Source organism: Trichoplax adhaerens, genomic scaffold (assembly GCF_000150275.1).
Source record: "Trichoplax adhaerens TRIADscaffold_33 genomic scaffold, whole genome shotgun sequence".
Classification (NCBI taxonomy): domain Eukaryota; kingdom Metazoa; phylum Placozoa; class Uniplacotomia; order Trichoplacea; family Trichoplacidae; genus Trichoplax; species Trichoplax adhaerens.
The window spans coordinates 129298-180427 of record NW_002060973.1 but is presented as its reverse complement, the minus strand read 5'-3'; the positions used below and the strand labels follow the sequence as shown (position 1 = coordinate 180427).

Here is a 51130-nt window from a genome sequence, read left to right as displayed (position 1 = left end):
CACCGCTCAAGGTGTTTATGAACTCCAACTCCATGGTATCCGCATAGAAGCCATCTGTTAACGGTTGACTACACTAAATTAGTCTTTTTTATTTCTATTTGATCTTTCAGGGAAAAAAATGCTGGCAAACATTAAAGGAAATTATAGTAAAATATATAAAAAGATGATAGATGATAAAATTGGAACATCCATGTCCATCAGAGTCTATTTATCTTCCGTTAGATCAAGAATACGGAAGGAGGGAGGGGTTAGATATACGAATTATATGTACAGTCCATGGTAGGTAAAAGGATGATGAGATGATAGTAGGATTGTGAAATGGGATCGAGATTATAGTAATAGTGTGGATGAGTATTTATCCGTATATACGCGTACATAAGTCCTAAATCATCGCCTTAACTTTCCATTCTTAATCGACTATTTAATGTTAAGAAGTATTTTAGACACCAAGCTAATTTTCATAGTATCTTGATTAAAATAAAACAATTTACTAGTTAAACGGAAAGGAATATACTACCGGCGGAAGAGGAAATGACGTTATAGCCAGCCAACGTTGATTCATATGGTTACTCTTCTATTGGGAGCTAATATTTAGATGATAATCTTGAAATGATAATTTTTTAATCGACTAATCACTAGCTATAATTATGAGAATATATTGAAATTAAGAACGTCATAACAAGGCCGATAATCAAACTGATCAATTGAAAGGGTAGAGTAGATATATGATGATGATGATTAATTACTAAAATCTATACTAACAAAAAATGTAATTTACGGTAGTTGAGTTTACCATAAGTAAATTATAAAATATCAATCTTAGACTTGTACCTCTAAATTATTCGAACTATAAAGGCTAGAAAAATATCCTATGGATGGCGTTGATGTTCCTATCATTGCCTACTATTGAATCGACGCAACCATGATTAATTTTACTGTTCTATTCTATGCTGTGAATATTAATACACTATATTTATTTATGATATCGTATATGCTGCGTTAAGCCATCCATCCCTTACGGATTAGTCGAGTAATTGTTACAGCAGGAGGCTAACAGTGGGATAGAATCTATTCAGATTGATGGGAATTGTTCCTCTGTAGCGTTGATTGTTTCATTTATTGTCGTTCTAAAGACAGGGTCAAGATCATCATCTAAACTGCAATGATTATAATTGTAATTTTTCTGATACTAGTAACTAGTATTTTCTACTTTATTAACCAGTTGGTAATTAGAGAAGAGATTAAACTAACACTCATTGATAATAGTCATGCTGGAGTAGAATGTCTTTCACACTATTTAGGATACTGCTGCTGAAATAGTAATACGCATGTTGTAAACAGTTTACCGCTAAAACTATAGGTAACTAACACTAATAGTAAACTACAATATTTATTATTTTGATAGCATTATCTTAAGAAAAACAGGTCTAATCGAATCTTGACAGATTTCACGAAATGGCAATGCACCTGATATCATTATTCATACTCTAAACGTCATATCTAGAGCATATCGTATCGCAAATACAACGGACTGTAAATCTAGATTACTGACAAAGATAAAAATTTTAATTTGCAAATCTAGACTACCGTTATGATTATACCGGTTGTATTTTTAAACTATAATGCGTCAAAATAAACTTTAGCCTATAAATATAAGTATAGATTGCTGATGTATAGTAGTTCGGCCAGCATTATTTTGTAGACCGTAGAACGTGATATAAACTTCGGCCATTATATAGAAATCACATCCATTATTCTTTGCGTAAATTATTCCGTTTACTAAAAAAAGCAGAATGGAATATTGCAGATTTTATTATGCTAACCAATAGAAACCAGCGCATTTCAATTCGGATCCACACGATTGCGTTGAATAGCACTGATGTTGTTTAGAATAAAATACAACTCTAAGTTAGGGTCCTTCCTATCTATAATGTCGTCAAATTTATATGAGTTGGCCCAATTATGACCTAGCAACTGGTAATCATACTTTACTCTCGCCAACTAGGTGTAATAAGTAGCGCAATTTTGTCAACTTTCTGCATTATAGACTATTGCATACGTAAACTATATGGGATCATCGCCAAGTCTGGATCTTCTATGCCATATGTATACTATCTTGATGCGAATTTCAAGATGCGTTATCATAATTTTCACTCTACATTAGCGATGAAAAGGCACGAAAGTAATTCAGAGTGTATAAGATTGCAATTACTGTGGATAGAACAAGTTCAATTCTATAAGAATGGATGAATCCCTAAGATTAAGGCTTAGTTGATTGTAAAATACACTCAATCCAATCGTAACCTTAGGCGTATTTTTTGGGCAACAAGAAGAAAGCGGCAATCATCAACAAGAAATACTCCTTTTTCGTGGATAATAATTAGATCCGATGGCCTTTAATTAATGTATCCGAAATGCGTTATTTACTGCGCTGGTATGTGTTTGCAATAATTATAGAAGTTGCAATAATAAAATTTCCCTTACGCCATAAGAAAATGGTCATCTAATGATGTATCTAACTAAGGAATTTTCTCTACTTTTACCTATAGTAGTCTATAGGAGGAAACGATCTCTCCTCCGCAACTGGTATCAATTTCTCCTTTTAATCTTTGCGATAGTAAATCATGGTTGTATGGTTTTGGTTGAACAATCTTTATAAAAATGATTCTTTATAAATGATAGAATTATCACTAACTCTCAAATCAAGAACAGGTTAACTTTTTGCATGTTCTAAGAATGATGATTAATAGCGTCGTCAACGGTTGCTTGTATTGTAGCAGCAAAGTAAATGAGGTAAAATCAACTCATTGTCTGTAAAGACTAAGTGAAGATAAAACAAGACGATAATTCGTGTTGATGAGGAAAATACGCATTTCTTAGGGCAATCAAAAAGATGTGATAGGATAAAATATCATTAATTCACTATTACTAACTATAATCTCATGTGTAGCAATATGATAACTCATTTCTATCACAGAATGGACCATCAAGATGGAAATAAAATGCCTCTTACCTGAAGGATAACGTTAAGAAAATTTGGCTGGATTTGGTCCTTGGCTAGGTCTAGATCAATTAGAGATGGAGAGTTTTGCTCGATGTACAGCTAGATGATCAAATGGCTGGCTTTGAATTAACCGTAAGGTAATATAATTAGTCGGGCGGTGAAAGAATTGAATGTTGCATGCAATGTCCTAGCTATTGTGACATGTTCATCTCTTGTGTTGTATTGAATTGTTCTCGTTAGACATTATTAATAAAGAGGAAGCTCTGGGAAACAACGCCAGAATTGATGAATTAACAGTCAGGTGCTGTCTCAACACCCACCTTATGCCCCAACTGTCACTTAGCTTCCATCAGAATAGCATTAACTTGTCATTACATTTTCTGTTGTATCTTTTCTTCTGTCTATGTATCTATTCTCTATCATCTAGTGTTGTTTTATGTTGGCGATTTCTCCCCCCTTAATATAACTGTCAATCTTTGACATGTCTCTTTACTCCTGCTCTATGCTTGAGTTGATTGAATGTTTTGACGTAAATCATCAGCCGATATGACCTACTGCTAGGCTAACTTTAAATTGGAATAATCATTTTTAAAACCTCATTAATTCCTACTTGATCTATATTATCCCTCATCGTAGGGTAATTTAAACTTTAATTGAATGAATATTCCATACTACAAGGGCTAAGGCAGAGATAAATATATTGAGAAAGAGAGAAAGAGAGGATAAAAAAGAGCCATAGACAGTGAAAGAAGAATATATTAAATTTGCTATTCAATTGCATGGATTGATTGATGATAATATCACCAAGATGATTACAATGATTGTTAAGCTATTGATTAACAACATGTCTGAATAAGCAAATAATTCAGTTTGTTGATTTAAAATACTCAATATAGCATAAGTGGTGATGATTATTACAGGCAGACAAGGAGGATAACAACGGAATCAAAATGTAATATTTCCTTTCATTTGCCTTCACCATCATTGTTGTATAAAGACAATAATAACCGGATTATAAAGTCATTTTTCTTAATTGATTGTAACCTGTATTGTATACGAGACTCATCAATCTTCAAGTTTTTGATTAATTTTGTTGTTGAATTCCTATCTTATTGATTCATGCATATTAATAAAGACATACGTATACACTTGGTTGTAGAAACAGTGTATCAATAACTTTCTACTCCATTCAATGATTTGACGACATTAATGTTTATTGATTTTTACCATCAGTACGGCCGAAGGAAAATCGTCGAACAATTCAGCTTGCCTTCTATCGATTTCGAAATTGATGATCAAATTACATGGTTGCATTTTCTTAACCATGATTAATAAGCATGATGAAATATAATTAATCAACTCTATAATAAAAATACCACTTTGCTATTGCAGATCGTCTTATGCCTAAAATTACTTCATTTTATAGCCATAAATTTGACGAATTGCTATCTATCGATTCGACTAACTACAACTGTAATACTCAATTAAGATATTGATGAATGAGTAATATCGAGATTGTCAGTATGAAAACAATCCTTTTGACTTTATTTTGAGAATTACCTATTGACTTATTCATGTTTGTTTTGTTAATTCATTGACTAATTGATAATAATCATAACAAAGTTGCAAAGAGTCACAAGCAAGAAGTGAGTTAATAGAATAAAGAAGATAAGATGAAAACAAGTATAGTGAAATAATTCGAAAACAAGAAATGATTAGAGTCTATTTCTATTCTGAATAGGTGTTGTGATGATCCAGCATAATTTGCTATCATGAAAGCTACGTATAATCAATGCTACTTGCTGTATAAGTTCTATCTAAACGAGTTAGAATAATAAACCAGTTATCTTTTCTTACCGGTCTAATTTAAACTGTTAATCATCAAATAGGAAAGTTTGATTTAATCTACATAGCTCAATTTTCTTTAATAGGCAAATCGTACAGAAAATAGCGCAGTGATTACTTTATTATGCTACAATTTTGTTCTTTCTTTGCCAATTGAGATAGGGTTAGGGTTTACGCGCTATAGAGGTTAGATACTCCATTTTGCATAGACTTTTGCTACAATCTTATTGACTCGTATAGTCTATTTAAACTATGGCTATTTGCTTTAGTGTAATATACTATTGCTTTTATTTTAAACCATACGAAATTGACTTCCAGGAAGTGATCATGATTGAATTAGATGTGGTAACTTAAAAAATTTTAATCTAGGTGAGGAATCTGTAAACACTAACAAGAGGCAATGAGTTAAGGCGATTATCTTAATTCAGCCAGATATCAATTTACGTGATGAAAATTTAAGTCAGTCGAATCCTTCAAATCATTTTTAATTAGCCAACAGTATGTAGTACAGGATTCTTAATTCAAAAAGATTTTTATTATAGCCTCATTTATTTCTAAATGTAAAAATTCGTCTCATTACTTGTCATATCTTTATTGAAATGTAAACTTGATATTAAATCAAGATCTAATTTTAAAATTAGAGACTCTCTTATTTTTTAAGAAGAAAAGTAAAACAATTAAAACTTAATAATAATAATAATATAATCGATAGCTAATAAATAACTTGATGAGACGATGACAATGACACCAACTGGCAATACTTTAGTAAAGAAGCCAAAATAAATTTATATTAAAATCTATCTTGGAAAGAGTAGAACAATTGCTGTAGATACAAAGTACCGATATCTCTAGGTACTACATAATTATCCGTAAGAATAAGAGCTTATTAAATGAATTGGAAAGCCATATATTCTTACTGGATGTAAATTTTTCTTGAACAATAGATTGAAGTCTATTAGTCTATTAATATCTTGAATATATGCGTACATAATATGATGGAATCGAATCATTTCAAAACGCTAATCTCTAATTTTTACAATCTTCCCTTTCGTATGCGACAACAACTAACATTGCTAATAATGCTTTAATCATAAGCACAATACGTATGCTATTCATCCAGATAAGAATAAAGGATTAGTAAATAGAAAAACATATTTACTTACGCCTGTTCGATATCATGCAATATTGACAGATTTCCATCAATGCTACCATTATGATAGTTACGAGAAATATTTTTTCAATTATTGCCTGAGAGAATAATCCAGCATAATTGCTTTATAAATGATGACAAATTTGACAGATGATATCCTGTAATGTAATTAAGAACGTAATGTTATTATAGCACGTCAGGAAAAAAGGAATGACCTAATACGATATAACCATAGCGTCAGATATTGTGTAAATACTGTGTAAATACTGATTACTGTAGTAGTTACTTTAGCGATTAGTAGTTTATTTCTACTACGATTAACTTGGTCATTAATCATAAATTCGTCATAAAATGACTATAGTAGCCGCATAGCAGTATCATTTTTTTTATCATCAGTTATCTATAATATCATTATTGATTATCATAGATTAATCTTATTGACTTTATTATTTCATATTTTATCTTAAATTGTCTACTGGAAATGTAACACTATTTATTCTATATCTAGGGTGCATGATTATACGCGATCGTTACTAAAATTTCATCCATAACTGTTACTATTGACGAAAGAAGAAGCTTAAAATTTAGTATGAGTCGAACGATATTCAATTGAGCTTGCTAAACTAGATTTTTACCTCCATTATAAAATCATACACTTTCGTTAAACCTTAAATTAATCCTTATAACCATCTATATCATAACTGTAATAAAGAATAAAGAATAATTATGTAATATTACACTATTCATCATTTCATTTTCTCACTTTGACGATGATAAAGACAATACTGCTATTGTTGAAACTGTCTAATCGTTGTCGCCAGTTCATTCTTCGGCTAATGTTTCTCGTCTATCACTTCTTTTATAATATTAACCTTAAGTTAACAATTCAGAAAGAATAGCAGCTTGGGAAGACAAAGCAAAGCCATTTATTCAGCAATGGCGCGTTGACAATTTTGAAACATTAAGTCATAACTGTCAAGATGTTAGGTATTTCCTTTATTAATCGTAAAATTAGTAAAGAAAATTTATGAAAACCAATCAGATATTCATTCATGTTGCTTTGGCATTATTTGGAGAAATATTTTAGAAAATTCCTTAATTATCATTATCACATATGCAACCAATCGGGCTATCTCTCAAATACATTTTAAATCTATTCAATATAGAATTATAATTTATCATTTTGGGGGTTTGTTATTATCATGATGATGTTGTTGTTACTAATTCACTGATGTGAATAAATAAAGTAGAAATAAAATATGGCAGTTATAGGAATGGATCATTAATTAATATATCCTTTTATTTAAGGTTGAAATTAAATGACCTGCAATAATGTTCTTTCTACCCCTGAATCATTTTGATCTATTTATTAAAAATTAATAATCTTTTTAAATATAGAATTAAGGCCTGCAAACGATAAAGAATCTTGCTAGTAACAACATTATTAAAGCTAAAGCTAAAACTAATATTGAAAATAGTGGAAGCCTTTCTTAAAAGGGCGTTGATCTTGATTTTTTATGCCCCAGGCAAACATTAGCAAAGTAATACGTATCGGAAATACAAAGATCGGAAGACTAGGATATCTTATTAAATGAATTATTAAAATAGATGAATCTATAGTATTTCCATCTGTGATTATATTATTCCATTTAATTTATAACAAGGATCTAAACTTACCAATATTAGTATTAAAAAAAGATGGAAGGGTAAATCATGTAATTAAATATTACTTAAATTCCAAGCAATAGGCCTATAACAAAAGAATATTCAATCATTTTGGACTAAAAACTATCACTTAAATCAATTACTCTATCAATCAAATTATGTTGCACCTGCTCTCATTCCATGCCATTTTATTTATCGATGTCTTTATCGTCATCATGGCGATAGATATCAGCTTATGACAACATGATGGCTATCAACTGATGATAGATCTTCTTCTATCTTCCTCTAACAGCCTGGATTGATCCTGTACCATAAACAAGAATACTGAATTTACCCATGCTTTTAATTCCTTATTCTAATACTGAATTTACCCAGGCTTTTACTTCCTTAAAATAATACTGAATTCATTCATCCTTTTATTTTCTTATTTTTTCTCTTTATTAATCAACAGAATAAATTAATTTAAGTTAAGATTAAGCTAATACATAGGTGGTAGTTGTTCGACTACACAACCGCTTATTTTATCATTTATTTCATTTCTTTATGCAAGACTAGAAATCGATTGCAAAATTGGCTAAGTAGCCATTACATAGTCAATCCATATTAAATCTATGATACAATTATTCAACTGTTAGATGAAATGATTCATTATCAAAAGATCTCATCTTTTCCATATTAGCTTCATCTGTTCAAAGTTACAATCCCTTTTGATAATATATTGATAATAACAGAAAAAAGGATTAATTAATGGATAAAAACAGAGCTTTTAATCCTATTCAGTTATTATTTACCTTTGTTGATGTTGCTGATAGAACTTGAATGAAATGGATAGCAGTTTGAATAATCGACACCAAACTGTCTGCGATAATTTACTTAAGCAAGACATAGTAAACTTGAAATTGTATTAAGTCAACACTACTCAAACATCGACAATAAGGGCAGAAAATGATCATGGTATAGCTTCGAACTTTTTTCGATTCGTTTCTTATTTTGGATTTACCATTAATATCTTATAGTAACTTCTAAAATAATAAATATTATATCTCCATAATAGAAATTATTGCATACCAGCTTTATCTAGAAGATTTGATAAATCGACTTAAAGTAGATTATTGATGCAAGCGTAAAACTTCTATATCGTAGGTGTTAAATGAAATAAAATCATAAAATAACAATAAACTAGCCTAAAATATATGCGCGCATTTTTAATCTAGGATTAAGACAGAAATGTTACACGATTATTTCAATCTATCAAAAATGTGATGATTGTATGTATCATCAGCCAGGTGCAATCGATGACATGGTATTGAGGGGTTAAAAATCAATCAAGATGAAAAATAATAAGGGAATATCGATCTGCTGGTAAAATGGCATTTACCATCAATGATGAGAAAAACATTAATAGCTGGCGTCTTTATTATTGTTAGCAGGTTAATTATCGCTCTTTAACAATTAGTCCAACGCCATACGTAGGATCTTGATTAATAAAAATGATAGATTGTCCATCTTGATAATTGAATATCAATGATGGATAAAACAAATGTTGTCTCTTTTCTAATTGAAGTCATGGTAATCTATGCCATAAATAGAGATTATATCAATCAGTCTACCGGTTAATTAACGTATTGTTACAGATATTCAAACAGTATGGATATTAATCTATGCCCATTTAGAGCCTTTTTTGATCATGGATATGGTCTATTTGCGACTTTGAGCCATAGTAAAAATAAGTTGCATACGGTTGAAAGACTATTTAACTTCTTAATGTAGACACCCTTATTATTCCATCCATCAAATCCTCTATTTCTTTCCAATCTTTCTGTAGCCTTGTTGATGTTAAACTGATGGCCAACTGAATATTATTCAAGCATCAGTATTAAACTAATCTAACGCTATCCAGAGGAATTAAATTGATTATTTTTGATTGATTATAATTCCTTGGCGTTGTTATGATTGTATAAGTATTTCTTGCATGATAGAATAAATACTAATGATGACTACTTTACATGTAAATTCGGTTGGATGATTACAATATTATCTAATCAAGGTAATTTATCGTATCGTTATAAGGTATTTTTTTAAGGTTAATAATGATTACTGAGTCAATAGCCCTTGTGCTCCATAAGTGTGTTACTTATCGCTGACAATTACTATGCTTCTATCGTACATCCAAATAATTGTTTACTTAAAAGTACCGAGATTACTGCCGCTAATAAAAGTTATTATTTCGGTTGATAAGGAGAAATCAATAATGGCTTTGTAGACCGGAAAGATTACAGCAGTTTCATTCGATAAAAACGTTTCACTTGTAGAAAATGGAGTCAATTTGAACCGCTGGATATCACCTATATGGAAAAGCATAATTGATGTAATGTTAGTATTTAAATTTAAGAGAATGATTAGTAATAGCGGCAAGAAAGGCAGATTTTATTCCCTTTTACTTTCATCAAGCTATTTTATGTATAATACATCATGTCCATCATTAGAATAATGCAAGTCATAGTGTCCATGCTTCTAACTATAGGCAGAGTGACGGCAGTAAGTTTAAGGAACTGAATGCATTACTATAGCTCAATACTAGATATTAACTTACTTTTGTGCTGTACTGATATCCATTAGAGACCTTATTACCATCTTGAATCTACTATAAACCATTGACGGTTTTAATGCAATCTAGATTCGACTTATATAAGCCGATTTCTACATTTAAATATGTACAATAAGCGTCTAAGTAAGATTTTCTTCCTGACTACGCTAAACTGTTCATCATTAATAGCAAGTTCCTAGCATATTGTTAAATCGATAGGTAAGAAATTTAACCTTATTCGCCCTTCGATTTTATCCAGCGCTTGATTTTGGTATTAATTGCAATAATACTCATACTGTGAGTAGCGCTATCACGACACAATCATTTCAATTGCATCCTGTAATGGATTAAGCGCTCCAAAGTAGTGCATTTTGTGAGTTGATGGACGCACATTAATACAGAACTATTAATAATTATAAAACACTTATTTCATATTATCCTATTAAATTAAATTACCTGATAGAATAATTATATGCAGACGCTATATAGAAATATGTAGAAAAAGTTAGAAGATTGCGTTTAGTTACAAGCTGTTATTCTCAGAGTGCTCTACTTCGTGTAACCCTCTCAAATGAGCTCACCAGTCAACCAGGCATAATAGTAGCGTCTGAAAGATTTAATTCAGCATGGCTAATCCTGATTACAGAATCGATAATCTATCAATGTGCATCTATAATTGTAACAATGTAAGAATTCCAACCCGGTACATTATAAAACACTTATTGCATATTATCCTATTAAATTGCATTACCTGATCGGTAAGCGTTAATTAAGATAGAACTTGGTATGGGTTATGCTGATGACAGAGTCGAGAAAGTGTCTATAGTTAGCCAGCACGCGAAAATTTCAACGGGTTGATTATAAAATGTTTATTGGATATTTTTCCCATCACATTGAATTACTTGGTGGAGAGTAACGTTAATAAAAAACATTAAGTTCAGTATGGGTAGTTTCGAATACAAAATAGATAAAGTGCACTAATTCAGCAATGAATTTTAACAAGTTAAAATACTGGCTACTGCACTAGAACATACAATCTGTATACGCATACCGCACGGATTAGAATATTAAAAATATTGTACACTCGAGTATTTCAGGTACGAATAAACGTTTATATGCCAGTATACGATACATGAAATGAAGGAAATACATAAATGTTGTTGTGTGAGCAAAAACTCCTAGCACATTACCTGTATCTTACTACTATTCTATTATAATTTGAGATGCACTCGTATATGGAGTTCAATAAATGCTGCCGGTGAAGGAAATTGTACAGCACCTAAGATATACTGTATACATAATAGCTCTACATCAGTGTATATCTTCTCATTTACTGTAAATATTATGGCAAACATGGGCAAATAGTTAATAAGTTTCATATAAATCGCACCAATATGAAATTTTTTAAAGAGATCATTAGGTTACGCAAGAAGGCGATTTAAACACCACAAGTTTCATAATTTAATTATGCAAGATATTTGCTATATGACTGTTACGGTGTTGCCTTGTCATTCGGATAGTTTAATAAGTACAGTAGTAGCTAGTATGGAGAATATCCATATTTATAGTGCTAGGTAAGATAAGTAATGCCTTAACGTGGATGTTGTTTGTAATAGTTCATTACATATTTGGTATTAATTGTTATTGTGTGATAGATAGCAGTAGGATGATTCAAGTTCTAGTTGATGATAGTTGAATTAGACAACCTACGAGCTTAGATTAAGATTAAGTATGAGTAAGAGATTCAAAATATTTACTGATAGAAAAGCTATCTAAGGAGCATCTTAGTTCGAGATGATTCTCCTAGTAAGGTATAATAATAATACTGTTGTTGTTTACAAATTAGACGGTTCCTATATAAACGGGAACATTTGAGTTGAGAGGGTGGTAAAAAGTTGTAGATGTATCTTTGCTAATAAAAGCTTCATCTTTACAGTCTTTTGCTGTGTGTGTTTAACGTTAAGTAAAAGGGCGTTTAAGTTAGTAGCTACTTATAGACTTTTACTGTACGTTACCTTGTCGCAGAAGTGAAATTGTGACAGTGACATAAAGGAACTTGTGTAGTATGCTTGATGGATAACATAGAAATTAATAATTAATTACTTACTAGAGCAAAAATGGTCTAGCGCACAAGATACGCACGTTATGAATCAGCATACCCTTGATAGTTCTATAGACTGTAATACAATATATACGGTTTTATACAGATCATTAAATACTGTTGTCGGAATGAAAAATGTATTTTAAGCAATTTGACCATCCATATTGTATGCGAACGTGTGCATAAGTGATTATAATAATTTAACCGACTAGAAGTTTATTAGTAATGTAACCAGTTGTTATCTCTGCCTCATATGGAAAAGTAGACCTTAACATGCCCGCACATTAGTGCCAATAGAAGCCGCTACTGCGCTAATTAGGATGTTAGAGTTACTTGTAAAGGTGATAGAAGATGTTTATTTTTGTTGTATATAAATCAAGATCTTTTTGGAATTGCTAGCTCTTATTTTCCGTTCATATTGGACTCGCAATAAATTATAACATGTATATGCTATTTTTATCTGCTGACGCTTACTGGATTTAAATTTTAATTACGTTTGGCAAGATATCTGTGTCAGTTGCTTTTCATTTACTATTTTAAATTTATCCTAATTTATAGTAGATACTACTGGTGTTAGTGCATGCAGTTTCTAATGTATTGTACTCTGTAAACCAGATACATCGCAAATGGAATCAAATCGAATCAACAGTAGCCTTTCCTTCATGACATTGGAAGCAGAAGCGACCAATTTGGTAAATCTTAGCTTGATGGTGGTGTGCAAAGATATTGTCACACTCCTAGTGATAGCATGCAATCTACTGTGGTAGAAATGAAGCTCAAGCAGTGACATCTGGCTTTGCACAGTTTCTTGTTAGAGCATGTGCAGTGGCTTACTAGATTACCGCTATAGTATCCATAACACATCTATGCCATGTATAGCATAGTATACAGCTGATGCCATTCGAATCTACTGTATCTCCACAATATCACTTCGACAACGCCTTCATCAAATCAATAATCAGTTGTGCTTTCCGTAGTACAAAAATAGACACCATTCCAGCACTTTCCAGGGTTATATGAAGGAAATCCTTGTACAGTAAGTTAAATCAATACAGTCTTGCTCCTAAAGCATTATTCTAATAGTTGGTATAAACGCTCAAGATAGCACAAAAGATGGAAATCAAAATTGGTGGGGTACCGGAACACTTTAACACTCCATTGCATATCGCGAAGGAACAAGGTCAATTTTTGCAGAGTGGCTTTAATGTCGAGCTCATTTCTTGCCCAGGTGGAACTGGAGAGATGATCGAAGGCTTAAAAACGGGTCGACTTGACATGGTTATGGCTTTGACTGAAGGTCTAGTTGCTAGCATCGCTAAAGGGGCCGATGAATTTCAAATTTGTGGTACCTACGTTGCTTCACCGTTAACCTGGGTTGTCTCAAGTGGTAGCAACTCACCTTATACGAATACACAAAATCTGAAAGGGGCTAAGATCGGAATCAGTCGGTATGGTAGTGGTAGCCATATCATGGCCTATGTATTATGTGAAGAATTAGGTTGGCTCTCTTCGGATGATCTCTTCCAATTTACGGTCTTGAATAACTTTACTGGTTTACGCAATGGTGTCAACAACGGTGATGCAGACGCCTTTCTATGGGAACGTTTCACAACGAAGCCTTACCATGACAGTGGTGAAATTCGATCTATTGGGCAGATTGCTGCACCTTGGTGTGCATTCCTCATGGCTGCTAGGAAGGATTTACTAGATAGTCATGGCGATCAACTCAATTCTTTATTGGACTGTATCACTCAATCTTGCCGTACTTTCATTCAAAATAAGCATCAATCTTCCATTGATTATGTTGCCAAGATGCACAATCAACGCCGTGATGATGTTGAAAAATGGTTTGAATCCTTAGCTTATGCTGATGATTGTAAACATGTATCTCGATCTATGCTAGAGAAATGCAATGAAACACTTTTAAAAGCGAACGTCATTACTCAAGCCGCCAAGATTGACGATTTATGTTATAAAAATGTTAAATTGATATAAATTGAAGCACACATTGCCATTGCATAACTGGATAATGACGAATAGTCACGGTTTCAAGTAGCAAAATTGTTGTACCACAGTGTTATGCACGATGATCTAATCCTGATCAACTCTCACTCTAAGTAGATTATCTATTTCACTTATTAGGGTTGTATCTCTAAACTTATGCTCTGGACATAGAGGTAAAAAGTGACGTCATAAAGAGGATTACTGGCCATTCATAAGTTATGATCTTTCAGTACAGTAACTTTAGCTGTATTTCATTAGACTATTATTTCGAAGTTATTGTGCGCGTAGCAGGTTCCATCCTAGCTGCTACGTACATGTGACTGTTTAATATTTGCAGAGAATTAATTCACTGATACAACTGTAATTTAATGTAATTATAGCTGATAGCTTGAATTATGCTAAGATGCTGATACAGTTTTGTAGTCTGTAAAAGTAATTATAGTATACTAATAAAGTTCACGTTCAAATAAAAACTAGTACTGTAGAATAGATCTAGCCTGCAATGGTTAGAGCAAGATATTTACACCATGGTATACACTTGCCTGTTTTACTACGGTAAAACTCTATGAGAGGATACGTAAACCACGTATATCACAAAATTTTTGGTTGTTGTTCTTACTCTTATTCTACGTTGAACTACTTGTAGAAAAATAAAAATGACCAGCAACGATTAAAGCAAGATATTTATAATAATTTACCTTTGCTTGCTTTCTTAACTACGAACTTAATAAACGTAAGTGTATAATAGGATGCACAAGCTATGTAAGATAATAAACCATTCGTTGTCGATGCTTTTACTTCTGTTTTTCGTTCAAATACTGTTAGAATAATTAAACTGAATCGGTCAAGATTCAGGCAAGACGATTAATTTCTTCAATACTGCCAAATAATAAATGATGATGCAGCGAAAACCTGATGTTGTTGCTGTCATCAATCCAACTACCGGTAAAAGATCCAACATTATGTACTATCAGAGACTATAAAGGCATCGTAATGGAGATCACTATAAAATAAATAGAAATAAACTACAGCAGGAGCTGGAACTAATAAAAACAAATAAGGAGACCAGTATTGTAGCTTACGTACTTTATTAGCATATACGCCAATGCACTAGATAATATATATTTTATCGATATTCAGTTTTTGTGGCTTAAAGTTACCCAATAAAAATAGTATCAATACCGAGATATTCAATTTTTGTGTTCACATTAAATACAAAAATATGGTCTACTTTATACGTAATTTATATTTCATCAATGCTTAATTATTGTGGTATTAATCTACCAATAAATATAATATGATACGAGTACACTAGGTACATTGTATCTTTTATAATAGAACAGCTATTATCGATATTAAATGATATATTGGACAGCCATTACCGGCATTAAAATGATTACTGATATTGGTCGTAATATATATGCTACGCGTGATTGTTCTTGAAAATTCTACGTAGATATGAAGGTACTGGAGCACGTATATAATCTTCGACTCATATTCGAAATGGCCTTCGATCCAATTTCATATAATAAATGACTTCAGAATAGAAAAATACTGTATGTTCATTGCAAATCGTAATTTTGTAAGCTCTGCACTAATACATATACCGTTGTTGTTGTTCGAGTTGCATGATTCTACTGCTGCTGGTACTATAAAGAGTCATTTAGTGAGAGCAAAATGTATGAAAACTAAGCAAATTCGAACATTATGAGGTGATTAATATGGAAACTAGATGACAATGATATATATGTTATACACTTACATACATACTCGCACTCGTGCAACAGTTAAAAAACAAATTATATAGTACTTTTATAGTAGTGGGGTTTGGATGATCATAAAACCAAATGAATGGAGGATATACTTTCAACAGCCTCTACTCATAAGTACGATCCTATTATTTTACGTGTTTGTTGGAAATAATGACTATTTAGCACGATCGATGAACGGAAAGATATAACTGCGGCATCGAGTAAAGACTCTTCGATTTTTTCAATCAAGGAATCTACATCATGTAGCATTCGATGATGCCATGTCTTGTTCCGTTTCAGTTGAACGCTATTTTTATTGCCTGATTGATTTACGATCGATCCAAATTACTCGAATTTGCGAGACATTAAAGTAGAAAGTCAAGGTTCAGCGTACATTAGGTATATTGAAGGGAAGCAATTAACACTTTACCTAAAAATACAAAGCACGAACTCGATTCATTAATATACATGACAAGAAAGTGAACAGATTTCACAATTTTTATTGAATCTAATTATTTAGCGTACAATAATTTCAATTAAGTTAATAGCAATTTCATGCACGCATGATTTATCAAGATACGCAATGCAGTCACCATCCAATTCTGAATGGTAGCATCCAATGTACATAATAGAATTAATTAAATCTCAATAAACATATAGAGCTAAGTTATGAATTACACCGCATCAACATCGTATGACTGTGACTTTAGTAGTTAGCGAATACTGCACTACAATCATAGTACATCTACTAATATATGCAATGATTCAAAACGTTATTAAACTTCACCGCATCGTAACGCTCAAAACTAGAAATTAATTGGAGTATTTTCAAATTTACTCTAGAATTTCCAGACGTCTGAATTGAATAGAAAAGTTTCCCAAGTACAATTGAGATAGATAAGAAGATCTCATACCTTCCAATTTTATATCTGTCAAACTGTCTTACCAGTAATTCAATTACTTAAAGACTGATACTTGTTATCTAATTCTACAGGCTGAGAACTTGCGAGCCCTGAGGGCCTTCCTCCATGTCGAACATATTCAAAAGATCGTTGAGTTACTCTATTATGGGAGAAATAAAACAAGATCAATTTCGACTTATCGACACCATTACGTTCACAAATCATTACGTACGGTGCATTCTCCTTCGACTCTTTCGGAATAGAATCCGTAAGCGATGGGAATTCTGCTTCGTCATGTAGAGAAGGTGCATCAACTTTATGGCCGCCTCTTCGCGAAGGTACGACGTAACTTCTTTCGCTATAGATGTTATCTGACCCTGGTCCATCTACAAAACGTAAAAGAACCTGTAACAATTGATAGGAGAAGAACTAGCATGGCTTTGTCTTATTCATGATCGGAATCGATTGCATTGGTAATGAACTTTGTATCGCAGACTTGTCATGACAGAGTTCTAATATATGAATACCTTGAGTTCTTCGCCTTGATGGAGGAACATATTTGCCAGTACTTTTGGCAGGAGCAGGAGTGCCTTGATCATCTCCTCCGGCCTTACCCTCTATCCAATAATTTATTTTGCAATGATTGGAAGGCAAGGACGAAAATACCGTAAGAATATCAATTTCTTACCTAAAGCTCTCTTTAATGCAGGCGGTATGTACTTGCCGCCGGTTTTAGGGGTAGCAGTGCTTTCTGGTTGTGCATCTTGACTTGCAGGGGCTGGCGCTAAAGATGCATTAATAAAGTAACAATGGTTAATGGAAACGAAAGTTATTCCTTTCATTAAAAATTGTTATTTAACGGCATACTTTCAATCGTTTGCGGCTGTTGCTCCTCTGTATCATCTGGTATATTTTTCTGTCTTATGACATCACCTTGCCATGGAGTCGCTGCATCATCTACTTTTTCATCATCTACGTGTAGGCGTATAATTAATTATAATGCATGTCAGATATTACATCCATTAGAAAAACTTTCAGGCAATTCAACAGTAAATTAAGCAAGCAGCTGACTGAACATTTGAGCTTCTTTTTTAGTCGTCTGTTAGCTAAGATACTATCGAAGTAGATTCATACTGCAAACCTTCAGTGGCATTTTCTAATTTGGGTTGATCTTCTTGTGCATTACCACTGCTACTGCAAGGATAAGAACGGAGATATATTTCATATGGAGAGTGCAATTAGTGATAATAAATATGAAAGTAATTGGTGTTGAAAGTTGATGAATCATGGTGGAATAGAAAGAATTCAACGGTCATGCTTATCTTTATTACCTAATATTTAAATCTTCCAAATCAAGAGCAGAGAAATCGGCTTTTTCTTTCTGTTTAAAATCAATCCATTCATCGTCACCCTAGGAATGGCAAAGACGTGAATAGGCTATTAGTTAGCGGAAAAAGGGATGATGTTCAGTTTAAAAGAGGACTAGCGAATAGTATAACTATCGAATAAGATTCACTTTTCAAACTGTAGCATTGTATGTGTGCTTTGCTCTTATTGTAAAGCTATGATATTATTTGGTATCGTGCAATTGGCTCAGTCGGCTAGCGGAGTACAATTACGATTGCTCGCTTTTCGTTCAATTACAGTAAGTGGCTGTCGTGTAACATCATCCTGCCAAAGTACAACAACTAAGGGTATTGAGAAGCATTGAAGAAGACACTTTTGTTCAAGTGATTCAAGTGAATACTGTGATAGAGCATCCTTGATCACGATTAGCATGTCCATTCCATCTTGGTATTGGTGTTCCAAGCAGGGACAGTCGATCACGAGACAGTAAAGAACAAATTGTACAGGCAGTATCGTATTTTGTCATCATCAAACAAGTCATTTAGCCACAGCTGTTCTCCATTCACTATGCACGATGTATCTTTGATGGTTTGATATCCATGCTGACCTTTACAACTGCTGTAGTCGTTTCCATTGGTGGTATGCTAGCCTATTCAAGGCATGATTGTCCATTGCCTACTACAGTAACATGTTGGGCTAAAATAGGTCTACCGTCATGGCATTCTTTTTCTTCATTCACTTTGCCAATGATTTTAATGCAAGCCATCCAACATAAAACTAGTCTGACTATCATGGGATATCAGAGCCATTATGGTATTGGATGAATTGATGTATTGCAAAAGTAGTGGGCAAAAGACATGTTGGTAACCATGGTAGTGATCCCATCTGAACATAGGATGACTACAGTACCACATGGGAAATAACCGTAAGCAAATAAAATTGTCTTCTTGGACTACAAATGCAATTCAACACATCCATTCACTCCACTGTCAATCTATCCAACTCATCCTCCCTTGAATATTACTAACACAACTCGTCTGACTCGATGGAGACTCCATCGACCAGTGGAATAGCATCCTGAAAAATAGATGCCCTAGTCTTGGCATTCAACTGCAGTTGCGACAGCCATCAGCTTACTTTAATAAAAGGCGATGGCATTTGTGTGCTTTCTATTTGTTCTTGTTCTTTCTTTGCAGCTTGTTGATCATGGATAGCTTTGGTAATGGTCTCAGTAGTGGTGAATTTCTTTGGGCCTCCTTTCTTTTTCTTCTTGGATTTATCTTTCTTCGCGAAGAAATCATCGATTGATTTATCATCCATCATTGCCGATCGATCCTACTGCAGTAAAATTTGGCGTAGCATGGTATGGTCATGCCGATTCCACTTGGCTATCATACGCTAGCCAGTGGAGTTGAGTAGTGCACAGGTACTTTCCCTATGGGTGTTGTGGGTAGCGTGTCAAAACGCATCATGGACAATCCCCTCCCTATACTAATTCAACTGTATGATGGACATGTACGCTACACTCCATAGTCAGCCAACTTGGCAAATACTCCTCTTGTCCCATTGTCATGTCGGACAATACAGGTGCTAAGACGATACTCGTCATTTCTGAGTGTAGACTAGAGCACAGCTTCAATTTCTAATACTGTACTCTATAAAACAGACTCATTGCTGAGTACCATCCCTACTAGACAAGGAGTGGATTGTCGTCGGGTGCTAGGTGGTGTATTGCACCCTTGTCATCGCCGGCCGATTCAACACCCAGTCGTCCGGTAGGACAGACATCAGGACTTGTCCAGTTCCGGGCAGACAGACAGAGGGAAGTGTGGTGCAATGCACAGGACGACGGACTACTCCGGCTACGGCACCACCACGATCAAGAATGGCTTAAGAGCAATTGACTTGACCGCATAACCTGGACAAGAGATTGGTGCGAGAATGACAACATAGGTGCCAATTGCGCTATGGACTTGTACGAAACAAGTCGCTCATGGCGACGTCTAGGCTGGGCTATTTTATGCAACACGAGTAGCCAACTGAAACTATTGAGATCAAGTACGCTTTGACCAAACTGCAATTTTGAGGCGATCAATTTGGTGGAAAGGATCGCTTTTTGCAGTGTAGTGAGACCCTTGAGTAGTGTATTGTAACCCCACTACGACTAAACATTTAATCCGATTGAAAGTGCTATATAAAATCCGAAATCCGATCCGAAAACTCCCCCAGTCAACTAAACAAGCATTCTCATGATAACACAAGTTAGAAAAAAAATAAAAAAGAAGAATGTGCACCAAGAGCAGCTGTTAGAGTCGTGCAGTACTCTAGTGCTAAAATGGAGGCATTTAGGGCACAGGTTATGGATTGCAGATGGACGCATTTTCTACCTCCTGTACAGTGTACACCATTGCATGCATTCTGTACAGTACTGTACACTGTACACTGTACTGTAGAGTGTACAGTACATTCTTTAGCGTACAGTATACAGTAGTACAGTACTGCAAATTATCTGCCAGGCTGGTTTTGCACAGTACGGTGGACTGTTACAGCGGTAGCGTATTATAAAATGACCACAAAATAGTCAACCTCCTTTATTTTTGCCACCTTTGGGCCGTGTCTCGTCCCTTTCTCTTCCTTGGAGTAGTAATGTCCACTAGTTGATGAGATTCAGACAATGATCACTCAAGAGACTCCACTCAAATGTGTCATTTTTCACACTTGAATTGAATACGGTAGTAGTAGTAGCACTGTAGTGCATGAAATACAGTCATCATGATGCACTTAACTGGATTAAGAGGCCCAAATAACAAGTGACACTTTTTACACTTACAGTATAGGATCTCGGAAAGTTCGGTGCCCATCTCGTCACCAGTTGAGAACATACAGTACAGTACTGTACACAGTGTACAGTACTGTACTGTATGGTAAAATTGCCAGCGGTACCGTTCCATAACCGTTCCGAAACCGTATTCATTCATACAGTACATGGATAAAATTGAGTACACGCAGTACGGTACGGTACGGCACGGTCCAGCACTGGAGTGATTGTCCCGCATGCGTACCGCACCTTACCTCTACTCACGGTACTGAGTGTAGTGTGTAGACGAGGATGGCGTTATTCTACTGGACCACACTGGATGAAAATGAATGATGGTTTTGTATTGGGTTATTGTTCTCGCTTGGTAGAACGATCGTGACGTAGTTGGTAGCCAATGAGACGAGCTCGCAAATGATGAGCTGCTAGCTTGAATAAGCTACGTCTCCATGAATCGATTCTCTTCAACACGATAGTTTGGATAGCTGCTATGGCTAAAGTGGACCTAAGTATCACCTTTTTAGGCGATGACAACGTGGTCGATCATATTGTCAACATTGCAGGTACGTCTAGAGGAAGATACAGGTAGACAAACATCTTGTTCCAGCAAGATCGCTGCCATCAGCAACTGCGACAAAATTGACCTGATTGATTACAAATCATATTACCATTGTACCCTTAAAATATCATTCTTGCTGTGTTGTGCATGATTTTTACTCTTATCCTTGCATTCAAGAATGGATTCATTGCAGCAGTCAACACCTTTCAACATACTCTCAATCTGTTCTGTATCTCCAAGTAACGAGCATTTCATAGATTGCTTGGATGACAATGAACCACTTTGTACTGCTAGCGATACTTTCTGTGCATGATAAATACGAGTACAGTAGTATGTTGTCGGCTTAGTAGATGCGTAATTGTGCTTTTAGGCCTTCACCAAAGCTCCAAGGGATAGTAAGATATTGCTACTCTTAATAAGATACTCTCCCTCTTCGGAATACAGCCATGTAGCTGATCCGCATTGCATATTCGGACAAAGTCATTTGAAATAGAATCAGGAAGAGATAGAAAGCTTCTTCTTTACCATATTTAAAAAAGTAGTTTCTATCTCCGCCTAACCTCCTTGTCGGCTGTTGCTTATGGTATCTACTTGCGATGGAGATGTGATGGATAATTATAGAATCAATTAATTACTACTAGACTTAATTTGAATCGAATAGATACACATAATTTCAAAAATTCCTTTCTTCACTCAACATTTTGTCCTATTGATTGCAATATGCCGTTCAAATCTTATCAGCTATTCCTTCTACAACTTTTATATACTTTGATAGTAGGCAACGATAAACAAAATAAGACTACGTCCAGCCGGACTTCAAAACCAATTATTATCGAACCGAGCGATGACCATGATGGTGCAACAGGTGCATATCAGAGATGTTCTAAAACTGAAGCTACAGGTACAACATTATTCACAGACTTCTCTTAAAACTCATTTTCGCGGACAGTATCTATTCAAGATCACATCATGGCTAGCCTTAACAATTTAATATTGTATGTACGAGAAAATAGTTAAAAAAGATCATAATGAAGGCTACAGTCCTACTTTGCAGACTATATAGACAGCTTTTTCACCAAACGAAAACTACTCTACAGTATTCACCTTGATGTTCCTGCATTATATGTTAGTTCAAGTTAGGTGACAAGACAACCATTCTGGTATCCGTCGTATTGGATATTGCCAGTACAAACTGCATATTATCGTTACTACAAGTACATAATATTATTACAGGAGTAGAATGTCCCGCTCGTATTCTTCATAAATGAACATTTATTATTGTGCTTAATACACATATTTCTATAGCGATAATTTGTATAACCATAACGCCGTCTCCCAACTATGTTTATCTACAGTATTTTTCCGTCGAATTAAACTACTACATGAGCTTTGACGTCCCTCTATTACTTGCGTTATTTCATCTTCAGTATTATAGTTACCAATAATAATACCGCTTTGCATTGGATATCGCCCATGCAAAAGACAGTATATCTCTACTATCTTAAGATACGCGTAGAGTTGTTATTTATAACGCCTAGACTATGCATTAATATATGTACGAATGTAGAAGGAGGAAGACAATTATACCAATACAAGCGGAGGAATAAAAGAGGAAAATTGGCTAGGCTAGATGGTAAAAAATTTCATACTTACAATTAATGGACACTGCATAGTACAGCAAATATATGATTCAATTAGTATAGCATGGCAAATAACCTCGACAAGACCCATAGTGCAAGCTATACAATATTAGTAAAATAATGATTGTTCCAATGTCTTCCATCTATCTTACTATATATCACTTAGAAGATACGAAAAAATTTCCATCACAAAAGGTAAATTTATTTCTGATAATAGATATACAAGCGTATCTATCTATATATAATAATTTTCATATCTAGCCCATTAGTACACTAATGGATAGCAGTAATGCGAAAAACTTACTGACATCTCTAAATACTGTGATTAGCTAAGCTCTTCCTTAAAATTCATCCTCACAGAGGGGTGCCCTAAAGCCAATTTCCAATCAAGTACATGAGAATAGCGTAGAAGAAAATGGTAACAGAAAATAATCTCAAGTATACCGAAGACTACTACAAGAGAATCGTTCTCTTCTAGTAGTTCTTGATATTACTAAGAAATTGCTATTTTATTGCTTCTTGTTATCTAATCGGTTGCTAAAAGCAAAATAAAATTTAATCAATTGAAGGAAGTGATGTTTCCGTGGACGAGGACACTAACAATATCGATGACAACGGATCCGATCTGTCAGTATTTAAACTAATCATTCTGTTTCTACCCGTTGACGTAATTATTGTAACAATAACAATACTGATACTGTATTTATTATGGTAGGGAAGCAGAATCGTCTACAACGACTAGTTCTAAGAAATTGGACATGGTAATCTACTTATACTGTGTATTGAATTAATCTTTCAAAATTAATATACGTAAGAGTATATAATTAATTTATATCCACATTGGCGTTATTCGGTGATTCTCCTATTATTCGTGCGTGAATAGAACAAGTTAAGGATGGACTTTTTCGATCGTTATCACTCCAAAATGAAAACATCATCGAACATTATTGAAATTCTTCGGCAAAATGATAATTATAATATAAAAGACGTAATACCTTTAATATTATAATTTTTATCGTTATTGATTCAAGTTAGCCCTGAAGGCAGTTTAATTATAGAAATAGATACAATGTGACCTTAAATTGCAAATTTGCTATCCGATGTTTATAAGCTATCGAACCGTTTGCTTTGTTTTAGGAAGATACAATTGATAATTGTGCAGAATATGCCAAGAATCAACGCGCTCGCTGCTTACTATATAAGATTTACAGGAAGAAATTTAACTGGTGGATGTCTGAATTATGGTGCGTTAAAGCATGGCCAAAATTTTCCAGCGTGTTCCATTCAGTTTTAAGTTGATGCTCTCAATCTCTTCATTAGGGAAGGCTTTAATCTCCTGTTTTATGGACTTGGTTCTAAGCGAACATTGCTGGAACAATTTCGAGCAGTTTTGTTACAGTCTTACCCTCATCTTGTTGTAAATGGGTATTTTCCTAACATGTCTATTAAAAATGTAAGACGTTCACATGTGTGTCTTTCCTGTAGTAATCATTATTTTAGAGGACTGCAAAGAGTCGATATAAGATTCTTATTCAGTTACTTAAAACTTTTCTTAACATTTTCATCGAATATAGATCCTAAATAGCATTACTCAAGATATCCTAAAATTTGAGGCTTCATTCCGGAGCCCAATTGATCAATGCAATTATATTACAAATTCTTTAAATGGTATCATCTAATGTTAACTTTTGATACACCTCCCGATCGGAATTTATTGCTGTACAAGACGAAAATTGTTTTCGATCTAACTTGCTATTATATTTTGTTGTTGTAGAATCATCTCAACACTTATTCATTATCATCCATAATATCGATAGCACCACGTTGAAAAGAGAAGCGGTACTCTAATTTTACTGTATAACTTGCAATGCAATCATGTAAGGCTTGCTATTGCTTACGAGTATGTTTATTGTAACCTTCACCATCATTTTATTCAGGTGCAGACTATGCTTAGCTATCTAGCGCAGTGTTCTACTATCCATATAATTGCCTCAATAGATCAGCTAAATGCTCCATTGCGTTCGTATCTAAAATATATATTTTCTTTAAAAGTTGTGCAATTTTTAACAATAGTTTTATAAGTGAATTAAGTTGAAAGGACTTTTCGTAACTTTTTAGTTTGGGATCAAGCACACCTTAGCCGATTCAACTGGATATACCATGATGTAACTACATTTGAGCCGTATATAGATGAAATTCCATATGAAAGCTCGCTTACAGGACGTCACGATAATTATATTACAATCAGTTCCCTAATGCACGTATTCGAAAGTTTAACACCAAATGCTAAGTATGCAATAAAGTTCAGGCTTATCATGTAATGTATATGTTTTCAATCATATAAATTTATAATTATATGACATCAAAGCCGCTCTATTCTAATGCTGTTTTTTATATACTGAATTCATTTGTAGGAAAATCTTTAGGCTCATAGGGAAATACCAGTTGGACAATATCAACACTGGTAGTTATTTAGGTATAGATAATAGGAAATAAGGTAACCATTAACGCAGTAATAAGCATACTAATGTACCTCCATTTTTGATTTAGGAATACCATTTCAAGAATGTTACATAAAATGCCGCGAAAATTTCTTAGTTAATAGTGAATCGACTCTTAAGGCTCATCTAACAGAATTTTTTGATCATAAAATGATTAAATCACGCAAGGTTCCTCTACTTCTTATTTGCCTTATTTTGTATTATGCTACTTCAGTCAAATTGTGTCTAAGGGTTGCTTGATTTGTTTAATTAATTATAGGGACCACTTGGTGTTGAGCATTTAAGTATTCCTATTGATACGACTTTATTAAGTGACTTTATGGACGATTATAATGTTTAAAAGATTTCGATATAATATTTACTATTACGTTAATAAATAGTTTTAACCATACCATAAAGCTACTCCTTAGCTACAATGACAGTTTCAATTACAATTTGTATTCAAAGTGTGCAGTAAACATAATTTACCGTTGTTGAACTTGTTTCTTTTTCACCTATAAATTTGACATTAATATGTGCTATAATAGTGAAGGTGAAAGATAACAATCATAATAATAACAATAAAATTGTAATAATAATATCGATATCATAAGATGAAATACTATTTTTCAATGAAAGCTTCAAACTTGAGAAAGTTTTTATACATCATTAAGTTATTTGTTAAGAATTACTAAAGTTCTATCATATCATAGGGCAGCGCAGTTGTCTTAAATCTGGCTACCTAATCAAAAATTTCCTAGTAGTCTTCTACAGTATTGTCATAATTAAGTAATTGTATTCGATATTCCTACATGGAACGCATCACTATAACATTTAACATCGATTTTTTATGATACAATATTCATATAATATTCTAATTCACAATCGCATTACAATATACGAATATATACAAACATGAAGACCTTTATAACTAGAGGTAACATTACAGTATAAGTTTCGTATAGCTAACGTTTTGAGTTAACACATGATATTAGTAAAATGTAGTTTAGCCGATAATAACGGTCTCTTGTCCTTACTGCTGTATAATTGGTACCATAACCGGCCGGTAATTAATCGGCTTGTGGACCTCATGGTAGATTCTAAAGTAGGAATTGCCGGAAGATAATAGCAAGCTTCATTAATTAGCAATCGATTCATTTACACCTTATCATAACGTAATAGCTAATTCTCATCATCAACTACAATATCAAACCGTAAATAATAAAATTTATCCTATGCATATCATACCTTTGACTAATTAGATATTGAGCTGCAGAAATAGATTCCGGTGTACCACTAATGGTAACCTGTCGACCAGTAGTGTCGCCATTAGGACTAGCAATTTTGATGTTAGCACCTGAAATTTGCCTGCAATGGTAGTAAACAATCGATCGTAAAAAGGTACATGTAATAGCCATGGAAAAGATAACAAACGTGCATGATCCCTTTTAGTAAATATCACTACGTACAATTTTATAATCAGTAACTTCCTATTATAATAAATGCAATCCTAACAATTTTACCTGATTTCGTTAATTTTAACTCCTCCTCTCCCAATAATGCAGCCAATCAACTAGAACGATTTAAATATTGTCATCATAAACACAATAAATGCAAATTACAGCCTCTATAGCATCTCTAGAATAAGTTTGCAAATAAAAACTATATTATCTGTAAATTTTCTTACATCATGCGGAATTTTTAATAGTTGAGTTGATCGAGCAAACGTACCACCATTTGACATTGCAGAAAAATTTTGTGTTACTATAGAAGGAATATCTACTATTCACAACGCATACATTCAGAGAGAGAATTTATTAGTGTCTAACATAAAAAGTACTTAACGGACCAACAGCATTGTATCCGATAAAATTACCTGAATAAGGTGCAATCTGCGTTATCACAGGTACGGGAGGTCCATAAGGAAGCTGCTGCATTTAGATTAAAGAAATTAATATATAATACATACTATTAAGTCTTATTATGCTACAATTTACAAATACGCATTTTGCATATGTAATACTTACAGCATGTGGAGGAATAGGAAATGGTCCAGGCACCGCAAATGTCTGTAATTTCGGAAAGAAATAAATAATAGCAATGCAATAGTATTATCAATAGGTAGAATGAGACAATATTGATTAGAATAATAGTATAATACGCACTAGTTCATGAACTTGTCCATTTTGAAACGCTGTCGGCGGTACGTTTGGAGGTTTCGGCTGATAAGGAACATGCTGACCTAGGGGTAACTCCGATAATAGTTGGCTTAGACGTTGGATACACTTCGATATAGCAGATGAAGATCCTATCGTAGGTCAAATACAAACCATTAGAATTAAAATTAAAATCTATTAATATCCCTAAATAAGCAATACCGGTTATGGTCATCACACGATCAGAAGAATTGGGTAGCACATTGCTAGCAATAGATACTTGTGCTCCCGTCGATTCTCTGATCTCTTTTACAGTACCGCCACCTTTGCCAATGATAGATCTGCAGTGTGGCACGGGAATTAGCAAGTCAAACTTTATGGTTGGCTCGGATTTAGAAGAATTGTTGATAATACGGAAATCCTATAATTAGTTAAATAAATAAAATCAGATTTGAAGTATATACGTCTATGATATTTCAATATAGCGCAGTAGTTTTATGTAATGACACATACCTCATCCAATTTCTGGCATATTAATTTAAAAGCTTTACAAACGGCATCAATTGGTCCATTTACAGTAACAATCCTAATGTAAGTGCAAGATAAGTTAAATGTGATAAATCAATAATACAATGAATTAAGTAAGAGAATACTTTGTAATTTGAATATCCATCTTACCTTTCTGGCAGGCTTCCGTCTGAGATATTGATACGCGCAGTACTCTATGTAGAAAACACCTAACGTTAATAATTGCACCAAACTACCATGATTTAACATCGAACTAGCACGCTACTACAGGCTTACCTGTTCCCTAAAAGATTTAATTTTAGCACCGCCCTATAATTATGTTTCAATAAGTTAATAAGAATGAATAAGATAAGGTTTTAAATCATTTCTATGATCACTAAACCAATAAATAATATAATCAATGCATTATCACACTATCATACAAGAATAACGATTTAAGGTACGTATGCAATAAGAGAGTAAAATAAGCTTTTATGATATCATTTCAATGTACTATTGTAGTATTTATATGTAAACCTCGACACGATCTATAATGTATCGATAACATGAGTCCTTCTATATAATGTATAGCTTCAACTAAGAAAGAAAAAGATTATTTATGACCATATCAATTTACCTTTCCTATTATGCGTCCAGCTTCCTGTAAGCAATAAAGAATGCGTCATGGTTAGTAATGATTTCATTTAAAGGTTTAAATGATTAACTATGTCAAATCTACGCCCTTTCACCGCGACCCAGAACACTGTAAGCGAATAAAAGTTATGATATACAATCCATTTTCCTACCATGTAACTTGCCCTGAGATTGCACCCGTACAAGGGTACACGGTAGGTTAGTGTTTTGCTCGAGTAATACAGTATATACAACAGTATGGATTACGAAACTAAGACTCAAAGCGTAGCAACATCCTTTTGTACACTACTATACACAGTACGTCGATGTCATAGAAACAGACTGCCAACTATTCATCGTGGGAAACAAAGGTAATATTGATTTGTTGGCTCAATATTCAACAATAATGCAACCATAATTAGCATTCTAATAAAATTACTTGACAAGTTGAACAAAACATTCTTATGCAAACACTACTGATCACGCAGTGAAGCAAATAGAATATAAAGTAGTATATAGTATACTGGACTCACCGGATAGCACACTGTAGTACTGTATGAGTCTCCCCATGGTCTGCTTTTAAAAGCGTTTTTTTTTTACTTTTTACTTACTTACTAGTCTACAATACAATGTTCATGGCCTCATTGCATGTCCATATTATGCAATAGTGTGCTGTAGTCTTGTATTGGACTCTATCAAACTGATTAGTATACTACACAGTACAGTGACACTGCTGATTGTGCAATGTCCCACAGAAAGTCCTTTTGTTTCTGATGATACAGAACGTTCAACCCCTTGACAGCTAACAGTTTGTATATTAAAACTGTCACATACAATCAACACAGTACTAGGGATAAAAACGCTATGTAATGTAAGCAAAACTACAAGAGTTGTTCATAAATACTTAAACAAGATTTCTGTAGTTTATGGTTCTGATTTACCTTCTGTTCAACTAATCCTTTGTCAATGAAGCATGTGTTACCTGTACTGTTTCTATCAAAAGCGTGTGATACACTATAGAATTAGACAGTATCGTATCACAAGGATATTTATAGGTACTATAATCAAATCTAGTAGCACATCCTACATTTACTTGAAAGGGTAAAATACTAGCTAAATGGAAGCGTTACTAACTATTTCAACGGTTTTCTCAATGATGGAGCATTTAGTATAAAACCTATGGCGAATTTTGTATTAAAGCATGGCTTCAAACGACTTGATGAAGAAAATCTTAATGTAATAGACCATCAATATCCTTAGATGATGCTATAATAATCAAGATAGTAGCTACAAGCGGAACCTGTTGTATTTAATTAATGCGATTTTGCTTGCTGTTAATTTAATATGTCGAATGTACAATGCGTAAAGCATTACTTGTAAATGACGTAGATTCCGTAAATACCTCTAATGACATTACAAACTAGAAAAGCGATACAGTGTCATACAACGGTAAATTAGTAAGTTAGATATGCTTTATTTAATTAAATTAGGGTTGTCTTCCAGCTGTACGTAAAATACAAGAGATACCGCTCTCGTCTAAAACTTGTAAATTACTACTTTCGCAATCCGTTTGCATCAATTAATCTAAAGGTACTTTGTCCGTTGCACATTAATGTACCACACATACAGTAGGAATATCACTTGCTGTAGATAAAAATACATTGCATTAATCCTATCATCTACTGTATATTATTATTACTTAGAGTAGGACACCAGGCAATCACTATTTGAATCACAGAAGCAGATGGAATATTCAATACTACAGTTATTAGAAATGCATCATCCAACTAATACATAAAAGTATATCAGCGATACAACATCATACTTATGAAATTTGTGATCGGATTAATTAATTACATCGTCATCAGTAATTTATCCTACAGCCTTCCTCCTTCAGGACGTAATATATCATATCAGCATTTTGGTTCAATTGCATTAACAAAGCCTGAATAGATGCATAGTATCACTATCCATTCTCTGTTTAAGTTACTACCTATGTCATAGGGAGTAGCAGTAGCAAATACATTGGCTACAGCCATTACTGTAAAGATAACTCAAATAGTTTGATTGATAAATTCAATTTAATGATTTAACCGAATGCAAAATTAAATAAGAGTCCTTCAATCGTAATCTTACTGTTCGCTACGCCTTCATGTACATATATTACAATAAAGTCATTTACGATGTTCTTTAAACTAATAGCGGTCACGATCGGATGACAACGTAGCTTAAGGCAATGGCAAAGTTATTACAGCTTTCTCGCAGTGGTAGATGACTTCCTATTACGTAACACCTCGGTCGGTCTCATTAACTATCATCTCCAGCTGCTTTCGATAGCAGTAACAATTTTAGATTGATAATATAGGCATTCGAAGTGTACATGTAAAAGATACTACAAACAAAATACTATATCGATATTCCGAGAGTTTACATTTCGATGCACAGCAGCATGTACTAAATTGAAAGGTTGATTATCTAGTAGTCCCTGGCTATTGATAATTTATTTCAAAGTGAAAGATGCCTCATAATAAGAATTGTCAAAATACAGTAATAAATGTAGACTAACGTGCAATTTTCTCAACCCATACGATAAATAACACTAATAATATCATAATTAACACAGTGGCCAGAAGAAGCAAAAAATTGTTGCTGACAAACAACATTCAAATAAGTGAAATGCTCAATTCTGGAGCTTAGGTACACCATTAATATGCGATCTTAAATCGCCTTGCTGAAATGTGACAGAGAGGAAATAAAAACTAATCTAGTCCTAGTCTATAATATTCTTACCTTGCTAGCCATCAACAAGCGGATCTTTACGTTAGCAGTAGCTGTGACAGGTGAATCCGTTCCATTGGACTTCTTGCTCCCTTCCTTTTTAGGCATTTCACTCTTGATTGTATTATTTTCTCAATATATGTTTTGTTTCTGCGTAGAATGATATAATATTGGATATCAGATCATTCAAATGTACACACCAGTAAAATATACCAAATCATTTGTTAAAGCATGAATATGTATCATCCAATAGAACTTGTAAACCAATACAACACTATAACAAATATAAAGTTCGATCTGTGGGGATGGTCTGCTTTGTTTAACAGAACCATCATTGTTCTGATAATCATTTTGGACATATCCAGTAAACTGTATTTTAAATGTTTCATACATTTACGCTGTAAATCTACTCTATCTATACCTGTTAAGTCATGATAGTACTGAATATGGACGGTCATTTCAAGGACTCTCCCTGCTATTATGATTAATGGGTTCGCACTTATTGAAATAAGTTATAAGGAATATAATTTATCCATTTACGTTTACTTTTCATTTTCTATTTGTACATAAAATTCGAATTTGTTGCAATCATTGGCGTTAACATTAGAATACGTCCGCTGTTACACAGCAGGGGCTTCTCTATGATGGGATGACGGATCTTAATTATCAATACTTTACGCATTGGCAAAATTCATTATGATGCATCATTTGTTTTTCATCAGCGATATTAAGCAAATACAGTTTTAATTTAACAGGCCATTAAAGCACTCAATATAACCTACTGTATGTAAAGGAAATAGAATATAACGTGGCAATATCGAGAAGCCCTACTATTCTTAGTCTATACGTTGAGTATCGTTGTTCAATAACCGAGAAGATGCCCTAGGCATTTATAAATATGCTATATAAAATTGATTTGAGAATGTTGTAAAGGTCACTTTGATAACTATCGGCTTCACCGTAAAATTATGACTCTTCACCAACCTACAGTTAGGACAACCGGACCATTATAAAGTATAATTAAATTTCTTTCCAGTAAATTTACGGCCATACTGTAGTAGCTTTATGTACTGCTAAGAAATTAAAAAATCTCAATTTTTGGGCTCCAAAGTTAGTTATCCATGGAAGCTACAGTTAAGTATCACATTTCTTCTACTACAATTCGGGAAATAATATCGAATGAAGTAAAACATGTATGGCATGGCATTAATATGTGGCGGAATTCACTCTCTCGTGCACTATTGTACGCTAGAGGTTTTCTATCTTTAAAATAGTTGCCGAGATTGTTGCGTCGCTCAATAAACCATTTGAACTCACTGTGTGGTCAGTTACTATTACCTGTATCCTATTTTGTTTTCTTAAATTGAAATACGTCGACGGATACGCAAGGGGCTATATATGCCTATTCGTATTTGACTTAACGTCTAAATCTCCCTAACTATATTACCGTAATCGCCAGTTATTAAGTACTAACTGTAAGTTATGCTGTCGCTAATAGATAATGGAAAAATATTATAAGATAGCTTTTTGAATAGTAATTTACCTCGGCGTAGTAAGTCGAAAGCACCAGTCAGAAACTGGATATTAGTCATGATCTACAGTATCCTAAGGTCTGAAAGGCAGTATTCTGCGAGTTTAACACTGCTATGATTACTAAATAACAATTGGCGGCATATACTAGCACAGTACTTTACTTATGTTAATTAAGCTAACCAGGCTCAGGAGCACAGCTACACAGAAGAATCAGCAAATGACAATGCTATTCAACCTAAAAGCTTCATTTGACTGTATTTAATAATTTAGACTACATTCTGCTAATTATATTATTCAATAGTATACCATTGATGCCGACAACCACCAGAGTTGCGTTCATGTGATGAAAAAGGGAACTCGTCGGTTTACAACTAATAATGTCTACTGGACGAGCATGTCGATTTACAGGACACTATAACTCTCGCTACTACCGTTCATATTGTACAGTCTGTTCTATAAGCTACGCGTATCGATGACGAAGAATTCAAGACGCACAAGGCATAGAAAAGATATTCTTCCATGTCATGGACTCACTTCAGTCCAGTAAAGAAATTCTAGAACTAGCCATATACGCGTATGCTAGGTAAAAAGAACATACATGTATAAAGAGATTCCTCAATACTGCAGAATGTGCTTACATCATTTAACTTGTGATTCAACTTATTTATAAACTGCAACCTATTTCACTGCTCTCTCAGATGATTTACATTAATTATTTACGTTCAACTGTTAAATAGCCTTTATTACAAGCACCCATACTCAAACTTCGCGTTAGGAAAACTAGTGATTAAACAATACGGTATTTGAAGATACCCCATAACTTAAATCTCATTTCGCCGCATGACAATGAAAAGTAGAAAATCGATAGAAACTCTTAATCAATTTACAATGCTTCTCTAGCTTTCTTTACTCCGATACTATCGCCGCAGTATCAATGATGACGAAACACTTGCGCTTTCTCACGTGTTAATAATAAGTACACGATAGCATAAATAAACTGCGTAAAATGGATCGTTCAGAACTATTTTCGGCATTACCGTACGATGTCCCCGATAGGATTGAAACTAAAATCACATTTACATATCCCTACGGAAAAGGGATAGCGTAATAAAACCCAGGCATCTTTAATAGCACTTATTCGTCCAATCATCCTCGACTACAATCGAAACATCAGACTGTACAGTATATGCAGTAGCATATGGATTGTATCACAGTGTATGCCTTTCCCCATCAATTTTTGAATTCAACATACGAGAATGTAGCCTAAATGGCTGGAAATGCAAGTACGCCTATACGCGTCTTGTGTAATTGCTTGTAGCTTGCAAATAGGCAGCCAAAGTAGTGCTTCATTATTTGTCAGATACATCGTCCCCTTGGACAATTCATCCTATCACAATATAACAGTATACGAACTTGCAGCATACGACGTATTTATTTTAAAAGTAATATTACTTTTATGACTAGATACTTCGTCAAGTAATGGCTGTTGTCGAGACTTGGGGGTGTCTTGAATGTATCACACTATACTAATATCATACAAGTTATAAGACATGCATATTAGCCTACTGTGTGGCGGCCAATACTAAGAGTAGAAGTTCTCTTGAGAGCCTTTTGTGCCCGCAAAAAAAAGGCACGATTTGTGATTGCACTCGAACCCATTGTTGTAGTGGATGATTTATAAGCTATAGTAGTTGTAATGGACTTCGTTGTATTTGAATCGATAGAATAACGTCCTGTATGCACATTAAACTGCTATCGCAACAACTCTCCTTTGAAAAGACATTTAAAATGGCTAAAAATACCATTCTTAATAGATAACTTTAAGAATCATTCTTCAGTAGCGTCATGACGTTAACGATTGATTTTTATTTTTGCCCCCTAGAAAGCCAACATAAACTGTCAGTGAATCAAGTCAAAGTAGATATTACACCAGATATCATAAATCGATTTTCTTTTTTTAGTTCTAGTTGAAAATCCACGGCATCATTCAATATCCGTCAGCACAGTGTAGTACAGTTTACAATATAGAATTGAACAATACTAAAAGGCTAAGACTAACTTTGCCTATTACGATTCCAAGTGAAGATCCATTGCGTATTGGATGTCCTTTTATCGACAGTAGGTTAGATGATATTGAAAGGCGATTACTGTCATTTTTTAGTGAACTTCAGCGAACTCTGCGAGTTGTCACAGCATGGCTTAACCCTCGTATACAGCGGCAAATCAAAAATAGAAATTTCAATATGTATTTATCCTACAAACATCAATTTGGAAGACACCGAGTTACGTTGATCCGATTGATACGATCATTCTCTCATCACTAAATGACTCTGTCTCGTATCCTTTTTTTCAATCACCTTCTTAAGCACGGCTACTACAAGTAGTGACTGTCAGGAATAGACTATCCCATCGCCAACATGATGATCACACCAACATCACAACATCCCGGCGGCAAATATCGATCCATTTTAATAGAGGAAATGAATGCAATACCGTGTTGTTTGATGAATCGATACCATCATCTCAGCGGCGTAGTACAACATTCCATTTGTCTATTCACGCCGACTGTTTGCGCTGTTTGAAACGATGTACGTTAAGCATAGGATAGCGCGCTGGAAGGCCACAGCATAATCAGTCTATTGTAGGAGAAAATCACTCCGGAATAACCCAAAAGCGACAAAATGGCATTGTGCAGCAAGGTACGTATACTGCTCAGCGCCGTCTTGCATAACAATAGATGTGTACCCAACAAACCTATAATCAGGTTCTATATAAATATTATCGAATTATCTCAAAGCAAACGTAGCGTAATAAAAGGGACAAGGATGATGGCGTCGTCAATAGAAAATAGAAATGGACTGGTGTTGAGTAGGGATAGGATACTGTATCTCTCATCCAAAAGCCACATGTTATAATGCAGTTAGTTATGCTTTCATCATCGCTTGATGTTGATAGCTAATGACTACCGATACCTGGATAATGCCAAAAGGCAACATGAAAGAGGACTGATGAGTGAGTGGACTCGTTTCATGAGTGCTTTAAGCTCCAACGATTACTACGGGTGGGATCGTACTCTGTCACAACTATAAAATCGTGCAGAAAGCACGGTACAAGTACTGCAGTTTATAAAGTGGCATCAAGCCGGCTATGTTTGCTTGTGCTCTGCAGTCGATATCATTGTCAATCAACAAATAGAGGACAAGTCTTAAGCTTCTTCATTTTTTAATATCATTATTCAATTCTGAGTGACTAAAACGTGTTAGTTTAAATTTAATAACCTGAAGAGAAAGTACCCTCAATCAACATGTACAATAGAAGTTTAACGAAATTATTTCCCTCACATGCAATCATTCGTTTACTAATCAAGATAAATTTTGACGAATAATCAGAAAAGAAAACAACGTTGTATGGATTATTACCCTACACATTGGCAAATGTCCATCACCATTTACCGACTTATCATAATAATCAACTATGGATAATATCCAATCCAAGAAAAGAAAATGAATGAGCGAAAAAAACATAACCTATTACAGACTCTATCGCTACCCTTTCCTCTTTTGCAAATGTTAGCATTTCAACTGGCTATCGAGACACAATAGCGTGGTGACTGTCGATGAAGAAACGGCTCTCTCATTGACGAACCATTGATGGTCGTCCATTGCCTGCTTGGTAATCGACGCTCAATATCACCGATATTTGCATCGGCAGTATTATTTTAGTGATATGGATAAAGCGCTAGCGCTACAAGCAGTTAGCACAATCAGCGAGTTGCATAAAATAGCGGATGATCGACGAAAGAGTCTATTCAATCTGCTATAGAGTCTGTCTACTGTTGTGTTTACTATGGAGACCAGTGTGGTGTTTTCATTAAAATAAAGAAGTTGATATGCAAGCGCAGAAATTCATTGCATGACGGCAAGACGTGCCAACCACTGTTGGCTTGTAACGTTGTTGTCACTACAGATACTCTATTTCCTCCTTTTTTTCTACATAATTTAGACATGATCAAGCACTAGTCCAATTGCATTGCCATACTTACCCTTTACAACAAGTTGAATCGACTTGTACTGGCTGAATGACTTGGATGATCGATCAATACCAATGGAGAACAATTAGCCGTCGATGGATGTGAATTTGGAAGCGATCGCAGGACACACAATTGTGATCAAGCAAGCCAAGGCAATACAAGACCAAGAAGAATTCTACTGACCAAAAAGCTCTCCACAGCTGGGTGTTGAAATAATTCTTGCCAAAAGAGATTCAATGACTAGAGTAATGAAGGAGATTTTCACTTGATGATGATGATCAATGAGTGGACTCGAAAAGCGTCCACTCAACTGGATAAAACGTGATCCAAACTATGCCTACAAGGCAATCAAGGTGAAGGAATTTTTTCTTGCCACTACGGTAGTCAATCAAGGAACAAAAGCTCCCAAACAAGATCGACTCGTTTAAAACTATAGCCAATGGGGTGGATGACAAAGATGTAAAATCAAATAATTCGCCCAGGCAAAAAAAAATAATTCAAAAAGACAAGCAAGAACCGAAAGATGGCTTCATCAATAGCTTTGCAAACGGATCCAATCGATCGCGAGCGGTGGACTGTGCCAGATCTACTGTACACTATAAAGTCACTGAGTAGCGATGTTACCTTATACTGGCACTAGACGCTTCGACTACGCGTGTCGTAGCAGTTGGCATCGACGGTCGGCTTGAATAGATAGCGCGGCAAATAATGAAAGTCATTACGCGTGCGCAAAAAAAAATCAACCATTTCTTCTTTCAAAAACCAACAACAACAACGGAGTGGGACAATTTGACAAATGGTCTTATTTGCTTAAGGCTACTAGCGCTACTTCATTAGACAACATAGCATCCTACTACGCAACCCGTGTGCGTGGATATCGATTGGACGGCCCAAGTGTTGAGTACGGACAGAGTACAATACAGATGAAAATACAACAATTCATCATGTCTCTTTTTTTGTCCAGTGGTGGACCATCTTGTGCTAGACAGCAGCAGTAAAGCGCTCCTACCAGCCGCTATTGTGCATTCGCTGTAAACCATACAAATGGCCTCAAAACAGAAACAGAGTGGCTTCTTTCTTTCTTGATGGTCCGATCGATTGGGCCATCAACTATTGTCATTACTCCAAGTTCCAAGCCAATGCTAAACAAGTCGTTCAAAATGTCAATAACATTGGAAATCAAGCATCATCGCATGATCCAACGGCGATGATGACTCCATTATTTATGTTATCATAGCCTTCTTCTCACCAAAGGATGAGAAGGCACTTTTCACTCGTAGATTGAGTGGATTGCACTGTACTTTGTGTACTGTACGTGTATTGGGCGACGTACTGTACTGTACAGGATGCGATACTTGCATTGGGCACTAACGTGTGGAAGTCAAAGAGCCTAAATAGAGCAAGGTGAAGACGGGAAAGGAAAGGAATCGAATGATGGACTTTCACCAGTCATTTTATTCCCTTTGAGGCCGTGAAGCGATAAATAATCATGTGTATACCACTGTCATTTCAAATACTATTGCGCTCAACGACAATATTTCAACGTTGTTGATGCCAATATTGTAGTATTACAGCATACATCCAGATTTGCATCACTTACGAAGTGAACATTTCACCTTCAATTCAATGGGATAAAGGAAGAGTGAATCAATCATTCATGACCTATTGAAATAAGACTAAAAATTGATTGAATATGTCATTCCTTGGCCTTCATCATTGTCATCATGCAGTATTGACGTTGGTGTATCACTGTAGATGGAGGCCAACGGAACTAAGCCATCATCACAGAGATGCTTCGTTCAAACGGTAGAAAAACAAAACCATTACAGTACATACTAAACCTAGCTAGGCCATAGTTAGGCATACAAAACGATTTTCAACGATCAATACTGGCCTAGTAGCTTGTACAAAGCAATCCATTCTCCTATACTGTACTTATATAGAATGGTCTATACCGACAATGCACTAATTAACTTTGACCGTGCTATTCCCTTGATGATTGATTCATTTGATTGACTATACTCATTCTGCTTATTAAAACTATCCAAACGTTACTTTTAATGCATTGAAAGTGAAAGCACTAAATTAAAGAATGATATTCCAAATAGCATATGACATTGGACAGCAGATCTTCTACCCACGCATACAGCATCTATAAAATACCTCCAAAGCCAATTCGCTCATACGTTCTATCGTAGAAACGAATGTGTACAAGATTATAGAAATAAAAAAAGGAAAAATCAACTACTGTACTGTATTGTAAGGAATCCGCTGGTATCATATTGATCATTTCCAACGGACTCATCACTCAAATTGTAATCATCAAATCAAGACATAGGGATGCAAAATAAAAAATCATTTTATTGGTTAGGTATATTTACATTTATTGATTGATTAACGGACTAAGTAGGCAAATGAAGAAATTTTTTAACTTCCCTTTCATTCTATATTCAAGAAACAATACAACTGTAATAATACATGACAGTTGTAGAGAATGAGAGGAAGAGAGAAGTAATGTATTCTGTATTGTCACGGCGACAATAAAAAGTAAGAAAATCTAATAACTGTTATCATCTATAGCAGCTGGCGTATAGATAATAATAACAAATATTAGATCATCAAAACGGAAGATAATAATTTCAACTGATCATTGTAGTATTAGTAAAGTCCTTTCCTGGCCATAATTCATTTTTACTTCACTTTGTCTTATTGTCCGATCATTTTTATTCTATTGACCATAAGTTTGATTATTGATTTAATATACCTTACCATACATTCATCTCTATAATATTATTACTAACGGGTGTGATTGAAAAGAATGAAAGTAAATGAAGGACGAAATTTTTTAGATCGGTCAGCTGTATCGCGCTGACAAAGGTTGCGGCCACTACATGAGCTATCGATCGGTTGGATTGGATACCGTCTATAATAACTCTGAAATAACGCTCTTTTCTTACCAAAATATTTACCGAATAAAATAAATTTACATTTCAGTATCTAAATTGGGTTAATCTTACACATGGTAAAGACCATTTTTAACCATATCACAGCCAGTTTCGATGTTACTAATAATGAATCTATTGGAGTAGTTTCTGCCTATTCTCATTAGCACAATTCGCTGCCATGACGTAAATCAGTAGCAGTATTTATATAGAGTTAATACACTACATAATCTAAAGAGATTAATAGGAGGCCAAGTTTTTCCATAGAATGGATAAGATATATCAAAAAAATCAGACCTTGATGGGAACTAATCATAAAAATAATTATATTTTTATTATATTAGCATGGATCTAGTGTAGAGAAACTAAAAATAGTGCCCCACTTTTCGCCTACAGTATTTACTCAACAACTTCAGAATAGTATTTTGTCAATAGAAGTAAGATATATTTGGCTATGGTCATAAATCGAAATCAAATTGGTAATTATTAGATTTCATAGTAACCGTTACAATAGTCAAATAATATCATATGAACAATGATCATGTCCAAATTCAAGTACCATCGATAAAATAGCCCGAGTTTATCCTGAATAATCATTTTTGGCAAGAAAGAAGAAGGCGGCATGTTGATTTCCAATAACATTGTCACCTTTGCGTAATTCAATCTTGCTGGCATTAAAGATATCGACCTGAACGCGATTTGTTAATATAACTGTAATTAGAGATTAAGTTTTCATTATGTTAAATTTCGGAATGTTTGCATTGTAATATTGTATTGTATCTTGTTACAAAAGAAGTGAACAGGTGTACATATAAATAGGATGGGAATTGACTTATCAATAACATCGAATATTGTTTTGTTAAGATAGAGTTATAAGCGTACAGTATATATACACGCATATTACACTGCCCGCGATGTTCTCTAATCATGCTTCATGTACCTTTTCTTTAATCCAAAACTATTTCTCATTCTTTGACGTTAACGTTAACTAATTGTGGTATTTTAGCGAATTCTTTCGTTGCTGTCTCGATATTACGGTGGCAGGGTTGATAAAATAGCATGCTTATTCAATGCGGTAGAAAATTGCACGCAAAATTCTTGCATAAACCTTGATATACTGTTTGATCGTGCCATTTTAGTTGAAAGTCCACCTCAACATATTTCTATTCTTTACCGAGATGGCAATGTAGTGTAATTGCTATAGAATACACGTATCAGTTCATTAATCCCCTACAAGAACGCTCAATAAAATGCATAACGTCATCACCGTTTAGACAATCAGTTACTGTACTAAATGACATCTGGCTGTAGACTACTTGTAGAAGTTCTCAATATCTCCAACATGAATATCACAAAAACTTCAAATAAAGCGTAGAGACTGAAACTATCTCAAATTGTATCCTAACATACGAGTAATATCAACTGGAATCTAATTCAAGGTGAACAATACCCTATCCATTTATAACCGCTACCGTACTCAATCCTTCAAATTTTCAGATAGAAAAATACTGATCTTAGATTCGTTTGCATAATTCTGTAGTAAATAGAATGCAATTGTATCTTAACGTGTTGGATCAGTAGGTAAAGCTATAATATTCGTTGCCCAAATAACATGCGATAGCAAACGAAATAGATTCGATGTTTGAGTATTAAAATACCAACACTAGAAGATTCATTATTCAGAAATCGCATTTCTGGATGCAAGTTGAACACCGTCATATCACTGAAATAATAACAGGGTAAAATAAGGTTAGGAAAAATATAACAGTAGTTTTTAAATATTTTTCATTAAACAATAGAAATCACATAGAATTTTGACTATCACTTTTTAATATCCATTTTTACGTCGTTTTCAAGAGTGATTAGAATTGTACTAGCCTTTGATTTTTTTTATTTTTGTAGATGAGATGATTTAACTTTCATAATAAATAGACAAATATTTAAGAATTCTTAAATCTTTAAAGTATTGTTACATCATAACATCTGTTGAAGATTATTCTGTAGCTGCTAATGTGATTTTCTAGGTAAACGATATTATTAATATACCGTAATACTTTGCTTCAGCCTAATACTCGTAGTTTAAACGCAAAAATTTCTTTTATTTCGTACGCCATCTGATCGGAATACCGACGGTAACAATATTGCCGTTTATTTTTTCCGTTTATTTATAGAATATAAATCACGTGTAGCTTGTTGATTCTTTGTAGAAATTGATTATTTATGACCATGCTTGATGGATGATGTCATGATAGTAGATAATTCTTTACGGAAGTGTGTCTAATACCGAATCTAATAGAATTACTCTATCATGTATGAAGATCTTTAACAACGTAAAATGTCAATAACACAATAAGTGGTTATAATGAAGCTTCAGTCCAAAAAATGAGTATCTCCGGTAAATACCTGTGAATTGAAGGCTTTTTATGTAAATATATTTACTAAGATGAAGATTAACATAAATAACCAAGATAGATCTAGATTGCAATGAATAACAACCAAACATAAGAGTAAATAATTACACCAACATAATAAAAAAATACCAAAATAACTGGGCTCAAAGATCTTATCCTAACTCTACCTTTAAAGATTTGCAGAGAAAATTGTACAATCGATAGCTACCGTACTATAATTTAGCTTTGCAGTTCTTAGTAGATTTATCAAATGATATCATGTTGGCTTAATATAGCAATAGATAGTGTGTTTGCAAAACATCAGTATGGATTTTCCATCATTGATGTTCTACTAAAGTTTAGTAGCGGGTCTAGACTTACCCTTGGATATTGACTCCTCAATTTTAATTATTATGCAAACTATTCAGCCATCTGTAGTAGTGTGTACTAGTTATTTAGTAAACAGTAAATCTGTAAATCATTAACTGGAAAGAGTAAATTTATGATAGAATGAATAGTACACACTTGCTTTGTACATTGAAGTACAAAGCCTTTATTATTATCATAGTGGCTTCATTATGACAAAGTGCTCTTATACTTATACCTAAGCAAACTATTTCAGCAATAGTTGTTTAAACTTAAACTAATCGATACTGCTATTTAATTGCGTAAATAAATTTTACGGCCTTAAATTAGCCTCCAATAACATTGCCTGTAAACTACTTCAATTTCAATATTACTTTGTAAGAGTAATCTATAAACAGGTTTAAACTATACTCTTTTATAAACAAAATGAATCCTTAAGGGTAGGATAAAATTAGACTAGTTAATAACCACAATCTTCGAAACAGAATTTAAGGTGATATTACTACATTCTATCGGATCTATCACAATATTAATTTAGTAACTGATGAATATGAAAAGATGGAAATTCAAAGCTTATTAACCTCTAGCCTATAATCAATTGTAGTCAACGTAAGCTAAATATTTTTCTTATTAATGTTTACGTAAAGATATGCTACTGCCGTCTCACGCCTTGAAGTTGTTTGTATCAAAGTTTATAAAAAATCCATTTAACTTTGTTTTGATATAAACTATCAGGATGAGCGATAAAAACTTACAGTACTTTTTAGTTTGCTAAAATATCGCACACCCTTATACAGAGTAAAATAGCCCACACAAGTGTACTTATTTTGTGCTCTCCTCCCTTAAAAGCTCCCGCTTTTTAAAATCTTGACAGCGGATTATAGCTGTGCGCATAGTGCTTATTCAGTCATGCTTAAGCTGCAATCTGTGCCACTGTCACTAATGTTAGCACTTTCGAAATTTTAGTACAAGAACTGGTATAAGTTTATTTTAATATACTTTATGTACCAGTTTATTAATAACCAAACCACTAACCAATTTATAAAGTGTAGACAAGACGATATAGTAGAAGCCTTTACTAAACTCATTTCCAATCGAAATATTACCGGTAATAACCTGCTTAATGTACCACTTTCCAGGGACTTCTAAGAAGTTCCTTCAAGTGCAGTAGTTCACGAACTTTAAGCAGTCGAGATGAAAGCAGTTCTCTAATACAAGTAGACGATTAAACATTTCAGGGACTACTCGAGCAAAAATGGAAATCTCAATATAACAGAATCAATACGGGATACAGTTATGACAGCAGAGGCATCATATTCAAATCTACAAATGAAATTCGATTTTGGAGCCTTCTATATTAGGTCTATCAATTTTGTAATGTCGTAGCCATCGCCTAATATCAGCATAGACTAAGTTTCTTAGTTTAAAGAATATCGGTAACCCCCATCGCTGTTACCAAACTGCTGTTCTATTAATAATATTCTAACGTCGTGATAGCTTACACATTGTATTATAATTATCAATTTCTGCGATTAAATGGAAATTCATACGATATTTAGACCAAGCTCGGAGTCTATATAACAATTGAAGGATAATGTACTAGAAATTAGCTCGACATTATATGCTTTCATGATGATTTCTTATAAATTCAACTATTGATAGTTGCATGATTGTATCACAGTATACCTAGTACTGTAGAATGATTTATTAAGATGATTAGCTACCGTGCAGGGACCATTGAGAAAGAATCCTGATCTACCACTCACTAGCATGTATTATGTGAGCCGCAAAATTTACTATCATAAAATTTCTTACCTTATTAATCAAGTACATTCTACCAGTTCCACTTTAAGAATCCAAAAAAATTTATCTTTTCCATGTACTACGTAAGTCTTGCATATGATACTACTATACTACAATTACGCAGGATGGAGGTAAAGAGAATCAAAAATGTTAAAGCAGTATTGGGCGTTAATTAATTAAAAAACTGGATCCATTCAAATTATACGAACACATGCAACTAAGCCAAATGACATGTTTCTATTAGCCAACTAAACTGAGAAACATGCACTATTATGTAAAATTAATCACTGTCGGCAGGGTGTAATCTTCATGTCTAATGTATAACTACTTACAAAGATGTCACGACAGGCAACCTCTTTCACAAAAAAGGATTCATAATAACTGCTAATCTTAGCCTTCATGCGCGAGAACCATCTACAGTAGATTCTGGTCACCGTATACATGTAAAATGGATATTCGAGTACTGACGTATTTTAATAATAAAAGCATTTTCAGATATATGAAAAATTTTTTTATTAAAAATGAATTTATAAAGCGTCATTAATTAATTAATTAATAGGAATCTGCGAATAATATGATTCGAAATTATTATTTAAATTCAGTATTCGAGGTGAGTAATCTTACAAAAAATCCAATGAATTATTACATCGACATCAGTTGCTACAGGACTGATTTTGTTATTGGTTTATTTTATCCTATTCCAGTTTGTTCATTTCGATAATGAATATCACACAAATACTTTATGCAAATACTCGATTTAAGTGTTATATATCGGTAGATAAACTTTAATAAATAGAATTTTTTTCGACAAAGCATCTATATTCTACAATGTAATGTACAAGATTGCTGGCCAATAACGTAGAAACATGTAAAAGATTTTTCTAGCAAACGAAACAATCAGGTCATTCTACAGAACAAGCTATAAGTCATCATTAACATTTACGTAAATGGTAGATAATACGACTTTCGATAAGAGTTTCGTAAAGTATCATAATCAGAACTATCGCAGATTCAGACAGTCATAGAAAAAAATATTACATCTACTGCAAGTGTAGATGATACCGTTTTACGACACTCTGCTTTGAAAGAGTAATCCTAGTTATTTCTGGCTACATTCAAACGAATGTGAGAAATCCTGCGTTATTATGATTAACGGTACTAGCTGGGCTACCAGGACGAGTGTTGATTCCACTACGAACGGAAACACTACCAGCGTTGCTATATTTAATATCAGTATAATGTGCGCCGTAAGAGCTATTTTCGGCGTTTGTTACAATCCTTAAGGTTCCGTATTCTCCAATAAAGGAGCCGTTCTCATTAAATTTAGAAAGATTCGGTAAATCAGCATATTGATCCATGCTATCTACACTTTCAGCATCAACATCGCTATGATTAAATTGATCTTGAAAATTTCCGCTATCTGATGGTAATGGTGGCCTATTGTCATCTGCTTCAGCTTCACTTGTGGGTCGTGGTGGTATAACAGGCTTCTTGCCCTTAATTACAGTTTTCTTTTGCTGGCTTCTTCGGTAGAAAAAAATGGACGCAATAATGAAAATAACAGCAGAAAATCCAGCCAAACCTCCAATTATTCCAATCATCATACTAGATTGTGGTGCTGTTTCCACAGCTGTTGTAATATTGACTTCATTGCTAGGCGAACTAAATTTGTTGTTACTTCCGACGGCGATAACATGGAATGTATACATAGTGGATGATATCAAATTCTTTACAGTAAAACGACGCAGCTTTGGAGATAAAAGTTGACTACTGTTTGAAAATGAACTACTCTGCAACGCTAATTTTGATCGAATTATAAATCCTATCAACGGATCATTAGTCGCTGTCCAAATTAGATCGACCGAGGTTTCTTGAATATTGCTACCAGCTAGATCTATAGGTGCCGGTATAGCGCTGGCGATAACGTCGAACTGAATGCTTGTGGGAATCCCATAGCCATGGGCATTACCTGGTATAATCGTAAATCGATATATACCCGGTCCTAAATTGGATAGTACGTATGCTGTTTCCGATGATGTTGTAGTATTAGATACGGCAACTTCTGGGATATTTTGTGAGTTTAATAGCGTATAATTTATCCTATAATGGAGGATAGCACCATTAGGTACTAATGGAGCTTTCCATTTCAATGTAATTTGATTGGCAGCAGGCTGAGATGCTACGATATTAGAGACTGCGCCTGTAAAAATTAGTGTAACTAGTATCAGTACTACATAAGGATATTGGATTTAATTTCACAATAAATAATGAAGCATTTTTAATTAATTAACTATTTCATCGGTAGCGTACCTGGCACTGGGTTCTTTATAGTTTTTGTTTCTATAGATGATAGTGGTCCATCTCCACCTTCATTAAATGCATTAACAGTGAAGCTATAGTTCATATTCGAATCCAATCCTGCAATTGTAGCCATATTAATATCCCCCAGAGTCCGTGTTAATGCAATAGAGCGATCATAGGTCCAGTAAGATACCTAATACCGAAAGGTGGGTTCATTAGTAAATGTGAAATTTCACATGACTGCTTATCAAAGTATCTTGACAAGAGCGATGAAATATCTTAGCACAACCCTAGAAGGACATATAGTATACACATATATAAATACTCACTCGATATCCTGTAGCTGCTGATACTTTATTTGATGGAATTTTATTCCAGGTAAGAGTAACTTGATTTGTATCAGTTACATATGCAACCACATTACTTGGAGCTACCGCAGGTGGTGATGTGCCTGTTGTTACGGTTAAAATACTTGTTTTCATTTTGCCCAGCCCTGCATTGTTAAAAGGTTGCAACCGGAGTTGATACCTTCTCCCTGGAAGAAGGCCTGTTAATCTATACCTTCCTGTGATACCAGTGGTAACATTACTCCAGGATGTATTGGATTGTTGCTGTAATCGGTAGTGCAATCTATAATTAAAGCCTAAATCATTCTGTTCTTCTCGTGAAAGTGGTATAAATCGGATATTAATAGAAGTAGCATCGTTCGTCACCGCACTAGCACGAAATTTACCAGGTGCTCGGTAAGGCACATCAGACGGTGTTGCAAAGTATAGATATTTGCTATCTGCACTAGTACCTACTTTATTGATAGCGACAATGGCAAATTGGTATGTATTGAAGGGGGATAAGCTTATTCTATGAAATGTTGCGGAAACAGGAATTGAGTTATCAGCAATTCGCCATGAATTTACACCATTGATACGATATTTGATTTTAAATCCTAGTAGTGGGCTATTATTAGGATTGCCAGGCAACCAAGAAAAGAGGATAGAGCTTGATGATAATTCACTGTATACAAAATTGAATGGTGGATTAGGCACATCATGAACCGTTATCTGAGCTTTCGATATTTTAGATACGAATCCTTGGTAAGGTAGTTTAGTAGCAGCTACACATGCATAGGTCCCGCTATCGGCTAACGTGGTATTAACGAAATTGAATTCTGTGTTGAAGCCGGAAACAGAAACTTTAGACCTGGGATTAGTGATATTAACACCATTTTTTTGCCAATACAAGACAACTGGCAAGCTAGAATCCTTTTGAACTTGACATGTTAAACGGACATTTTGTGGTCTTCTAACCGTAGTCGTGATAGGTTTGCGAGTAAATACAGTTGCATTTGTAACAACTGCTATACCAGCGACAGAGGCAGTACCAAAGCGATTTGTTGCCATACATTTGTAATTTCCAGCATCATTTTCTACTACATTATGTATAACTAGATTTCCATTCTTCATAATTGAATACTTGGCATTTCTAAGTAAATCAATGAATCGATCATCTTTCGTATAAGCCATAGTTGGACGTGGACCACCCGTTACTGTGCAGCGGATAACGCCGTCTTCTCCTTTGAAAAGTGATGTTTGTATGTAAGGACTCTTTATAAAGCTAGGAGCAGCGACAGTTACATTTAGCCATCCAGACGAAACAACGTTTGAGCGATCATTATAAGCCATACATGTATATACCTTGCTATCTGATCGTGCTAAATTGCGTATAGTTAGAGATCCGTTACTATGAAGAAGGTATTTAGAGCTGCCAGTAATCAGATCTCCATTCATGAACCATTTATATTTTATGCTAGAGCCAGCAGCAGAGCATGGCCACATGAGGTCAGACTCAATAGAATGATTTCTATCCGATATCGATATCGACCAGCGTGGTTCGCTAACCACGTACAGTCGAGCACTTGCAGATACTTGATTACCATTAGAAATGGCAGTGCATTGATAATCACCGTAATCTGATTCTTGAATATTTTCAATAACTAAGTGACGACCGAAATTTTCAAATTTATAGCGATTAATTGGTAATGTACCCGATTTCTTGCTCCAAAGTATGGCCGGTAATGGATGGCCCGTGGCAATACATTCTAGAATGGATTTATTTTGACCAATTTCAGCGATTGTATCATTAGGTGGAATTTCAATCTTAGGTAAGGTATTCGCAATTGCGGCACTTGAAAAGTTAACAGTTTGTACTCCTCCGGCTAATGTTGTTGCCGACGATGAACTGCTTTTTGGATCATAGATATTGGAGATAGTATTACAGCGATAGCTTCCGCTTTCGTTCCTTAATCCCGAAATAAAGATTAAATCGCCTTCATAACGTGAAATAGCAATTCTTTTGTTTTCTTTGACGATACTATTACTATCAGTTTTTGTCCAATAGATTTTATCTGGTCGAGGTGCTGTATTAGGAGATATGTTGCAAGTAATCTTTACGTTGTTATTACTTATTCTGCTGACTTTATGCGCGTTACCAGGTAAAAAGGGTAAGTAGCGAACTTGAAGTGTTGCTGCACGGCTTACACTAGTGCCAAATCCATTAGTAGCCAAGCACATATATTGACCGGCATCAGCCAAGACAATACCACTAAACGTTAAATTTCCACCTTGAATTTTAACTCGTTGATCAGCTTGTAAAGGTCGTCCATTGTGCCTCCAGGCATAAGTAATAGTCCCTTGTCCTGTGGCAGTACATGGAATGACAAGACCTTCACTATGTGAACGCGATATAGCACGACCATTGATAAAATTAATGGGTTGGACAATGATTTTAGGCGCATGTTGGCTACATGTTATGGAAATGATTGTAAGTATGATAAAAATGTTTAGCTCCTTTTCCATTGCTGTTAGACGGTATCAATAATTATAATAATTTTCGATTCCGAATTGAACAATACGCGTATAGCAAGAATTTAAAGAACTTAGAGTATGGTAAATTTGCTTTTCTGAAATCTTCTGTAAATTAAAGATAGTTACTACCGTTACAATCCAACCACAAAATTGCAATTATGCTATTGAAGTAATCGGGAGATGATTTAGAGAAAAGAGATCAGATGGTATTACACTTCCCTTAAACTGCTCAAAAATTACACGTATTACTGTCTTGTTTAGTTGAGATAAAATGACAGAAAACTTTTTTCATCAGTTTACGCAAATGGCCCCAATGTTGAATTCACCTTGGATTTGGCAAGATTCTGTTTTGATATCGCAGAACAGGCAAAGGAGAATTGCAATGAATGATCTAGCACTTGCAGTCAATGTTGCTGGATATTCGCCTTTAACCTTCGATATTAAATCGCCCAAGCTTCAACAAAGGAATGGAGATGGAAAAATAAAAGATTTAAAATTAAAAAAAAATGAAATTGCAAAAGTAGAGAAAGAGTCGAATAGAAATAGAAACTGGAATCGTTTAGAAAATGAAAAAATTGGATGGAGCAGAAGCTTTTATCCTCTCTGCGTCAAGCTCGCTTTAATTTATAGCATGTCTGTATCATTACAATTGATCGTTTGTTTAGATAATGACAGTATTTCATTAAACAATGATAGGCCATCGTCCTTATTGTCTTTTATATCTTTGCCGATAAGATCAAAGAATTTCATTGTTACCACTACAATACTATCAGGTTACACCTAAATAGTGTTTTGTCAATACTGAGTAATATTGCTATTTACGGCAATTTATTTACATTACTGATGATCGAGCTGTCTACCATACTGTTGGTGTTAGTCATACATTGTACTGAATTATTTCATATGATAAGCGTAGAAGGAATAACTATCGTTATGCAGTAATCCTACTCCTACAAATGCTGGCTGACAACATTTTAATC

The 51130-nt window shown here is 34.3% G+C and overlaps 4 protein-coding genes across 4 annotated transcripts; 2 read left to right on the top strand and 2 right to left on the bottom strand.

Annotated features, from left to right (window-relative positions):
- Positions 1 to 13465: 13465 nt before the first annotated feature.
- Positions 13466 to 14347, top strand: TRIADDRAFT_33295 (uncharacterized protein; the record flags this gene model as incomplete). The annotated part of the gene is made up of 1 exon (XM_002117946.1): positions 13466 to 14347. One exon carries the CDS (start codon positions 13466 to 13468, stop codon positions 14345 to 14347), a length of 882 nt encoding a protein of 293 aa, XP_002117982.1.
- A 2713-nt stretch (positions 14348 to 17060) lies between these two features.
- On the bottom strand, positions 17061 to 19676 carry TRIADDRAFT_62000 (uncharacterized protein; the record flags this gene model as incomplete). Its single annotated transcript, XM_002117926.1, has 8 exons — positions 17061 to 17395; positions 17537 to 17626; positions 17698 to 17793; positions 17877 to 17981; positions 18151 to 18203; positions 18341 to 18420; positions 18964 to 19005; positions 19494 to 19676. The coding sequence occupies 8 exons, from the start codon at positions 19674 to 19676 to the stop codon at positions 17061 to 17063; spliced, it is 984 nt and encodes a 327-aa protein (XP_002117962.1).
- Positions 19677 to 21661: 1985 nt separating this feature from the next.
- Positions 21662 to 26211, top strand: TRIADDRAFT_61999 (uncharacterized protein; the record flags this gene model as incomplete). The annotated part of the gene is made up of 11 exons (XM_002117945.1): positions 21662 to 21734; positions 22506 to 22631; positions 23537 to 23565; positions 23731 to 23788; positions 23940 to 23997; positions 24086 to 24131; positions 24508 to 24614; positions 24691 to 24823; positions 24945 to 25038; positions 25921 to 26039; positions 26131 to 26211. 11 exons carry the CDS (start codon positions 21662 to 21664, stop codon positions 26209 to 26211), a joined length of 924 nt encoding a protein of 307 aa, XP_002117981.1.
- Positions 26212 to 26729: 518 nt separating this feature from the next.
- On the bottom strand, positions 26730 to 31185 carry TRIADDRAFT_61998 (uncharacterized protein; the record flags this gene model as incomplete). Its single annotated transcript, XM_002117925.1, has 15 exons — positions 26730 to 26781; positions 27099 to 27218; positions 27374 to 27423; positions 27538 to 27632; positions 27727 to 27781; positions 27878 to 27919; positions 28016 to 28158; positions 28229 to 28427; positions 28520 to 28592; positions 28685 to 28728; positions 28811 to 28843; positions 29151 to 29174; positions 30088 to 30160; positions 30521 to 30566; positions 31140 to 31185. 15 exons carry the CDS (start codon positions 31183 to 31185, stop codon positions 26730 to 26732), a joined length of 1095 nt encoding a protein of 364 aa, XP_002117961.1.
- Positions 31186 to 51130: the final 19945 nt, after the last annotated feature.